We start from the raw sequence: 71238 nt of genomic DNA, 5'->3' as shown, positions 1-71238 counted from the left end.
TTTGGCGATATTCATTTAAATTCGTGCATCTATTCTGTCCAAATATGATTAAATGGTAATTTGCAAAAATCTGTCATGATTTTCATGATGTATTTTGTAGCTGAAATTTGATGTATTGTGTATGGTTGATTTCATGATAGTTTTGCAGAAATATGTCATGATTTCTATAATGTATTTTAGGACAAATTTCTGTCATGATTTTTCGTCCGGGTTCCATCCAAACATGATTAAATGGTAGGAGTAATTTGCAAAAATGTGTCATGGTTTTCATGATTTTTTTTTTCATGTTGCGTTTGTCTGAAATTAATTTGGTGTGGTGTGTATGATTGATTTCATAGTAGTTTTGCAAAAACTTGTTATGATTTTCATGATGTATTTGTAGGATAAATTTCTGTCATGAATTTCATAAAGATTAGGAGAGAGAAAGAATTAAAAAGATTAGGCGAGAAAAGGTTTGAAAGATTGGAGAGAGAATTGGATTAATAGAAAAGATAAAGAGAGAAAGATTTGAAAGATTAGGAGAGAGAAATGGTAGTTTAGGATTTATTTGAATTTGAGGATAGAAATTAAGATAAGTTTTCAAACTCACTAAGATGATGACTTAAGTATATATCTATACAGTAAATGACCCTATTTAAGTTCCCCAATTTTAAATGAATAAAATACACGCTCATTATTAAATATTTTTCTTCCATATGTAATCCGTTATTTAAAACTATTTCATTTTTATCCCAAACCTAATTTTGAAAAGTCATTAAACAAACTTTTACACCTTTTGGCATTTTGCCAACCTTTGAGCGATTCTCTCTGCCCCTGACCATCTACTGTAAAAGGAATCCATGCATCAAATCACAAACCACAATTCCAAAGCCTAAAAAGAAAGGTAGAAAAAAACCATGAAAACAGAGAGAGAAAATGGTTATGTTGACAATGGCTAAGGGTGGTCAGGCTAGTAATATTCCGAGCGATCCAATGAGCGAGTTAGCATGGACATGGGGTGCAAGTTGCACGAAGGCTTGGGCTCTCCGGTGGCCTTTGTCAACTAAGATTAATCAACAAATATATACCTTGAATATTTTGAAAATATTTTTTTCTAGTACTGGTGCCATTTTGCAATATGGGACTCGTTCCGTTTGACAATCTCAGCCATTTATATTCTAAATCTCATTGTGTAAATTAGCCATGCACAAAAAGCAAAATGAACAAATCGAGTCCTCAAATAGAACCAATATCCCATGTTGCGTCATATGAGGAATTCTAGGGGTCAATCCAACCGCCCACATGAAGGGGTCTTAATACAAGTCGGAGCAAAACTCTGTTTGGACTGGTCCCAAATGAGTTGACAATACCTAAGGGGTTTCAAATATAAAATCTTTAAAAAAAAAAAAATCCTAAGTCTCAGATCTTGACCACTAAACTAATTCCTGCGGAAGTATTCAATATTAGCTACAACAACTTGAATATGGATTAAATTCTAGAACTCCAAAGCACAATCACCATGGAATCTTCTCTCGATCTCTTTTTCGCTATGGCCCAAAACTCGCAATTTGATAGCTCTTCTTTTGGTGAAAATGGAAGTTCCTTTGTGGGATGATTTGAGCTGTTCTGGGTATTGACCATTTCTGAACAATTTATATTTCCTTGTCAATCGGTATTCACTAATTAAGTTTGTGTTTGGATCCTCAATTTTCAAAGCAAAAAAGGAAGCAGAAATACATCAACAAATCGAAAAACCAACCTTAGCCTAATTGGTAATTAATTAATTAATTAAAGGCTTCCACCAAACCCAAACAGTCTATGGACTTTATCCAGAAGGTGCGCCTGGCATGTGATCAAACAGTTTTTGGTCATTCTTTTTTGTCTGATCAAAAAAAAAAAAAACAGTTTTTTGTCATTAGAAACAAACAGATCAATGGTGACGTTCAGATTTTAAGAATCTAGAAACATTAAAGGGAAAATTGGTGAAGTTAAGATTTTCAAAATCTAGAAACAGATAAATGTACATATAGACTCGGCTCTGAGTTAAAGTTGAAGGTGCAATCATTTGAGGCTCCCGAAAATTTATAAATTTCAAGATCTCTTTACTACTTTGGAACCCGTATGTTATGATAGTCCAACAAAAAAAGATATCACCTTTAATCTTCGTTTTAAGCCTTTAAAAACTCAAGACCAGCAATGGGTACGTAGTAATTTGGTGAAGTTAAGGTTTTTCAGCCGATGAGTTTCAGTTGGAAAATTAATTAATTAAAGGCTTCCACCCAACCCAAACAGTACTCTGTGGACACGCTGTTGGATTAATGACCCCTCAAAAATTTGTCGAAGTGTACGTAAGCTACACCGGAAACCTAGTTAGTAATAAAAAAAGTGGGGTATTGACTATACACCTTCACAGAGACAACCGGTCTATTGACCATTCGTATTAGCATGCATGCATGCTTTTTTGAATACAAAACAAATACTCCTACTAGTACTACTACGTACTTGTCGAAGTTGATGATGACACGAAAGTTGAAACAATTAATGCAATCCCGCGAAGAAAAATGTTTGCACTGTCATCCCATAAATTTGGATTGATTCGAGAAAGATAAATTTTTATGCTACAGACACAGAGAGAAGCCAGTGGATTGACGCCCTTTTAGACTAGTAGGTGAAGAAATAACCAGTCTGACAATGGCATATTTATTTTGGATACAATAGAAGGTCTAAGCCGTATGCTCATTGGCTTTGTTTGGTTTGAATTTTAAGCATTGGCTTTGTTTGGTTTGAATTTTAAAAGAGGTTTGCGCATTCTTTTTCCTTTGCAACCTCCTTGGTGGCGATACCCTTGTTAATTGCAAAACAAAAATGTCCCGGTCTATCCATTTTTTTTTTTTATATATAAAAACCCCTTGAAATCTGATTAGTTTATTAACCTATGCTATGATGTTCTAATCTTATCGTCAAGCCTAATTTTCTTTGATTTTAATTTCAGTTAACTTCGTTTATGTAGAAAAAAGCTTGCCTAGCATACGCGACTCTTGATCATTTCAATCGCAATTGTATTCAGAGTCGTTCAATGTATATGGGTCACAATGACGTCCGGAATTGAGTTTAACTAACCAATTTTGGACACAGTTTTTAGAGTTGTACGGAGTATTTTAAAGTGTGTTTCTAGGATTCCTAGTAGAAGTGGCAACTACAGTTAATAATCTAGTTCGGCAAAAAATACATCAAAAGCTTGACAAGCATTTCAACTAAAAAAATAAAAAGAATAAAGGGTATGTACTAATAATCTTCTTTTCAGTTTCACCAACAAAAAAAAAAAAAACTCAAGAACTTCTACCATTGCATTCGACGGAGTTTTGCTAATTGGTGCCCCAACACCCCTCAACGCCACACATATATTTTTATGGTGTCCATACGCTTAGCGGTGGACTTTAGAAAAATGTATAGTATTTAAGAGTATTGGGGCACCACGTGGCGATTCCCCAATACCACCAAATAATTTTCTACAAAGGATAGGGGAAATAATTAATCTAATGGGGTGTGCTCATCAAATTGTAATGGGGTGGTATTTTAAATTTTAACTTCTATGGAGGAGAGGATGAATTTCAAAGTGGAAAAATAATCTAGTGTGATATCATCACATTGGATTACATATAACTGCACTAGTAGTCAAATCAACGGATCAAGAGATGTGAAAAGTTTAGAAGAACAGCATATTATTCTAAAGTACAAATGAAACAACTCCATAGGAGGTTTAGTTCAGCCTTAGTTTCTGTAATGTATAGAATCCATTAATAAAAATATTTTAGAGTTTAGAGTCCGTGAAAAGATAAAATTGCTTAAAGTTCAAATGAAACAACTCCATAGGAGCTTGGTCAACGCCGGTTAATGCCGCTCAACCTTGGGAAGGGTTTTTTTGTAAATTCTATACAGAATGTCTTTTAGACTTTATGAAAAAATATATATGTCCTTATTATAGCAAAAACCTTTATAATATGTCTTCCTACTCAATTTGTTCGGGCCTAAATCAAAGATTAAAGGTGACACCTTCTTTATGTTCCCAAAGTAGGAAGAGTTCTTAAAATTTGTAAATTTTTTATCAATAATTCTATAGCCACGCACACTTATACATACAATCACACAAACTCTGCTTACATAAAAAATTTACAAATTTTAAGAACCCTTCCTAGCTACTTTGGGAACATAAAGAAGGAGGTGTCACCTTTAATCTTCGATTTAGGCCCTTGAAAAGTCAGGACTAGGGATGTAAACGAGTTGAGCTCGAACTTGAGTTTTCGGCTCATTTTGCTCAGCTCATTCAACAAAAACTCGGCTCGTTAAGGGAGACTTGGCTCGATTAAAGAAACTCATTTAAGAAATGACTAATTAAGCTCGACCTGGCTCAGTTCGTTTACAGTTAGGACCAGCAATTAGTAAAAGGCAAATGCTAACATAAGCCCAAGGGGTGCACGATTGTGTCACACACGCGCATGAATTTGATGTTTTTTCCAAGACAACGTCAGAAGTGTAGGACAAGCGCAGTAAGGAGGTCCTGAGTGGTTAATGTATGAAACAAAGTACAAAACTACCCCATCAAGTTTTCTGTCCCCATTACTCTCTCCCTCTCTCCTTCTTTGTATCTGGACCATAGATTTATACTACCGGTACCACCATGAAAGAGGTAAATATTACTCCCTCTATCTCAAATTCTTTGTCCGATCCACAAACGGAGTGTTAAAAATAATGCAATTTTTTCAAGAAAAAATTCAAACTTTTTTTCACAAATTAAAAATACTCATTGATATCTAGTAAGTTGTTGAAAAACTTTCGATTTTTTCTTGCAAAAATTGTATTATTTTTAACACTCCATTTTAAGGACTGGACAAAGAATTTGGAACAGAGGGAGTACCACCACAATGCATATGAATCCATTTGTTTTTACATCTCTAATTTCAAGACCACACAGAAAGTGGGGGGAAAGTAATGAATAAAAAAGGAAGTTGATTTTTCCACTCTTTTTTTTATATATATACTAGTGTAATGCACGTGCTTCGCACGTTTTCGCGTGCTCATTTGTTAATTTGTTGTTTAGAAGTTTTGTTTGGTTGTTGTAGTGTATTAAGATGTGAACTTAGAGGATAGTATTTGTATGCTGTGTCAAAATTGTATTGCAAAGCATAAATGCTAAGTGCTTATGTATTAAGCTGTGAACTTAGAACATAATATTGGCAGTTTTGTATGTGTCCTAAATTTGCAGTAGTTCGTTGGCATGCTGTGATGATTCCATAGGTGATATTGGTTCGGAAGTGCGTATTGAAGTTGTCAACTACCTTGTTTTTAACCTGTGGAAGCAGGAGTAGTTTTGGAAGCACAAGTGGAAAAGTGCACAGGAGTAGTTTTGGTTGCATGCCAGGGGAAAATATTTCATAGCTTCCTTAATACAACTACTCCAACTCCAACGAAGACACGGCCAATACTACCAAGGGTTAATATGCTCTAACCCATTTTACTCCAATACAACCATTCCAATATAGCCCAAATCAGTAACTGCAACATACAAAAAATCTCGAAGCTCCAAAAGAAGGAATTCTATCAGTATGGCAAGGCATCTGCTGGGAAACAATCTCCTTTGGTCGCAAATCAAGCGTAGCATGTGCACCTGAAATAGAAATAGTGCCCAAAACGTCATCCTCCAAATTACATCTAAAGGTTCTCACAAAGTCCTGCATAATACTTTATACATTAATAGAAACATAAGCAAAATAACAATGACAATACCATAATACACTAAACCACATAATCCAAACCTCATTTATCTACTTAACACTGCTATAAACATGGCTAAAACCTACCAAATAGCTTCTTTCCACCCAAAATGTAGTTAAAATAACTATTCTCAACCCCAATATTTAATATACTTCCTCTCCCATAAAAGAACAACAAGCTATTGATCTTTGAAACACCGAACAACCAACTCACTTTAGTCTGAAAAGCATTTCTCCGATCACTTTGTTTCATTCAATTTTTTCCTCCAGGTGGGGAAGGAGAGTGGCCTAGACATATTGATAGAAGCATCAAAACCATAAAAATCCCCATTACAAAATGCAGCTCATTTTCTGACAAACTGAAACTCATCCATGGACTGCTTTTGAATTTGGTTCGACAAATTTCTTTGGTTGGGCTTATTAATTCAATCAAGTTCATACAGTTTGGCACTCTGTTATTTCATTTCTCAATTCCATCCAAAGCCATGCCATGATTTGCAGAAACAAAGAGATTCATAGGCAGTGTCCAAGTGCCAATATTTCCAGAAACAAACAGATTCATAAGCACTGTCAAAGAATATATGAGGAAATCAACCAATATTTGTGCATACTTTAACGGAAATGTATGCTCGTAAGCAGAAATCTACCAAGATACTTCGCACAGCAAGCTATATTAGAATACTTTTTATACCACCAAAGACAGGAGGCCATGGCTTTATTACTTACTGTAAAGTACAAACAAAGTTATGGTTAATATACAGCAATCCCCAAACAAAACACACATAGAGAAGTTCTGGATGACTAAGTATTGTTTGAGAAAATACATTTCCAGAGTACTGTATGTTTTCATTTCTCTCTCTCTCTCTCTCTCTCTCTCTCTCTCACATATATATATATATATATATATATATATATATATATATGAGAGAGAGAGAGAGAGAGAGAGAGAGAGAGAGAGAGAGAACAGTCGCACAAAAGATTCAGCCTGCACATGTGATTGGAAACTTACAAGGTTCAATCTTCAATCCCAGGGGGAAAAAGCCCCTCCTTACATAGATTTTGCCGACTTGCCTCATTCAGTAATTTTAAAATCCTTTCTGTATTTTCTTAAATTCCTTTAATTCTTCCTAAAAAGGCACTTGAGTTTCAGAATTCAAAATGTAAAGGCTGCACTCAAACGATACTAATGAGAAAAAATCCATCACTTCCGGAAAATGTACAGGCAAATGCAAGAGAATGGAGAACTTCAAATGGTAATAAACCACAATATTCAAAAGGAAAAATGACCTTGCAACTGAAGGTTTAATTATGCTAGATCATAACTGCTGTCTATAAAAAAAAGTAAAGGTCAGCTAGATATCTAGACATTTGGATAAATGCGGCAATCATCAAAAGGTAGATGAACCAAAGCAAGTCAAAACGACAAATACTTTTCTTGGTTTTCCAAATATCAAACAGAATCCCAACTACGTAATGGTCAAAAATGGATTTTTCAGCTTCCAGTAACTGGGAAATATACTTATACCAATACAAAAGCACATCCAACTTAACTAACACAAGGTAAACACAACAGGATATAACTTCATTACTATTTACAAAGTCAGTGTGTTCTTGGCACACTTTACAATCGCAGATGTCAATACAAAAATGGCTTTTTCAAAAAGATGTGAGTCATTGTCATTGTAAGAAACTCTACAAAATGAAGATAAACCAGAGCACAAGCTCATCTTTCCTACATAATTATTCCTAGAATTCCACTGAACTGGCCTGCTGAAATCTAAATACAAGTCACTGGACACAACAGGGGGGGTGGTCGAAATTAACATTGGTACCACCAATAGATACGCTCGCAATCATTCACACTGAAAACCATGGTATGCAATTGGAGGTTGATATCGGGACTCAGCACCAACATGTCAGAGCTCTCAAGTTTGTGTTCGTCAACAAATAATTTCCAACCATAGCCAACAAAGTGCCCAACCACATACCGCACAAACCAACTTCTTCCTCTTGACACCAATCTAAAATATTCATAGCCATGAGTTTGGCAAAATAACTGGAATCGCGGAGGCAGTTCCTAGAAGTAAAAGCAAAAGATTCTTTTAATGGAGGCATACATCCAAAAATATATTTTTTTATAGAGTTTCAGAGTTGATCACATAATTAAGCCTAACCAGCATCTCTAGATCAGAAGGCGACAGTAGTAGATTGCACCGCAATGCATGCCTAGAAGCCCTAAAACTACTTGGTGGACAAGCAGTTAAAGCCGTAGCTGTAGGTAGGCACACAAAGTATTAGCAACTATTTTGAATTACTCAAAATAACAAATGTAATAGTAACTGCATACTTACAAGCATTAGCATTAGACATGGCCAACTCTGCATCCCATCCTATCGGAGCGCTTGTTTAATGAATTGGTAGAGTAGTAGACCAATCATAGCTAATCTCACACCCTTCTTCATCAAACACAAATAGGTCGAATTGCATGTGTCCAACTAACCCAAACATAAGGATATAATTCCTTCCAAGATTGTGGGTAAGAGCAACATGATCCCAACCTACAGTCAATTCATCATTCTTCAGTTTCACATGGAAGTACCGAGCACCACTATGGATTATCACTACAGCATCTGGTGCTGCAAAGATATACGGAACAAACTCTTCCGGTATAGTCTGCATTTAAAGAAACAATTCGGATCAACCTTAAACGTGCATGCAAAAATCATTAATAACTAACTCTTACACGACATTTGAAATCTTGTACTGAAATGGTATTTAAAATCTTACCACTGTCATATTCTCTCTGATTTGGACAACTTCCACAAACCAACAGCAGTGATGATCTACAAAGGAATGAGTTTGAACAAATTTTAGTTGTTTATTATCAATACTTATAGACAGAACTGTAATGTGGAAAATGTTTTCAATCTAAGTTTTTAATTAGCAATACCGCGGGGGGGAGTAAGAAGAACAGGTAAAGCATTGGACGAATGGTAAAAAGGCTGAATGAACCTTGGCCTTGCATTGACAATCGAACTCAACCAATCTTCAAAGTCCCTAGCTTTTTACCACTCAAACTGTTCACCAAGCTTAAACAAAACTGAATATTTCTTTATGAAAGGCACATCAGCAATGTATCGTAACTTATGTGTGCTTTGTGACGCCGACTCTCCAACCCGTACAACTGTATCATTTGAACTCCTTAGGTAGTACACTGCTCCAAATTCATTTCCAATCCTAATGCGTCGCACCCGTAAAACTTCGACAAAGTGCGGGCAAGTAGATGCCAAAGCATCTTGGAAGCTTAAAACCATACTAAGTGCACGAAACCTTCATGGGCAATTCCAAGAATTACATCAAATCAAAGATGGCTAATATATTGATAGTATGATAGCAAATCAGAATCGAAACTGGAAATTATTAACCAATAAACTTAGGGTAGAACTGTGTCTGAGCTTTTTTTTTAGTTGAACACATAACTGGGAGTTATAGCATTCCTATTCCATTGGCTTTCATACATAAAATCTGTAAAAAAAGATGGTCTCAAAAACTATTTTCCCTAAATCATGGAATCGAATCGAAATCGAAACTGGATACAAATCAATACTTTACCTCTTCTCACACCTCCTCTCTGATTGTAGCACGAACGGAATGCGTTGAAGCACTAACTGATCTCCCATCTCCTTTAAAGATGTCGACCGCCGAAGCAACACTGCCGTCATGATGAGTTAGGGAAACTATTTGGACTCAACAGGTACAGAAATTCAGTGAATTACGGAACCGAAGTACAACAAAGCCTGCCTCTTGTTCAAAGACGACGTCAAGCGTAACAAGTACAAGAATTCGGCGCCGATCCAAAAAACGGAGAAAGTACAAGAATTCGGCGAAATCAACAAATACAGTACCAATTTCATGCTTGAAAACCGGACGACTGACGACGTCTCTGTCGCTTCTCTCACGATCGAACGGAAAAAGTACAACAATTCGGCAAAATCAGCAAATACAGTACCAATATCATGCGTGAAAACCGGACGACCGACGACGTCTCTGTCGCTTCTCTCACGATCGAGCGTTAACACGTGCACAACCAAACTCTCACGATCAGGCGTTAACACAAACGGAAAGGAAAACCTCAGAGGGCATTAAGGTAAATTCACACAATGCCTTGGCTTACCCACCTAGGATCTTTTATTACAAGTGTATTGATTTACATATCATTTTTTGTCTTTTAAAAACAAAAATACATACACTTTCAACTGTAACGCCCCTCAATTTTGGTCAATAAAAATTTTCGTTAAATATTTGAATTTTATTTAAATTACTTATTTTCTCTTGAGTGGCTATTTGATTTCTTGTTTTTAGACTTTTTGGTGTAACATCTTCGATTTTTCATTCAATAAAAATCTCGTCGTTATTCGAAATTTCTAAATTTCTCGATGATTTTCTTATTTGATTCCTAGTAGTTCGTATCACCGTATTCCTCGACTAGAAACCCTAATTACACTTTAGCCCCTCAAGAATCGTTTCTTGAACTTTGAGCCCTACCTAGCAAGCTAGTTAGCTTCTAACCGGCTTGATGGAGTAACCAAACTAGGAAGTCACCTAGTTACTTTTCCCTAACCAAAGATGGACCGTTTTGCCCATCTTGAACCTTTTGAACCTTTTCAACCCTAGACTACAAATTGTTTAATTGTTTTCTTTTATTGTTTTAAGTTTTATTCTTTATCCATTGGACGATAAATGTTAGGGGAATTATTACCCATTGGATAAAAGAAACCCATTTCTTTATATTAAAAGGATTTTGGAAAGATTTAAACAAAGTACTATGATTGACATTTATAATTATTTTTGAAAAATACTTTTCGATTAAATTACTAATAAAAGTACCCAAGTAACTATGGACCATTGGATAATAACCATTAGGGTAATCTTTACCCATTGGACAAAAGCCTTTTCTTTATTTTATTTGGTAAGTACATATATATATATATCACATGTGTATTTTCAAAAAGGACATGTAGTCTTTTCCAAAAACTTAATTTAGTATTTAAAGTACCCGTACCTTATTATCCCTTGGATAATAACCGTTAGGGATTTTATTATCCATTGGGTAATAGAGTTATTCTTTCACCAAGTACATGGGTTCATTAAAATAATATTTTTCTTAAACCCCATGTGATAAAGTACACATTACTTTATTATTAAAGTACTTAGTAGCCTTAATAGCCTTTAAGGCCTAAGATTCTTAAAAGTACCCTTAAAATTATTTTGTATTGGGGTTTTGTACCCAATTGGATTTGTTTAAAGGGAGGTGTGATCTACCTAGATTACAAAGTACCCTAATTTATTTATTTAAATCAACATGTGCCTAATTGTATTTCTTTAATAGGATTTTAAATTTGGAAATCTTGTACTTTCTTATTCTTTCTTGTTTATATATATACATATATAAGTGTACTAGGGAGAGAGAGAGGGAGAGGGAGAGAGAGATTGCCGAGAGAGAGAGGAGAGAGATTGCCGAGAGAGAGAGGAGAGAGAGGGCCGAGAGAGAGAGAGAGAGAGAGAGATAGGAGAGAGAGAGAGGGAGAGATTTGTTTGTACTTCCTTGATCTTTCTCATCTTTTCAATCCATGGGTAATATCTTCCTTCCTAGCTAAGAAACTTCCTCCATTGTACTTCTAGGATTTGTTCAAAGACTAAATCTTGTACCATTGTCTCCAAATCTTTCAACAAATCTCCCAAAGATCAAATCCAAGGACTAAAACTAGCCATGCAAGCCTACCATTTAGCCATTGATCTTCCAACCAAGCCTTAACTTCACCCATCAAGCTTTCAATCAAGCTTGACATGTGAAGGAAATCAAAGATGTAGAGAGAGAGAGAGAGATTCGGTTGAGAGAGGGAGAGGAGGAGCCTTGGCCTATAAATAGAAGCTCACTCCAAGCTTAAACTCACACCTTCAACCATTGCTCTCACTTCTCTCTAGAAATTTCAAGAGTTCTTGCTTTCAAAGTTCTAGTTTTCTTATGTTCTTGAGTGTTCTTGAGAGAAACTACCAAACCACCTCCCAAAACCACCGTTAGATCTTTTAACGTAACTTAGTTAAAGTTAGGAAGTTGTTTCTAGGAAGAGAAAGTACAACTCTCTTCCTTTCGAAGCAAACCGACGCCGTTACGCCGCCGAAATCCAAAACCGTAGACCGAATCTTTATAACCAACTACTACCGCCAAGAAGCAAGGTAGGATATCCTTATCTTCCATCCCAAGTAGTTATCTTTACCTATTTTCCCAAATATAGTCTTGTATCCAATTATAAGTTCGTTAGGAAGAAACTTTTATCATGTCATTTAAAGTAGATAATGTTATCTTTTGTTGAAAGTATATGAAATACATGATGTTTGTTATTAAGTGATTCAAGCATGTCAAGTAGTTTTAAAATGGATGATCTTGTTAGATTGAATAGTACAATGAATGATATCGTATGTGAAAAAGTCCCACCGCGGAGTCTATGCATGATAACGTGACACGAGAACCAAGAAAGTAGAGACATGACACCTAGGGTGTGGATAATGATGAGATGTGTTTTGAAACCGCAATGTGGCCGGACTTGGTAGCCCATTGTGTGTATGGAAACCCACGATGTGGCCGGACGTGGTAGCCCATCGTGTGGATTGTGAAAACCGCAACGTGGCCGGACTTGGTAGCCCGTTGTGTGTATAAAAACTCGTAATGTGGCCGGACTTGGTAGCCCATTGCGTGGATTGTGAAAACCACAATGTGGCCGGACTTGGTAGCCCATTGTGAAGATTGCCAATGTGGCCGGACGTGGTAGCCTCATTGGTAATATGGCTTGGTTATCCGCGGAGAGGAGCCAATGCAAGTTTTGTGTGCCAATGGGAACCCGGCGCGGCGGAACCATTGTGAGGATACTCGGGAGACCGGCGCGGCGGAACCGAGGTTGGGTGTGTAGCTTGGTTATCCGCGGTACGGAGCCAATGCAAATTGTGTGAGTTAAACAAATGGTTTTTGAAAGGTTGAGTTGTAAATGAAAATGTTGACACAGTCTACGACGAGTCGCGTAGGAAAAACACGGAAAATCTTGGACACTAACGTATATTGATATTCGAATATGGATGTGTCAATGTTAGCTTTGTATATACATATCATGTGGAAATCGATGTGATGTTATAACCTGCTGTTTGTTAGTTATGGGTTAGCGGGTATAGGATTTTTTCTATTGAGCTTTCGTAGCTCACGGTGTTGCCTTTTTGGTGACCCTGACATATTATATCGGTGGCGACGCTGGTATAATGTGTCAGACTTTGTAGATGATCAATGTGAGCCGTATACCTTGGAGGCCTTTGGAGCTGAAGAGCTGGCTCAGATGGAGGAGCAGGCGAAGCTGTAGTTAGGAACCTTAGTTCCCTTCCGTTTGTAATAATAGCACTCCTTTTAAGTTTCTGTTGTAATAAAGAGCTTGACTCAGTTTATTTTCAATAAAATTACTTATTTAACGCCCAGACTCCATTTGATTTCATGAATAAAATGTCTTTTTAACATACCCAAAATTCGGGGCGTTACATCAACACTAAAAAAAAAAAAAGAGTGTGGATACTGGGTATCAAGAAAGAATGTGAAAACCAATTCTCATGAAAAATCCTAAAACAAATGTACGTAAAAAATGGGTTCGTTATTTTAAGAGCTAACTTTTGTAGATGGATTTTGGTATCATTTGTTCTATCTCCTCTACTTTTCTTTCCATCCTCTACTGATTGAACAATTTTTTTCCTTTATCTTTTGACATGAGACTTTGATGTGGTTGATATATATATATATACACACACACACACACACACACACACACACGCGCGGGGCGGTTTTGCGGACAACCAATTAAACACCTAAAAAAACACTCAAAATCTCAATCTTTATGGTCTGGAGATTTTACTTGGTGTAAGTGGGTCTAATAGAGAGCTGCTATGAGTATATCAAAACACTGTATAAAACGTGTACAGTGCAATTTAGAACCCTTTTCGGGCCCCACAAAGATGATCAGAGCAGTTTATTTTGTTTAAAATATTTATTTTTGTTTTTTTTTAAAAAATCAGCTTCATCCGATAACTGTAAGATGTTTACAAAAATCAAACTTTGTTTTAGAATCTATGTAAAATTTTGTGGCAGAGTTGGTTGTTTTGTAAATGGCCTTACCGATATCGGATAGAGTTAATTTTTTACCACACCTAAACAACTATTTTGAAAAACATTATTACGCGAGAGAGGATTATACATCTACAGAGAGGGAAAGAATGAACAGAGAGGAGACTCGGCCAGAAAAAATAAAATAAAATAACAGCGAAAATCAGTACTACCAAAAAAGAAATAAAAATGCTTAAGGGCAAAAAGGACATTAAATGAAGAAACAATAGTGGAGGAGACTTTTTAAAACACCTGATGGTACAAATTTTACACGTGGAAGCTTGATATTTAAAGAGTCTGCAGTTTGTTCCTCCCAATGCTAAGCCCATTGGGCACAGTATAGCAAAACCGTATTTTAACCCAACTTTAACTATTTCGTGAAATCCGTGCGTTCATAGCTTCAGACATTAGTTTTGTTCCCTTTAAATCTGAAAACACGACTTAATTAATGTGGGAATCATCGAAATTACTTTCTAATTGGGGATTATGCAAGGCTATGGATGTAAAGTGATCAATCAAATAATCAACTCCAACTTGGCTCTCTCAAAAAGCGTGTTACAAAAATTCATTTTTTTAACGGCAAAAGAAGATTTTATTAATCAGAGGCAAAGATTACAAGAGATTAAAAGGACTAGAGAAAAACGGCATCACAACGCGAGGATGAAATCCCAACGAGATTAGCACCATGTCCTAGCAACAATTGTCAAAAAAAAAAAAAAATTCATGTTCACTAGCCACTCATAATCAGCTTTTTAAGTGATATTTGGGTCATAAGTAGTACGCTGAAATCGGGCTTTGCTCCAGCTTTAATCGTGCAAATAAACGGTGCGATTGGGTGCCCAGAATTAATTGAGGCACGCATAAACTAGCTAAGATACACGAGTTAACAAAAAATAAGTAATTGAAAATGTGGCAAGCACACTTTGACAGTTTTTGTAACCAAAAAAAAATTACTATAAGTTGCCCCAAAAGACATTAACAACACTCCTATGAAACTCATTTTTTCGGTTCGATTCGGCTCGTTTACCTCTCTAATTGAAATAAACAAAACTGGTTACTTACACGTGCTTGCTGGGGGGACCCTAGCAAAATTAAATGCATTGGGTAGCACCTGAAATGAAAATTCATAGTATTCTCCGATTCCAAAAAGGTATTCTCCGAGCAGCTGTTGACATACTACTAGAGGACAACATCGCTCGTTTGGCAAGGCCGTGCGCCAGATGAGTATCCTTGCGATCAATCTTGGTTAACCTTGAAAAAGCTAATTTGGAAAGTTCTTGATCAAGGTTGCGCAACAAAAAGTTGTCCGCATAGTGGGACTCAGGCCGTCCTGCAAGCTGCATAATAGCATTTAAACAGTCATGGCATATAACTTGTACGTCTCTTTTTGTCTTTTCCATGACCAGTGGTATACAGGTCATTTTACAAGCACATTAATTAGTCTTTTCTCCAATCCAATCAAAGGCATGTCATTCATGATGATACTAAGAAATGCAAATTCACCAACCAAGGGGTTTGTAGGTCACGTTTTTGCAGCCACAGGGATTGACATAATCTTGGAATGTATAATATTCTCACAAAGCGAAGACAGAAAAAATGGGCCCAAAGGAGACTGTTTGGTCAAACTTGCTGTGCTATAGTCCACATTGTTAATTACGTACAGAGAATCCACCCAATCACGCACAAATTCAACAGAATCTAAATAATTAATTAAATTTAGGGCAGAGCCCAAAAAAATATTTCGGGAAGGGGCCGACTTACCAAGATTTTTTATTTTTATTTTTTGAAAAAAAAAATCACGCGTATTATTAAATATTTTTCCATCTGTAATTCATGGAATATTATAGATATTTGTATAATAGATATTTGAAATGAAAACCGAACTTTATTTTATTTATAAATACAAAGTACTAGAAGACTTCTAAAATGAACCGATCCATACGGAACTATTTGAGATTCGACTCGATAAAAATTCTATCAAGTTCCATTTAGCTATTAAATGAACTGAATCTAAGCCTCAATTTAAGGTTGGTCAGCGCTGCAAGAATTCCAACTGCAATATCCAGCCCAAAACGAAGCAAGCGGGATTCATAGCCGAGCATGAACTAAATAGTATTTGTCTCCATTAGGCTTGTGAACATGAAGTATATGTATATCGTTAAAATCACATATATAGACTTGAATTAATGTATTTAAGTACTTACATAACTTGTATAGGTATAAAGCTATATAAGGGGTGTTTCTACTAAGGAAAAACTTGGAGAATTTTTGTTGTTGAAAAGTTAGTTGTTTCCGGTAGTGAATAAGTTGGAGAAAAATGTCAAGTTTTTTCCGTTTTTCCTTATTGGAAACACAACCGTATATATGTACATAATGAATCATATAACTTGTACATTTATAAGCTTTTACAAGTACCATATTTTAGTGTATAATTCTATATATTTATAATATATAAAATTATCTATGCACATAATAAAATTTTATTTACAACTTTAGACTTATTCCATGACAGCATAAATACTTGAATTTTTTTGCTTGTTAAGACTCATGAACAAATTTGAGTTTGACTCAAACGTAGACAAGCTTGGCTAGTCAAATTTTTAACTAAACTTGAGCTAGAGTTCTCCGTACAAACTTAATGAACTAACTTGAACATGCTAAGACTGTGGCTCAATTCAATTCGTTCGCTAGGAATGGCAAAGGGGCGGGGCGGGTTTTTCCATACCCCGACCCGACCCGAAAATCATTTCCTGACCCGACCCCGACCGGATTTTTTTGGGGTACCCCCGGTCCCGCCCCGCCCCTTAAAAATTAAAAAAATTAAAGTATAAGTCAAAAAGTAAAAAAAAAATACTAAATAAGAATAAAAATTATCCAAAAAATAAAACTTTTGAAATTATTTTTGGGTCTTTTGGTATCGCGGTTTTATCTAGACTTTTAATTGCAATCAATATTTTAGATACTTCATTCCATTTCTTTATGCGTAGAATTTATTATAAATATTTTAAGAAAACTTATTAAAAAATCCACTAAATACCAATAAATATCAATTTTTATTTCTTTTTTAAATTTAATTAGCCTACTTGACAGTGAAGAGACATTGTTTTTTTAATTAATGCTAAAAAAATGAAAGGACATGTATATAAGTATATATACATATATAAATAAATATATACGGGGCGGTTCCGGAGACACCTAAAAAAACGCCTCAAAGTTTTCGATCAAATTTTTATGATCCAAACCGCTCAATGTAATCAGAACGTGATTTTAAGGGTACTCGTGAAAAATAGGCAAAAAAAATGACCGGAAAGAGCTTGATCCGAACAGTTTCGAACAGTTTTTTATTGAACGGTTCAAATAAAAACTGCTCAAATCAAGTCTTTCCCGGTCATTTTTTTTGCTAATTTCTCACGGGCATCCTTAAAATCACATTCTGCACACATTGAACGGTTCGGATCATAAAAATTTGATCGGAAACTATGAGGTTGAGATTTGGGATGTTTTTTTAGGTGTTTTTTTGGGTGTCCCTTGAACCGTCCCGATATATATATATAAATACGCTGGGTCGGGGTCGGGCGGGTAATTTCGGAGTGGGTATTTTTGGGGCGGGTTTAGGGGCGGGGCACTTTCGCCCCGAACCCGGGCAGGTTTGGAAAATTTTACCCGTACCCCGACCCGATACCCGAAAATGGGGTAGAAAACCCGTCCCATTCGGAGCGGGTTCGGGGTGGGATGGGTAGGATTGCCATCCCTATCGTTCGCAGCCCTACGGTTCCGCCCCTTACTGAAGTACTATCTCTTTCTAGGTAAGCAAATACGAAATTGGTTATCGCTGGCATCTAGAAGGCAAAAATTGAAACGCCTTGGAAACTATCAAATCTAATCAAAGATGCTACTCACACAACAATTTAAACACAATCTTTTACATATATGTGGGGCCCACGCATAGTAGTATGTGTGGAGCCCACATGCATGTGAGAGATTGTATAAGTTGTTGTGTTTAGATTGTTGTGTGAGTATTATTTTTGAATCTGCAAAGTCATTAAGCAGGCTTTAACACGTTGACAGAAAAGTAATAATAATATAGGAATAAATGCCACATTTTTTCAACCTTTGACATGAATATTCTCTCTGAACGAAAAACATCTATAAAAGGAATCCATGCATCCCATCACAAAATCACAAGTCCCATAAACCGAAACTCCAAAGCCTAAAAACGAAGGTAGAAAAAACAAAAAAAACAGAGAGGGAAAAAAAAAAATGGTTATGTTTACAATGGCTAAAGGGGGTGTGGCTAGTAATATTCCAGTAATCGACATGCAAGATTTTCCCGGACAATTTGGGAAACTAATGGATGCATGTAGGGAATGGGGGTGTTTTAGGATTATAAACCACGGTATTCCGGCAGCATTGATGGGGAAATGAAGGCGGTGTCGCGATCGTTGCTTGATTTGCCGGTGGAGATCAAGCTGAGGAACTCTCATCCGGTGCAAGGGAAAGGGTACACCCCCCCTAAACAAGGCTAGTCCTGTTTTTGAAGGGTTGGGGTGTTATGACATGGCTGCCCCTGGAAATCTTGATAATTTTTTTGATCAACTTTGCGTCTCTGATCCTCGCCAAAGGTGCATGCTCCTCTCTCTATTTATACTTGCATATTATCTTTGGAGATTTTCGCCATTATATTCACAAATGGGATTGCAAAAATCAATTTTCAAAACGGCATATTCCCTGACAAGAGTGTTGCTTTCCTGACAAGAGTGTTGCTTTCTTGACTAAATTGCATTAACAGGGAGATCATAACGGCATATTCAAAAGCCATACACGATCTTGGAATGGACATGGGCCGTAAGTTGCTCCAAGGCTTGGGACTCTCTGGTGACCTATTCAATGGGTGGCCTTGTCAACTTAGAATCAACAAATACAACTACACTCCTGAGTATGTTGGTTCCACCGGTGCCGTTTTGCACACGGACCCCGGGTTCCTCACCATATTACAGGACGATGAAATCATCGGTGGCCTAGAAGCAGTGTGCAAGGATACCGGGAATACGTCCCTGTTGATCCGATGCCCGGCTCTCTCGTGGTCAACCTTGGAGACCTCGCAGCAGTAGGTTTCATTGGGTAATGATTCATTGAATCCAGTGCTGGTACTGTATTTCATAAGTTAATTTCATCATATGTTTTTTTTGCAGCTATGGAGCAACGGGAGACTCTGGAGCGTGAAGCACAGAGTGCAATGTTACGAAGGATCGATACGACTGTCGATAGCATTGTTCGTGTTGGGACCAAAGGATGGGGCACTCGGTTCACCGGAGGAGCTAGTGGACTCGGACCACCCTCGTTTGTACAAGCCTATGAATTTCGAGGATTATCGAATGCTCCGTATTAACACCAAATCCCCTACTGGCGCTATCGAGCTCTTGCGCATCGAATCCAGCTGAAAGTTTATTTGAAGAAGCTTATACTATATGAAAATTTTATTAACATTGTGCTTCTTTTGTTAAGGCTGCATATATATCCATCCGTATAACCATGGATGGTGTTATTCTTATGTTGTGTTCTTGTTCATACACTGAGAAATAAATTAAGGGATTGGAGAATAAATGACAGACATTTATAGAGTTAAATTAATACTTGTGTTTGGATGTTGTCTTTGCGTTGATTGTCGCGGGGCAAGGTGCCAACATAGTTGGGATGTTGTCTTTGAGTTGTGATACTTTCTTTTCGCCTTTTATCTGTACTATCCTTTCCTCTTCTTTTGATAAAATTCTTCTTCGCTGTTCAAAAAAAAAAAATTACTTGTGTTTGGAATTTTGATGTTTGTTAAAATAATTTTGTTTGGCTATATTCATTTAAATTCTTGCATCTATTCTGTCCAAATATGATTAAATAGTAATTTGCAAAAAAAAAGTCATGATTTTTATGATGTGTTTGTAGCTGAAATTTGATGTATTGTGTATGGTTGATTTCATGATAGTTTTGCAGAAATATGTCATGATTTCTATGATGTATTTTAGGATAAATTTCTGTCATAATTTGTCGTCCGGGTTCCATCCAAACATGATTAAATGGTAGGAGTAATTTGCAAAAATATGTCATGATTTTCATGATGTTTTTTTCTTCATGCTGCGTCTGTCTGAAATTAATTTGATGTTGTGTGTATGATTGATTTCATAGTAGTTTTGTAAAAATATGTTATAATTTTCATGATGTATTTGTAGGATAAATTTCTGTCATGAATTTAAATTCATGACGATTAGGAGAGAGAAAGAATTAAAAAGATTAGGCGAGAAAAGGTATGAAAGATTGGAGAGAGAATTGAATTAATTAGAAAAGATAAAGAGAGAGAAAGATTCGAAAGATTAAGAGAGAGAGAAAGGGTAGTTAGAATTTATTTGAATTTGAGGATGGAAAGATAAGTTTTCAAACTCACTAGGATAATGAGTTAAGTATCTATACAGAAAAGGATCCCTATTTAAGTTTTCCAATTTTAAATGAATAAAATACATGCTCATTATTAAATACTATTTTTCTTCCATATGTAATCCATTATTTAAAACTATTTCATTTTATAACCCAAACCTAATTTTGGAAAGTCATTAAACAAACTTTTACACTTTTTGGCATTTTGTCAACCTTTGAACGATTCTCTCTGCCCCTAACCATCTACTATAAAAGGAATCCATGCATCAAATCACAAACCACAATTCCAAAGCCTAGAAAGAAATGAAAACAGAGAGAAAAAATGGTTATGTTGACCATGGCTAAGGGTGGTCAGGCTAGTAATATTCCGAGCGATCCAATGAGCGAGTTAGCATGGACATGGGGTGCAAGTTGCACAAAGGCTTGGGCTCTCCGGTGGCCTTTGTCAACTAAGAATCAACAAATAAATATACAACTGCAATTAGCCTTGAATATTTCGAAAATATTATTTTCTATTACTGGTGCCATTTCGCAATATGGGCTCATTCCGTTTGACAATCCGAGCCATTTATATTCTAAATCTCATTGCATAAATTAACCATGCACAAAAAGCAAAATGATCGGACATTGGTCAAGACTTTGATCCAATCGTATTTGTCTTAAGACCAATAGACAAACAGACTTTGTGTTTGTTGCTCTTAAGACAAATGTAGATTGTTCAGATGGAAGCGATTGTTCGATTATCCTACACTTTCACGTGGACGACGCAGACATCAAATTCACAAAATGAACAAATCGAGTCCTCAAAAAGAACCAAAATCCCATGTTGCGTCATATGAGGAATTCTAGGGGTCAATCCAACCGCCCGCATGGAGGGGTCTTAATACAAGTCAGAGCAAAACTCTGTATGAACTAGTCCCAAATGAATTGATAATACCTGAGAGTTTCGAATATAAAATCTTAGAAAAAAAATAAACTCCTAAGTTTCAGACCTTGACCACTAAACTAATTCCTTCATAGGTATTCAATATTAGCTACAACAACTTTGAATATGGATTAAATTCTAGAACTCCAAAGCACAATCACCAAGGAATCTTCTCTCGATCTCTTTTTCGCTATGGTCAAAGACTCGTAATTTGATAGCTCTTCTTTTGGTCAAAATGAAAGTTCCTTTGTGGGATAATTTTGAGCTGTTCTGGGTATTAACCATTTCTGAACAATTTTGATTTCCTTGTCAATCGGTATCCACTAAGGTTGTGTTTGGATCCTCAATTTTCGAAGCAAAAAGAGGAAGCAGAAATACATCAACAAATCGAAAAACCAACCTTAGCCTCATTGGTGATTAATTAATTAAAGGCTTCCACCAAACCCAAACAGTACTCTATGGACTTTATCCAGAAGGTGCACCTGGCATATGATCAAACAGTTTTTGGTCATTAGAAACAAACAGATCAATAGTGACGTTCAGATTTTAAGAATCTAGAAACATTGAAGGGAAAATTGGTGAAGTCAAGATTTTCAAAATCTAGAAACAGATAAATGTACGTATAGGCTCGGCTCTGAGTTAAAGTTCGAGGTGCGATCGTTTGAGGCTCCTGAAAATTTATAAATTTCAAGAACCCTTTACTATTTTGGAATCCGTTATAATAGTCAAAAAAAAAAAAAAAAGATTCGCCTGTAATCTTCATTTTAAGCCCTTAAAAAGTCAATACCAGCAATGGGTACGTACGTAGTAGTAAAATGGTGAAGTTAAGGTTTTTCAGTTGATGAGTTCCATTTTTCCTGGGTATACAATTCATGACTTTTTCCAGAAGGACGCGCATGAGAACTTTTAGCTCATTAGTGACCTCAGTACTGCCTTCTCTTTTGAATGGTAAATTAAACTATTTATATTTGTGAGGTAAAGTCACGCATGTCCAAATTAATATTCAACCCAACAATAATTACTTCGTGAAATGAAATCCGTGCGTTCGTAACTTCAAACAATTAGTATTATTCCCCTCTAATCTAAATCCGAAAACACGACTTAATGTGTATTCAAATCATCGATATTAGTTTAGGCTCCGTTTGTTTCGATGTAAAATATTTTTTCAAAAAATAAATTTCGAACTTTTATTTTTAGGTCTTTGCAATGATAGAACCAGAGGGATCTAGTCGGCGGCCGCAACAACAAGAATTTTATAAATTACAATTATTTTATGTAAAAAAAATTATCCCCAACATATATAGTCTCGCCACCGCTAGAATTTTTTCTTTATTTTTTGTTATATATTAGTCTTAAATCTTCTTTTTCTTTATTTTTCAATAAATGAGACCCAAAAAAGTATTCTAAAACTAAATTAAACGGGCTAAAGTGAAATAATATAAAAGATGAGTTATAACTCCACACTTTAACCCTAAAACAATTTCACCTAAAAAATTAAAGTTAGTCTTTTTTTGTACTCATAGTCTTTTTTTGTACTCCTTGTGCAAATGACAAATATCATTTACTATAGTTTTTGTTATGTTATTTTAATTTTTTTTGTAGAGTCGATGACTATTAATATTGTAATTCATCTTTTTATTTTAGTATACATTTCGCCACTGCTAAGATAACATCCTGGTTCCGTCTTTGGGTGTTTGGATGATACTTGAAAAACATTTTCAGAAATCGACAAAATAGTGTGTAGAGGGGGGGGGGGCTTAAACGGTGGAAAGATTTGAGAATATTGGAATTGAACGTGAGTCAGGATGGACGATCTAAAAAACTAAGTAATGAAAATTGCAGTAGAAGGCAGCGGGTTCATTTCAAAAAATAACTTACGAAAGATTTAATGGTAAGTCATTTTCATCCAATTAATGAAAAATGTTTTACATGTAAAATGTTTTTCTTAATTTTTTACACAACCAATTATCAAAAAATAAGTAAAACATTTTACCGGAAAATATTTTACGTCCAAACAAACGGAGCCTTATAATACTGTACGTACGAATGTAAGGTTAATAAAAAATCAACTCAAACTTGGCTCTCAAGTATGAGGTTTGTTAAAAAAAATCATGTTGTCTTCTTGAACTCGGCTCTTAATCGGTTTAATTACAACTTGTATATATAAGATTATTGCTCAGATGGTAAATAGTAGAATAAGATTAATCAAATCAAGATTAAGGGGGTGTGGTGGCATTGCCGTAGCGGACACCCGCTATACGTGGTCCGAGATTAAGGAGGTGTGGTGACGTTGCCGTCGTGGGCACCCGCTATACGTGGTCCGCTATTGGTTGGCACGGTATTCGCCTAACAACAGGGTTGAGCTTCTGGGACAGTTCGATTCTATTGGGTTATGTATTCTATTGGGTTATGTAATGCTCGATCTATCGATGGTGGCCAGTGGTGTTGATCGAATCTTAATTCCAAATAAAAATAGATTCTTTTAAAGTAGAATTCACGAGCATCAAATAAGGGATTGTTCTTTTAAAAAAGCCATTGGCTTTCTCGCCAAAAATGCGACAAATAAACCCACATAAAAACAAAAAATAAGTCAATAAGCCACTTTTTTCATTTTTATTCAAAAAATATTGGATTTCGATCAAAATTTTATACTTTACCTGTTTGGACAAATAAGTCAAAGTGGCTTATTTTTTGTCCTTATTCAAATTTTTTTCGTATCACTTGGCTTATCCTCATTTTTTGGGGGATTATTGCATCCTCATGACGAGAGGAATCTAAAAAGTATAAAATTTTGATCGAAATCCAATATTTTTTAAATAAAGACGAAAAAAGTGGCTTATTGGCTTATTTTTGTTTTTATGTGGGTTTATTTGGCTCATTTTTTGCGGGAAAGCCAATGGCTTTTTTAGAAAAACAAGCCCTAAGTAACTTCTTGTAACCAGCTTTTTAAAACAAACTTTTTAAAATTATATTTAGGCCATAAGTAGTATGTTGATACCGCGACAAACACTTTGACACAATTTTTCTAGCCAAAAACAAAAAAATAGAAGTTTCCCCAAAAAAAACCTTAACAAATGCTTCTATAAAACTTAACTACTTTTGAAGCTCAATTCGGACTGTTTACTGCTCTAATTGAAGTAAACAAAACTGGTTATATATACTCGATCTGATGCAGGGGGACCCTAACAACCTAGCACAATGCACGAGGTAGCACCTGAAATGGTTATTTGGGCCCCAAATGAGACTGTTCAGTCAAACTTCCTACGCCGAAGCCCACATGGCTAATTACAGAAGCCGACCTTATCACACGCAAATTCAACAGAATTATTATTTTAAAAAAAATTAAATAGAGTATGTGCTGGGACCCCTACCAGCCCCGGCTACCCCATCCCTGATTTTAGTTCCTTTTTCGAGTAAATTCAATAATTCGGGAGTATCGTCACGTGGTGCTTCGGATCGAACCAGAATTTTATATTTATGCGAAATTCATACACTTAATCATGGAACTCACAAGAATGATTGTGGAGGGATTCGGAGTACCACGTTACGGCGCTCCCGAATTATTGAATAATTTCACATCTTTCTCAGTAAGCAAATACGAAATCAGTTTTGGTTGAACTAACCCGCATCTAGAAGAAGGGAAGAAAAAAAAAATGGAAACCCTTTGGAAATTCCAAACCTAATTTGGGAAGTCATGAAAAAGACTTCATCACATGGACATTTTTTCAACCTTTGACGTGATTCTCTCAGCCCCAAAACATCTATAAGAAGAATCCATGCATCCCATCACAAAATCACAAGTCCCATAAACCACAACATCGGAGCCTAAAAGGAAAGGTAGAAAAAACAACAAAACAGAGAGAGAAAGAGAAAAAATGGTTATGTTGACAATGGCTAAGGGTGGTGTGGCTAGTAACATTCCAGTAATCGACATGCAAGATTTTCCAGGACAATCTGGGAAACTAATGAATGCATGTCGGGAATGGGGGTGTTTTAGGATTGTAAACCACGGTATTTCGCCGGAGTTGATGGGGGAAATGAAGGCGGTGTCGCGCTCGTTGCTTGATTTGCCGGTGGAGATCAAGCTGAGAAACTCTCACCCGGTGGAAGGGAAAGGGTACACCCCCCTAAACAAGGCTAGTCCTGTCTTTGAAGGGTTGGGGTGTTATGACATGGCTGCCCCTGGAAATCTTGATAATTTTTTTGATCAACTTTGTGTCTCTGATCCTCGCCAAAGGTGCTCCTCTCTCTAAATTTTCCTCCTCACCCAAAAAAAAAAAAAATTTATTAATCTTTGAAAAATGAAATTACGGAGATTAAAGGGATCAAGAGTTATACGGTATAATTTATACCTTTCAGCCGCTCTTACTCAAATTCCTGCATCCATTGTAATAAATTCCCCACGAATAAACAAACAAATTAAAACAGTGCAAATGCTAAAAATGGGATTGCAAAAATCAATTGCCAAAATCTTGTACTAGGAATTGTTGCTTTCCTGACAAGAGCTTTGCTTCTCTTGACTAAATTGTAACTACAGGGAGATCATAACGGCATATTCAAAAGTCATACACGATCTTGGGATGGACATGGGCCGTAAGTTGCTCCAAGGCTTGGGGCTCTCTGGTGACCTATTCAATGGGTGGCCTTGTCAACTTAGAATCAACAAATACAACTACACTCCTGACTATGTTGGTTCCACCGGTGCCGTTTTGCACACAGACCCCGGGTTCCTCACCATATTACAGGACGATGAAATCATCGGAGGTCTAGAAGCAGTGCGCAAGGATACGGGCGAATACGTCCCTGTTGATCCAATGCCTGGGACTCTCGTTGTCAACCTTGGAGACCTCGCAGCGGTAGGTTCAATTTATATTGAATAATGATTCAATCAATACAGTGCCGGAACAATATTTTAAAGTTAAATTTCATCATATGTTTTTTTTGCAGCTATGGAGCAACGGGAGATTATGGAGCGTGAAGCATAGAGTGCAGTGTTACGAAGGATCGATACGACTGTCGATAGCATTGTTCGTGTTGGGACCAAAGGATGGGTCACTCGGTGCACCGAAAGAGCTGGTGGACTCGGAACACCCTCGTTTGTACAAGCCTATGAATTTCGAAGAGTATCGAATGCTCCGTATTAACACCAAATCCCCTACTGGAGCTATCGAGCTCTTGCGCGTCGAATCCTGAAAGCTTATTAGCATTGTGGTTCTTTTGTTAAGGCTGCATATATATCCATCCGTATATACCCTGGGTGGTGTTATTCTTATGGTCTTACGTTGTGTTCTTGTTCATATACTATGAAATAAATTAAGGGATTGGAGAATAAATGACAGACATATTTATAAAATAATTTAACTTGTTAAGTAAAAGTGTCCTGTTATTCATTAACTTGACTTGGACAAGGGAGTGCACAAGCTAGTTGCACGAAGGCTTGTGCTCTCCGGTGGCCTTGAATATAATTTTTTTGCTGGTTCCATTTTACAATACGGGACTCATTCCGTTTAACAATCTGAGCCATTTATCTTCTGAGTCTCAATGCGTAAATTAACCATGCAAAAAAAAAAAAAAAAAGCAAAATGGTCGGACATTGGTCAAGACTTTGATGGAATCATATTTGTCTTACGAGTAATAAACAGACAGACTTTGTGTCTTAAAACCAATATTTCTTTGGATCCTTTTAATCGTTGTAACTTGTTTTAATGATTAATAAAAAAAATTGCCGATAAAAAAAATTAAACAAACAGACTGTACGGGGCCAAATTTCCCTCAGTTCATAAGGTCCAAAAAGGGTACCGTCATATCTCGGAAGGACCATGGTGTTATCTTTGTTCATATTTAAGTTTCAGGACTTTCATTTATTATCTTGCCAAAGCCACATCATTATAGCCGAACGATTTCAACAAGTAAAGTATTATTCCACAAGTATTGCCGAACATTTGTCTTAAGTACGCTTGGGGTTCTTCATATTACTCGGCAGTTTTTATTATCGCTTGGCAGTTCTTAGTATCGTTCGGCAGCTCTTTGTATCGCTCAAAAGTTAATTCTTTATGTTGCATGCTTGGAGTACTTCACCAGCTCGACAGACATCTTTATCGTTCGGTAAAATATACGGTCGCTCGCTATTGCTCGGTATATGGACGCGGTAAGTTGTGACCTTCTAGAAGTTTCTAGAAGCTTCCTTTGCACTTTTTACCTAGCTTACTCCCTAAGTCTCCTAACTTTTCATTTATAGTAACTTTCTATTAATAGCCTTTACTTAGTTATTAAGTTTTCCTCACTTTTCTCTATATAAGCAAAACTCTCCCTCTCACCTAAGGGACACAACACTCCTCTTCTACAAAAATGGCTTATAATCTCTGCTTTATGTTTCAATTTATCTTCCCCGGGTACTAACTAGCTCGTCGGAGGCTCTACCCGGAGGAACCCCCCTCCGGTTTACAGGTACTAGGCTCGGCGCCAACCTCTCCAAGCTCGGAAGACACCTTTCCAGACTCGGCGAGCCCCCGCACCGTTCAACAGAAGGAGGAAATGATTTAAGTGGAATTCACCCCCCACACAGACTTTGTGTATGCTGCTCTTAAGTTGTTCAGATGGACAGGGTTGTTCGATTGACCTAATTTTTCAAATGAATGATGCACATATCAAATTCAAAAAATGTACAAAATTGAATCCTCAAATAGAACCAATATTCCATGTTGCGTCATATGATGAATCATATGAGAGGAGCCCTACTCATTTTACAAACGGAACCGATGTGAAGATCTTATAAGAGATTTGGATTAAAATACGAATTTGCTACTGGAGATGTCTTTATCCCAAATCAAGTTTTTGACCCAAACCTCCACTCCTCCCCAGTGCAGCGGAGTTACAATGGAATCGAGGATGTACAGATCAGCAATGAAAGGCAAACCAGATATCCTCAACGAATACACTGACCAATGTGCCCTCAAATTTACCCCAAACAACAACACCGTTCTCCACGTCATAGCCGAGTTCGGCCACTCCCGTTGTGTGGCAGGTATCTTAAACGAGTGTCCCTTCCTTGTACGCCGGGAGAATACCACCCTCGATACTCCGATCCATATCGCAGTGGCAGGAGGGCGCTACCATGTAGTCAAATCACTCGTCAATTTCGCAAAATCAAACAACCCTTGCGCAAAGGTGGTGAGGGAGATGTTGAGGGTGAGAAATCCCGACGGAGACTCTCCGTTGCACTTGGCGGCGAGGTGTCGGAACCCGATAGGTATTGTGAGATTGTTGACAACAGAAGATCCAGAGTTTGACCATAGGCCGAGTAAAGCCGCAGAAACTCCTCTGTACATGATCGTGGTGCGGGGATCTGACATTGCGGTGGTGTCTCAAATCTTGAAAAATTGCAAAGCGCCGTCTGTACTTGAAAAATTGTAAACCGAATAGGTAGGCCTGTTTGGTTTCTTGATCCCTTATTCAGGGAAGGAATTTTCTCTTGGTGTATTGTTTCTTGGATTTATAATATCACCTGTTACCGTTTTGGAAAAAAATAAAACAAATAAATGGTACAGTTTGCCGAAGCTAAGCCCGAGGATACTTAGTCCTAGCCTAGAGGCCACATTGCAGCCGAGAGTACGTCGCGGCGGTCCATAAGTATCAAAATCATGCATATTGGGCTGACCCACTTCAATGGGCTTTTTTCTGTTTGGACCAGATTGCCTCGGTGTCCAGTGGACTTCACTGGCATAGGTTTTTTCATTTTCGGCCTCTTATTTTTCAGAAAACACAGACCAAAAATTTTAAAATCTCGGCCTAATTAGAAAAAAAGAAAATGAAGTCTAAAAAACTACTAATTGATGAGGATTTTTTTTTACAAAAAGTGTAATGCAAACGAAAACAAAATATTAACCATTCATAGAAATACGAATTACCTGAATCGTTTGAACTCATTCATATTGATGTGAACGAATCAATGATGTAGCAGATCGAAGTGAAGCGGACAATAGATGCAAGGAAGAGATTAGAGAGAGAGAGAGAGAGAGAGAGAGAGAGAGAGAGAGAGAGAGATATGAAGGTTTGTGTGTAGCTACATACGAAGAAGGGAAAGGAGGAGAGAGATTTTGGAGAGAAATAATGCCAGTGGTCTAGAAGCATCTACGCTCTGCGTTTAGTATGACTCGTGTGCGCTTCCGCGAAAAGACCATTTTGCCACCCACGTTTGGCCTTGCGGTCATCCAACCCAGGGGCTCATTTGGGAAAATGGGACCAAAAATTGCCAAGACGCCAATTTCAATTTGTTGGGCAACTAGTAAAATGGCAGAAATCAAAGGGCAAAAGTGTCCCAAATTCACTAGGTGTGGGCCGTCGTGCTCGCACGAGTATTTCGTGCCTGTGGAATATCTAAAATAGGATAATTGGAAGGCGTAACTGTGCACAAAAGTGATTTATAGAAATTTACAAGTACTGAATAATTCCAATTTTCAGCAGCAAATTGTCTGGACCAAAAGATTTTCCTGGTGAACAGACAACACTGCAAATCATTCACAACAAAAGATTTGCTTTGTTGTCTATTGTTAATAGCTGAAGCAAAAGATTTGTACATTGTTACATGGTGCTAAGGCATTTAAAATGGGCCCGGCTGAATACAACTGCGAATTTACTACATGTAGCCAATTTATAAAAGGGAATCCCAAAATTTCCTTTTATGAATTGACTACATGTAGTAAATTCGCAGTTGTATTTAACAGCACTCTTCTTAAAATAGACATAGTTGCAAATCATTCACACCAAAAATTTTGCTTTGATGTCTATTTTGCTGAGATTGCTTGATGGCATTAGATTGGAGCACTATTCTTTCTTGTGTTTGTGTTCCAGAAGCTGTTTAGATTCATCTTCTTCCATGTCGTCGTAGCATGTTGATGAGCTAACTTTGGAGCTTTCTTGTTGGGTGCACTTCCTTGTTTCAAGCTCCAGCACTAATTGGATGGCTCAACAGGTGTTTGTGAAACATCCAACACATTGCTTTTGTGGACTTGCATCGACTTTTTATGGGACACGGCAAAAGTTTAAAGAAAATAATATGGACGCAAATGACTGAAATCAAAATGACGTGGATGCACCCATTAAAATTGTCTCCATTACACTAATGCAAAAAATCAATAGAAGGGTCGAGAAATTTATTCTAAACTTCCTACAAAGTTGGGTGACTGCTGAAAAGGTATGCCCAGAATGTAGCTCAAGACAAAAAGTGATTACCAAACAAATGCGAAATAACCTTCCCTAAATACCCATGGGAATCTCACATTGGCGGACACGAAAAGGAGAGGCAGAACCTAATTTTCAAGAACTGTTGTAAGTAATACCTCTTCAAACAAATGCGAAATAACCTTCCCTAAATACCCATGGGAATCTCACATTGGCGGACACGAAAAGGAGAGGCAGAACCTAATTTTCAAGAACTGTTGTAAGTAATACCTCTTCAACTGTTATTTCTCGCAAAATAAGGCATATTTAGGAAATCGTAATCATGACAAGAAAATCGAGGCCCGTCACTTCTTTATCTATGTACTGAGGAGTTTGCATTATGAGAAGCACTACCAAGTCATGGATCGACTAAACAAATTACTTCCGTGCAAGTAGAGTTAGAAATATTTTGCAGATACCTTGAGAGGAGAAAAACAAGTAGAGCTTCTACCAGTTTTGCAATATCCCATATACAACCTTTATCAGCCCCAGATGCAAGATGGTTCGGTGTAAGAGCATTAAATTCCACGCCACAAACCTGGAAAAGAGAGAAAGCAGCAGCCACCAAGTCATTCACAGATCAGAAGTCCAAGAATTAACGAAGCAATCACAAAATACAAAATCGAGAAACTTACAGGTGCTCTATGCCTGGAAAGCTGTGTTACAAGAGCATTCTCACTTGCCTCAGAACTGAAGCAGGACATATTACAAATACATAAATTGAAGGTTCAAGGAAGCAAGAACTACATATAATTATCTTCTAGATAATATGGTAAAGCACCTATTTGAAAAGAAAGATGTGGAGCGTCCATTTGATATGATTCATTAAGAACCCCGTCACACCATAAAAAATCCTTGTTTGTAATGTCGCATTAAAACTGATACTTCATCATGAACGATCTTTAGGTTTTAACTCAAGTTTTCAACTGGGACTCAGCACGCAATGCAGGCCATGGTTGCATAGTATCCAGAGGGGAAAACAGAATCTACAAATTTTAACAGAGCAGAGACATCGTAAAATCGGGCATGACTCAAATAAAGAAGAAGATTTTTTAGCACAGAAGTTGATTTGATATATTATTTGTATGCACATCAGAAGAACACATCCAGGATGTCTCCCTAAAATTTCATGAATTAGTAAATGCTAACGAATGCCATTCAAGACTTGAAGGTAGGACCAAAATCCAATGACCTGATTTGAAACATACTATGGCAAAACAAATTTGAAACTTACTACAACAAACCAAATTTCAAACATACTATGGTAGAGAAGTAATAATTAATATAGGAATAAATGCCACATTTTTTCAACCTTTGACATGAATATTCTCTCTGTCCCAAAAACATCTATAAAAGGAATAGAAAAAAATGGTTATGTTTACAATGGCTAAGGGTGGTGTGGCTAGTAATATTCCAGCAGCTAGAACAATTTGGGAAACTAATGGATGCATGTAGAGAATCGGGGTATTTTAGGATTATAAACCACGGTATTCCAGCAGCATTGATGGGGGAAATGAAGGCGGTGTCGTGATGGTTGCTTGATTTGCCGGTGGAGATCAAGCTGAGGAACTCTCATCCGGTGCAAGGGAAAGGGTACACCCCCTAAACAAGGCTAGTCCTCTTTTTGAAGGGTTGGGGTGTCATGACATGGCTACCCCTGGAAATCTTGATAATTTTTTTGATCAACTTTGCGTCTCTGATCCTCGCCAAAGGTGCATGCTCCTCTCTCTATTTATACTTGCATATTATCTTGGAGATTTTCGCCATTATTTTCACAAATGGGATTTCAAAAATCAATTTTCAAAATCTTAAACTAGGAAGTGTTGCTTTCTTGACTAAATTTCATTAACAGGGAGATCATAACGGCATATTCAAAAGCCATACACGACCTTGGGATGGACATGGGCCGTAAGTTGCTCCAAGGCTTGGGACTCTCTGGTGACCTATACAATGGGTAGCCTAGTCAACTTAGAATCAACAAATACAACTACACTCCTGAGTATGTTGGTTCCACCGGTGCCGTTTTGCACACGGACGCCGGGTTCCTCACCATATTACAGGACGATGAAATCATCGGTGGCCTAGAAGCGGTGCGCAAGGATTCCGGGGAATACGTCCCTGTTAATTGATCCGATGCCCGGCTCTCTCGGTGTCAACCTTGGAGACCTCGCAGCGGTAGGTTTCATTGAGTAATGATTCATTGAATCCAGTGCTGGTACTGTATTTCATAAGTTAATTTCATCATATGGTTTTTTTTTTTTTGCAGCTATGGAGCAACGGGAGACTCTGGAGCGTGAAGCACAGAGTGCAATGTTACAAAGGATCGATACGATTGTCCATAACATTGTTCGTGTTGGGACCAAAGGATCTGGGGCACTCGGTGCACCGGAGGAGCTGGTGGACTTCGAACACCCTCGTTTGTACAAGCCTATAAATTTCGAAGAGTATCGAATGCTCCGGGTTAACACCAAATCCCCTACTGGCGCTATCGAGCTCTTGCGCGTCGAATCCTGAAAGTTAATTAAAATTGTCGTTCTTTTGTTAAGGCTGCATAGATATCCATCCGTACGTATATACCCATGGTGGTGTTATTCTTATGTTGTGTTCTTGTTCATACAATGAGAAATAAATTAAGGGATTGGAGAATAAATGACAGACATTTATAGAGTTAAATTAATACTTGTGTTTGGAATTTCGATGTTTGTTAAAATAATTTAGTTTGGTGATATTCATTTAAATTCGTGCATCTATTCTGTCCAAATATGATTAAATGGTAATTTGTAAAAATCTGTCATGATTTTCATGATGTGTTTGTAGTTGAAATTTGATGTATTGTTTGTGGTTGATTTCATGATGGTTTTGTAGAAATATGCCATGATTTTTTTTGATGTATTTTAAGATAAAATTTTGTCATGATTTTTTTTCTAGGTTCCGTCCAAACACGATTAAATGGTAGGAGTAATTTGTAGAAATATGTCATGATTTTCATGATGTTTTTTTTTTTCATGATGCGTTTGTATCTGAAATTAATTTGATGTAGTGAGTATGATTGATTTCAAAGTATAGTAGTTTTGCAAAAATATGTTTTGATTTTCATGATATATTTGTAGGATAAATTTCTATCATGAATTTCATAACGATTAGGAGAGAGAAAGAATTAAAAAGATTAGGCGAGAAAAGGTTTGAAAGATTGGAGAGAGAATTGGATTAATTAGAAAAGATAAAGAGAGAAAGATTTGAAAGATTATAAGAGAGAAATGGTAGTTTGGGATTTAGTTGAATTTGAGGATAGAAAAATAAGTTTTCAAACTTACTAGGATAATGACTCAAGTATCTACAGAAAAGGATCCCTATTTAAGTTTTTCAATTTTAAATGAATAAAATACACCTCATTATTAAATATTTTTCTTCCATATGTAATCCGTTATTTAAAACTATTTCATTTTATCCCAAAACCTAATTTTGGAAAGTCATTAAAAAAACTTTTACACTTTTTGGCATTTTGTCAACCTTTGACACGATTCTCTCTTCCCCTAACCATCTACTAGAAAAGGAATCCATGCATCAAATCACAAACCACAATTCCAAAGCCTAGAAAGAAAGATAGAAAAAAAACCATGAAAACGGAGAGAAAAAATGGTTATGTTGACAATGGCAAAGGGTGGTCAGGCTAGTAATATTCCGAGCGATCCAATGAGCGAGTTAGCATGGACATGGGGTGCAAGTTGCACAAAGGCTTGGGCTCTCCGGTGGCCTTTGTCAACTAAGAATCAACAAATAAATATACAACTGCAATTAGCCTTGAATATTTCGAAAATATTATTTTCTATTACTGGTGCCATTTTGCAATATGGGCTCATTCCGTTTGACAATCCGAGCCATTTATATTCTAAATCTCATTGCATAAATTAACCATGCACAAAAAAGTAAAATGATCGGACATTGGTCAAGACTTTGATCCAATCGTATTTGTCTTAAGACCAATAGACAAACAGACTTTGTGTCTGTTGCTCTTAAGACAAATGTAGATTGTTCAGATGGAAGCGGTTGTTCAATTAACCTACTCTTTCTCATGGACGACGCAGATATGAAATTTGCAAAATGAACAAATCGAGTCCTCAAAAAGAATCAATATCCCATGTTGCGTCATACGAGGAATTCTAGGGGTCAATCCAACCGCCCGTATGGAGGGGTCTTAATACAAGTCAGAGCAAAACTCTGTATGGACTAGTCTCAAATGAGTTGATAACACCTGAGAGATTTCGAATATAAAATCTTAAAAATAAAAAATAAACTCCTAAGTCTCAGACCTTGACCACTAAACTTATTCCTTCGGAGGTATTCAATATTAGCTACAACAACTTGAATATGGATTAAATTCTAGAACTCCAAAGCACAATCACCAAGGAATCTTCTCTCGGTCTCTTTTTTGCTGTGGTCCAAAACTCGCAATTTGATAGCTCTTCTTTTGGTGAAAATGAAAGTTCCTTTGTGGGATGATTGTGAGCTGTTCTGGGTATTAACCAGTTCTGAACAATTTTGATTTCCTTGTCAATCGGTATTCACTAAGGTTGTGTTTGGATCCTCAATTTTCGAAGCAAAAAGAGGAAGCAGAAATACATCAACAAATCGAAAAACCAACCTTAGCCTCATTGGTAATTAATTAATTAAAGGCTTCCACCAAACCCAAGCAGTCTATGGACTTTATCCAGAGGGTGCACCTGGCATAACAGTTTTTGGTCATTAGAAACAAACAGATCAATAGTGACGTTCAGATTTTAAGAATCTAGAAACATTAAAGGGAAAATTGGTGAAGTCAAGATTTTCAAAATCTAGAAACAGATAAATGTACATATAGACTCGGCTTTGAGTTAAAATTCGAGGTGCGATCGTTTGAGGTTCTCGAAAATTTATAAATTTCAAGAACCCTTTACTACTTTGAGACCCGTTATGATAGTCCAAAAAAAGAGACATCACCTTTAGCAATGGGTACGTAGAAAAATGGTGAAGTTAAGGTTTTTCAGTTGATGAGTTCCATTTTTCCTGGGTAGACAATTCATGACTTTTTCCAGAAGGACGCGCATGAGAACTTTTAGCTCATTCGTGACCTCAGTACTGCCTTCTCTTTTGAATGGTAAATTAAACTATTTATATTTGTAAGCGAAAGTCATGCATGTCCAAATTAATATTCAACCCAACAATAATTACATCGTGAAATGATACGGATGTAAAATGTTTTCCATGTAAAATATTTTTTCAGAAAACAAATTTCGAACTTTTATTTTCAGGTGTTTGTAATGATGGAACCAAGGGGGGTCTAGTCAGCGGCCGCCACAACAAGAATTTTAGAAATTGAATTATTATATGTTAAAAAAAAATTATCCCCAACATATATAGTCTTGCCACCGCTAGAATTTTTTCTTTATTTTTTGTTATATATTAGTCTTAAATCTTCTTCTTTCTTTATTTTTCAATAAATGAGACCCAAAAAAGTATTCCAAAACTAAATTCAATGCGGATCAACAAAAAAAAAAAAATTAAATTCAATGGGCTAAAGTGAAATAATATAAAGGATGAGGTATAATTAAGAAAAGAAAAGAAAAAAAACTCCACACTTTAACCCTAAAACAATTTTACCTAAAAAATTAAAGTTAGTCTTTTTTTGTACTCTTTGTGCAAATGATAAATATCATTTACTATAGTTTTTGTTATGTTATTTTAATTTTTTTTAGAGTCGATGACTATTAATATTTTAATTCATTTTTTTATTTTAGTATACATTTCACCACTGCTAGGATAAAATCCTCGTTCCGTCCTTGGGTGTTTGTTTGATACTTAAAAAACATTTTCAGAAATCGACAAAATAGTGTAAAGAGAGAGGTGGGGCTTAAACGGTGAAGAGATCTGAGAATATTCGAATTGAACGTGGGTCAGGACGAACGATCGAAGAAACTAAACAGTGAAAATTGCAGTAGAATGCAGCGGATTCATTTCGAAAAATAACTTACGGAAGATTTAAACGTAAGCCATTTTCATCTAATTAATGGAAAATGTTTTACATGTAAAATATTTTTATCATTTTTTACACAGCCAAACACCGGAAAATAGGTCAAATATTTTATCGGAAAATATTTTACGCCCAAACAAACGGAGTCTTACAAGACTGTACGTACGGATGTAAAGTGAATAAAAAATCAACTCAAACTTGGCTCTCAAGTATGAGGTTTGTTAAAAAAAATCATGTTGTCTTCTTGAACTCGGCTCCTAATCGGTTTAATTACAACTTGTATATATAAGATTATTGCTCAGATGGTAAATAGTAGTATAAGATTAATCAAATCAAGATTAAGGAGGTGCGGTGGGGTTGCCGTCGTGACACCCGTTGTACGTGGTCCGCCGTTGGGTGGCACGGTATTCACCTAACGAAAGGATTGAGCTTCTGCGGCAGTTCAATTCTATTGGGTTCTGTGATGCTAAATCTGCCGATGGTGACTAGCGGTGGCGTGGTGTTGATTGAATCTTAATTCCAAATAAAAATAGATTATTTTAAAGTAGAATTCACGAGCATCAAATAAGTAGCTTCTTGTAATCAGCTTTTTAAAACGAACTTTTTAAAATTATATTTAGGCCATAAGTAGTATGGTGATACCGCGACAAACACTTTGACACAATTTTTCTAGCCAAAAACAAAAAATTAGAAGTTGCCCCAAAAAAACCTTAACAAATGCTTCTATAAAACATAATTACTTTTGAAGCTCGATTCGGACCGTTTACTGCTCTAATTGAAGTAAACAAAACTGGTTATATATACTCGATCTAATGCAAGGGGGACCCTAAGAGTATCCGCATCAGCATCAATAAATTTTGGACCAAATTTAACCCCAAAAACTACTTTTCTACTTTAACAAGTCATTTTTTTAAAAACACATTACATCAGACTCTCTATTTTAATTTTACTGTATTAAACTATTCTTTCTTTTCTACTTCTACTTCTACTTCTACTTTTCCATTCAAATATTTTTTGGCCATTGTCCTTGCATCTCTCCCCGTTGTCCCATGCGTACCAGTAGTATAATAATAAACTAATGAGTAGAGGATGAACGGTTGATAGTCAAAAGAAAAGAGGCACTGTTCCATTTCTATTTTTCCACGAGCTTGACGAGAGTCTGATGCCGACCCTATTTTGTGCTGTACCCTGGCTACTTTAGCCAAAAGAGAAGTTTGCCTCTTCTGATGCGGATATGCTCTAACAACCTAGCACAATGCACGAGGTAGCACCTGAAATGGTTATTTGGGCCCCAAATGAGACTGTTCAGTCAAACTTCCTACGCCGAAGCCCACATGGCTAATTACAGAAGCCGACCTTATCACACGCAAATTCAACAGAATTATTATTTTTAAAAAAAATTAAATAGAGTATGTGCTGGGACCCCTACCAGCCCCGGCTACCCCCATCCCTGATTTTAGTTCCTTTTTCGAGTAAATTCAATAATTCGGGAGTATCATCACGTGGTGCTTCTGATCGAACCAGAATCTTACATTTATGCGAAATTCATACACTTAATCATGGAACTCACAAGAATGATTGTGAAGAGGTTCGGAGTACCAGTGACACTAGGGCTACAAACGAGTCGAGCCGAGCCGAGTTTTAGAGTGTTCGAGCTCAGCTCGCCAAAAATTTAGTTGGCTCGAGCTCGAGCTCGGCTCGAGATGTATTTACAGAGCTCGAGCTCGGCTCGCTCGGCTCGTTTATTATATATATATATATATATTTGTTTCATAAACGAGCCGAGCGAGCCGAGCTCGAGCTCTGTAAGTAATCATAAACGAGCCGAGCTCGAGCTCTGTAATATATATATATATATATATATATATATATATATATATAATATAGTTGGGCTCGCGAGCCAATTCGAACCGAGTTTCGACTAGCTCGAGCTCGGCTCGTTTCATAAACGAGCCGAACATTTTAGCTCGAGCTCGTTCGTTTGTGTCTCGAACCGAGCCGAGCTTTGAGCCGCTCGCGAACGGCTCGGATCGTTTGCAGCCCTAAGTACCACGTTGCGGCGCTTCCGAATTATTGAATAATTTCACATCTTTCTCGGTAAGCAAATACGAAATCAGTTTTGGTTGAACTAACCCGCATCTAGAAGAAGGGAAGAAAAAAAAAATGGAAACGCCTTTGGAAATTCCACACCTAATTTGTCCCATTAAAAAAACTTTATCACATGGACATTTTTTCAACCTTTGACGTGATTCTCTCAGCCCCAAAACATCTATAAGAGGAATCCATGCATCCCATCACAAGTCTCATAAACCACAACACCGGAGCCTAAAAAGAAAGGTAGAAAAAAAAAACAAAACAGAGAGAGAGAAAAGAAAAAAAAAAAATGGTTATGTTGACAATGGCTAAGGGTGGTGTGGCTAGTAACATTCCAGTAATCGACATGCAAGATTTTCCAGGACAATCTGGGAAACTAATGGATGCATGTCGGGAATGGGGGTGTTTTAGAATTGTAAACCACGGTATTTCGCCGGAGTTGATGGGGGAAATGAAGGCGGTGTCGCGCTCGTTGCTTGATTTGCCGGTGGAGATCAAGCTGAGAAACTCTCACCCGGTGGAAGGGAAAGGGTACACCCCCCTAAACAAGGCTAGTCCTGTCTTTGAAGGGTTGGGGTGTTATGACATGACTGCCCCTGGAAATCTTGATAATTTTTTTGATCAACTTTGTGTCTCTGATCCTCGCCAAAGGTGCCCCTCTCTCTAAATTTTCCTCATCACCAAAAAAAATAAATAAATAAATAATTATTAATCTTTGAAAAATGAAATTACGGAGATTAAAGGGATCGAGAGTTATAAGGTATATATAATTTATACCTTTCAGCCGCTCTTACTCAAATTCTTGCATCCATTGTAATAAATTCCCCACTAATAAACAAACAAATTAAAACAGTGCAGATGCTAAAAATGGGATTGCAAAAATCAATTTTCAAAATCATGTACTAGGAATTGTTGCTTTCCTGACAAGAGTTTTGCTTCTCTTAACTAAATTGTAACTACAGGGAGATCATAACAGAATATTCAAAAGCCATACATGATCTTGGGATGGACATGGGCCGTAAGTTGCTCCAAGGCTTGGGGCTCTCTGGTGACCTATTCAATGGGTGGCCTTGTCAACTTAGAATCAACAAATACAACTACACTCTTGACTATGTTGGTTCCACCGGTGCCGTTTTGCACACAGACCCCGGGTTCCTCACCATATTACAGGACGATGAAATCATCGGTGGTCTAGAAGCAGTGCGCAAGGATACCGGCGAATACGTCCCTGTTGATCCGATGCCTGGGACTCTCGTTGTCAACCTTGGAGACCTCGCAGCGGTAGGTTCAATTTATATTGAATAATGATTCAATCAATACAGTGCCGGAACAATATTTTAAAGTTAAATTTCATCATATGTTTTTTTTTGCAGCTATGGAGCAACGGGAGATTATGGAGCGTGAAGCATAGAGTGCAGTGTTACGAAGGATCGATACGACTGTCGATAGCATTGTTCGTGTTGGGACCAAAGGATGGGTCACTCGGTGCACCGGAAGAGCTGGTGGACTCGGAACACCCTCGTTTGTACAAGCCTATGAATTTCGAAGAGTATCGAATGCTCCGTATTAACACCAAATCCCCTACTGGAGCTATCGAGCTCTTGTGCGTCGAATCCTGAAAGCTTATTAGCATTGTGGTTCTTTTGTTAAGGCTGCATATATATCCATCCGTATATACCCTGGGTGGTGTTATTCTTATGGTCTTACGTTGTGTTCTTGTTCATATACTGTGAAATAAATTAAGGGATTGGAGAATAAATGACAAACATATTTATAAAATAATTTAACTTGTTAAGTAAAAGTGTCCTGTTATTCATTAACTTGACTTGGACAAGGGAGTGCACAAGCTAGTTGCACGAAGGCTTGGGCTCTCCGGTGGCCTTGAATATATTTTTTTTGCTGGTTCCATTTTACAATACGGGACTCATTCCGTTTGATAATCTGAGCCATTTATCTTCTGAGTCTCAATGCGTAAATTAACCATGCAAAAAAAAAAAAAAAAGCAAAATGGTCGGACATTGGTCAAGACTTTGATGGAATCATATTTGTCTTACGAGTAATAAATAGACAGACTTTGTGTCTTAATACCAATATTTCTTTGGATCCTTTTAATCGTTGTAACTTGTTTTAATGATTAATAATAAAAAATTTGCCGATAAAAAAAATTAAACAAACAGACTTTGTGTATGCTGCCCTTAAGTTGTTCAGATGGACAGGGTTGTTCGATTGACCTAATTTTTCAAATGAATGATGCACATATCAAATTCAAAAAATGTACAAAATTGAATCCTCAAATAGAACCAATATCCCATGTTGTGTCATATGAGGAATCATATGAGAGGAGCCCTACTCATTTTACAAACGGAACCGATGTGAAGATCTTATAAGAGATTTGGATTAAAATACGAATTTGCTACTGGAGATGTCTTTATCCCAAATCAAGTTTTTGACCCAAACCTCCACTCCTCCCCAGTGCAGCGGAGTTACAATGGAATCGAGGATGTACAGAGCAGCAATGAAAGGCAAACCAGATATCCTCAACGAATACACTGACCAATGTGCCCTCAAATTTACCCCAAACAACAACACCGTTCTCCACGTCATAGCCGAGTTCGGCCACTCCCGTTGTGTGGCAGGTATCTTAAACGAGTGTCCCTTCCTTGTACGCCGGAAGAATACCACCCTCGATACTCCGATCCATATCGCGGTGGCGGGAGGGCGCTACCATGTAGTCAAATCGCTCGTCAATTTCGCAAAATCAAACAACCCTTGCGCAAAGGTGGTGAGGGAGATGTTGAGGGCAAAAAATCCCGACGGAGGCTCCCCGTTGCACATGGCGGCGAGGTGTCGGAACCCGATAGGTATTGTGAGATTGTTGACAACAGAAGATCCAGAGTTTGACCATAGGCCGAATAAAGCCGCAGAAACTCCTCTGCACAAGGTCGTGGTGCGGGGATCTGATCTTGAAAAATTGCAAAGCGCCGTCTGTACTTGAAAAATTGTAAACCAAATAGGTAGGCATGTTTGGTTTCTTGATCCCTTATTCAAGGAAGGAATTTCCTCGTGGTGTATTGTTTCTTGGATTTATAATATCACCTGTTACTGTTTTGGTAAAAAATAAAACAAATAAATGGTACAGTTTGCCGAAGCTAAGCCCGAGGATACTTAGTCCTAGCCTAGAAGCCACATTGCAGCCGAGAGTACGTCATGGCGGTCCATAAGTATCAAAATCATGCTTATTGGGCTGACCCACTTCAATGGGCTTTTTCTGTTTGGACCAGATTGCCTCGGTGACCAGTGGACTTGACTGGTATAGGTTTTTCATTTTCGGCCTCTTATTTTTCAGAAAACACAGACCAAAAATTTTAAAATCTCGGCCAAATTAGAAAAAAAGAAAATGAAGTCTAAAAAACTACTAATTGATGAGGATTTTTGTTTACAAAAAGTGTAATGCAAACGAAAACAAAATATTAACCATTCATAGAAATACGAATTACCTGCATCGTTTGAACTCATTCATATTGATGTGAACGGATCGATGATGTAGCAGATCGAAGTGAAGCGGACGATAGATGCAAGGAAGAGATTAGAGAGAGAGAGAGAGAGAGAGAGAGATATGAAGGTTTGTGTGTAGCTACATACGAAGAAGGGAAAGGAGGGGAGAGATTTTGGAGGGAAATAATGCCAATGGTCTAGAAGCATCTACGCTCTGCGTTTAGTACGACACGTGTGCGCTTCCGCGAAAAGACCATTTTGCCACCCACGTTTGGCCTTGCGGCCATCCAACCCAGGGGCACAATTGGGAAAATGGGACCAAAAATTGCCAAGACGCCGATTTCAATTTGTTGGGCAACTAGTAAAATGGCATAAATCAAAGGGCAAAAGTGTCCCAAGTTCACTAGGTGTGGGCCGTCGTGCTCGCACGAGTATTTCGTGCCTGTGGAATATCTAAAATAGGATAATTGGAAGGCGTAACTGTGCACAAAAGTGATTTATAGAAATTTACAAATACTGAATAATTCCAATTTTCAGCAGCAAATTGTCCGGACCAAAAGATTTTCCTAGCGAACAGACAACACTGCAAATCATTCACAACAAAAGATTTGCTTTGTTGTCTATTGTTAATAGCTGAAGCAAAAGATTTGTCCATTGCTACATGGTGCTAAGGCATTTAAAATAGACATAGTTGCAAATCATTCACACCAAAAAATTTGCTTTGATGTCTATTTTGCTGAGATTGCTTGATGGCATTAGATTGGAGCACTATTCTTTCTTGTGTTTGTGTTCCAGAAGCTGTTTAGATTCATCTTCTTCCATGTCGTCGTAGCATGTTGATGAGCTAACTTTGGAGCTTTCTTGTTGGGTGCGCTTCCATGTTTCAAGCTCCAGCACAAATTGGATGGCTCAACAGGTGTTTGTGAAACATCCAACACATTGCTTTTGTGGACTTGCATCGACTTTTTATGGGACACGGCAAAAGTTTAAAGAAAATAATATGGACGCAAATGACTGAAATCAAAATGATTTGGATGCACCCATTAAAATTGTCTCCATTACACTAATGCAAAAAATCAATAGAAGGGTCGAGAAATTTATTCTAAACTTCCTACAAAGTTGGGTGAATGCTGAAAAGGTATGCCCAGAATGTAGCTCAAGACAAAAAGTGATTACCAAACAAATGCGAAATAACCTTCCCTAAATACCCATGGGAATCTCACATTGGCAGAAACAAAAAGGAGAGGCAGAACCTAATTTTCAAGAACTGTTGTAAGTAATACCTCTTCAACTGTTATTTCTCGCAAAATAAGGGATATTTACGAAATCGTAATCATGACAAGAAAATCGAGGCCCGTCACTTCTTTATCTATGTACTGAGGAGTTTGCATTATTAGAAGCACTACCAAGTCATGGATCGACTAAACAAATTACTTCCGTGCAAGTAGAGTTAGAAATATTTTGCAGATACCTTGAGAGGAGAAAAACAAGTAGAGCTTCTACCAGTTTTGCAATATCCCATATACAACCTTTATCAGCCCCAGATGCAAGATGGTTCGGTGTAAGAGCATTAAATTCTACGCCACAAACCTGGAAAAGAGAGAAAGCAGCAGCCACCAAGTCATTCACAAATCAGAAGTCCAAGAATTAACGAAGCAATCACAAAATACAAAATCGAGAAACTTACAGGTGCTCTATGCCTGGAAAGCTGTGTTACAAGAGCATTCTCACTTGCCTCAGAACTGAAGCAGGACATATTACAAATACATAAATTGAAGGTTCAAGGAAGCAAGAACTACATATAATTATCTTCTAGATAATATGGTAAAGCACCTATTTGAAAAGAAAGATGTGGAGCGTCCATTTGATATGATTCATCAAGAACCCCATCACACCATAAAAAAATCCTTGTTTGTAATGTCGCATTAAAACTGATACTTCATCATGAACAATCTTTAGGTTTTAACTCAAGTTTTCAACTGGGACTCAGCACACAATGCAGGCCATGGTTGCATAGTATCCAGAGGGGAAAACAGAATCTACAAATTTTAACAGAGCAGAGACATCGTAAAATCGGGCATGACTCAAACAAAGAAGAAGATTTTTTAGCACAGAAGTTGATTTGATATATTATTTGTATGCACATCAGAAGAACACATCCAGGATGTCTCCCTAAAATTTCATGAATGAGTTAGCATAAGAACACATCCAGGATGTCTCCCTAAAATTTCATGAATTAGTAAATGCTAACGAATGCCATTCAAGACTTGAAGGTAGGACCAAAATCCAATGACCTGATTTGAAACATACTACAGCAAAACAAATTTGAAACTTACTACAGCAAACCAAATTTCAAACATACTATGGTAGAGAAGATTGCGAAGTTTGACAAATCACAATGGATTTGCTAACGATTGTTGTATGGACAGTGCTTAATTTGACAATACATCGTCATATATTCCTGTACACTTTTTAAAATTTCTATACCTTCCTTACACCTATATTGAGAAAATTCAATCTCTGCCTTATTGGGCTGTCATCAGCATTTCCAACAAAAATTACACGTGGAATTGTAGACATCCCATGAAAGGATATAATTATAACCACTTTCAATGCTAGTGTTATATACTACCCCATGGCTTCAATTCAGCTACTACAAGCGTCGTCGTGTGAAGATCCTAGAGAAGCTCAGGACCCTCCTCATCATTGGTTTTGCTAAGTTGCAAATGGTGCGAAATACATGTTAACACCTCAAAGATGATGGCCAAAGAGTACATTCTGCAGTAAGGAAAAAATAAAATCAAAAAATTGGAAAGTAAAGTAAACCAAAAACTCAACAGAATGAATTCCTTACTCACAAGCCAGAAGATCAAGTATATGTAAAGTTTCCATGCAAAAAAAAAAAAAAAAGAAAGAAAAGAAATTTGACCAATGGACAGATGCAGTATTAGGTTCACACAAACATGCAAGAAAGCCACTTTGACAAGAAACCTATCCAGTAAAACAACCTAACTCCAGTAATATGTTTTCACAGCCATTGATGTTTGCATATAGAAATCTCTGACAGTCATGCTTCTTGATATAACATGTCCTAATAGAATAATAACATTGCATAAAGGAGATGATTGTGTTTTTGTAGGCCCTACTTCAACATAATCGTATATAGAATCAACAATCCAAAGATGATACTTGAATCAACAATCACCTGGAAGGCCTCATGCTCCAGGTGAACTCCGGTGTATTCAGCTATGATCAACGCCCTTGGAGCTACGGAACAAGTTAATTTTCAGTGTTACTCGGCGATGAACTCGGTGTAAACAAAACAAGTTACTCCTAATTTTCTGTGTATTGTAAAAACTCACATAGAAAGGTGAGCCAGTTCCAGCAAAGTCCCCTTCCACAAGCTTGATCTGAGTAGTCACTTTCCCAATAATATACTTGCCTTTTGATGAAAACCTAGCACCTAAAATTCCATATTTCATAATGAAATAACATAAAAACATTATATAATAACTCAAAATTAAACAAAAATATTCAATAAAAAATAGAATGCAGAGAACAGGGGATCTTCGTAAAACAGACATAACCTAAGAGACCAACAACACATAAAACTCATTGTTTCATCTGAAAAGGCAAGCAAATGGATTACCAGAAATCAAGTTTCATCTTTCTCCCTCACGTGTGAAATGGTCTAGTGCTGAACTAGGCCGAAACAACTCATCAAACCTAGATGTACTAAATTTGTCAAATACCATCATCATAGCCAGAAATATGCAGATATACAAGTATGACGTCCATAACAATTTCAAGCAATCTCCATTATACAAATAAACAAATACAGTGGAATAAGCTACCTGTATGTCATATTTTCCAACGCTCTTGATACGTATGCGTAAATCATAACTCAAAAGCGGCCGTCCAGATAAATCCTAGATAAAAAATACAGGACGCATAAAAAATAGCCAAGTTTGAATATGAAAAATAATAGTACGACATATAACAAAAAGTAACACATATGCGCATCAATTTTTCAACAATTTTCAAGGAAAAATTTGATGCTCAAAATTTGCCACAGAAAAATAAACACCTGTTCTCAATCCTTTGGCTCTTAACTCTTATTCGATTTTCAGTTCAAGTTGCAAACAAAAATACTGGGTTACTTCCAGGTTCAAACACTTAAAATCTGTACGCAGAGCCACAATAGGCTTTTCTGTCAAACTAAAACATGTGACCGAAATGTTGTTTTACCATGAAACCATGCACTAAAGCACTTGGCAGCCAACAGAATAGAGTACAAGCTGGGTCTTCAGACTGATAACCCCGTAACAATTATAGGAACACACAATGAAAGCCATATTTGATGGTAACATACCAGTGACACGTTTGATGTCGTCGTTGTAATTTTTTTTTTTTTTAAACAAATCAGCACACCCCTGAAACCATAGGGCATGATTTAGCTGTCTTTTAGGCTTCATCTTAGCAAATATTACAACATTAGAAAGGGGGGAAAGACTACTCTTAACAAGTGTAATATTCTACCAAAACCCATTACACAGAGAATAAGAACACAAAAAAGTTACAAAGAAAAACTGTAACTTTGAAGGCAAAATCCAGAAGCAAAACACAGAAAATGTTTAGAAACAACAGTGGATTGTAAAAGCAAGTAAACCTAACTCCATGGGAACCCTAAACCTAACTCCATGAGATACACAAATAACAAAAGTCGCCCACAATTTCCAGTCCCTTTTGTCGTTTTACCTTCTCCTTCACCAACCCATCAAGAATACACAAAACCCGGCTGAATAACAACATGAATCCATCCGAATCATGAAAAAACCCTCAGAAAATTACCTTTCGATCTCGGTCACCCAAATCAGAATAGAACTTTCGTAAGAGAGACGGCAAGAGAGGCTCCAACCCACTAGAAATACACAAAAACCACCCAAATCACAAATTATTCTAGACAAAATCAACCAAAAAGAAATAAAAAAAATTTGCCTTTTGTGAGCTTGAATCCAAGCAGGTGCGTTTTGCTGCTTCTCGTTGGTGGGGCTCTGAAACTGTTCTTGTTGGAAAGCCAGATTCGACCAACCGATCTGCATCACCCAAATCCCAGAGAGAGAGAGAGAGAGAGAGGGAAAGACGCTTCCTGATTCTTCCTGATATATTTGGGAGAGAGACGGGGAGATTGGAATACGTGGCCTCATCTGGTACACAGTAAAAAACATACGGCCCAGATAGAGACAACAATCATCTCTACTCTTTGACAAAAACACCCCTGGAAGCTACTCTACAACCCCTCCAAGCCGGGGGCTTAATTGGAAAATTGGACAAAATGTCTAGAGCCTTTCAACGTTCTTTTATTTACAGGTTAGATATATTTAGGATTAGGAATAGGAAAGGATAGGATTAGGATAATATTGATTCCACAAGCAACCCTTAAAAAATGGAAGATACATGATGCTTCTGCGGCAGAAGTTCTGCCATTAGTTTCCAAATACAAGGAGAAACAACAAAATTAAAGAGTAGTAGTACAAGAGAAACATAATATTCTTGATTCATTTAACCTTTTTATTGCGCATTTCTAACCACACTCCTATGATGATCCACTCCCCCGTTGCCGTTGCCATCCCCGCTCCTGCTTCATGCAACTAAGACTTCAACCCTACTACCATTAGTCCCTCCAAATCCCAACATTTGCACACACAGGATCCCCTGTCCCAGATTTTTGTCATCCAAATCCAATGCATGCACTTCAAGCCAAACGCACATGGATGGACACCACTTCACTGTGTTGTGCGTCATGGCAATGCATACCTAGCTACAACGATACTAGAAACGAATTATTTACTGGCGTACATTACAACTAGAGACGAAGATGGCGGAAAAATAGCTCTTCACATAGCTGCGGCTATAGGGAATGTGAAGGTAATGAAACTTATCAAAGTGTCCAGAATGTTGGGAGGCGGTTGATCATACAAAAAGTAACATTCTTCGCATTGCGGCATATATGAAGAGAAGACAGGTGATTAAATTTATCTTCAAAATGTCATGGTCAAGCCAACTTATAAATCAAAAAGATAATGAAGGGAACACGCCTCTCCATTTGCTTGCTAGATCCAACCTAAAAAATAAGGCGTTTTGGAGGAGATATGTAGGATATTGGTTTGCATTCAACAAACAAAATATGAGCCCGACAGAGTTCATGTTTTAATTGTTGAATGCAAACCAATATCCTCCATATCTCTTCCAAAACGCCCTATTTTTTAGGTTGAATATAGCAAGCAAATGGAGAGGCGTCTTCCCTTCATTATCTTTCTGATTTGACCATGACATTTTGAAGATAAATTTAATTACTCGTATTCCCATCTTCGTCTCCAGTTCTAATGTGCACTAGTAAATAATTTGTTTCGCTATAACTAGGTATGCATTACCACGATGCACAGTATAGTGGAGTGGTGTCCAACCATGTGCGTTTGGTTTGTCAATTAGTTCTGGCTTCCATTGTAATAATCTTCTAACGATTCCTGAAAACAAATGAAATAGCAAAAAGTAAAGAGGGAAATCAAAGCACATTATGGCATGTATAAGAACACAACGCTAGGGTAAACATTCGTATTTTTAGATGCATGCATGTACAGTGTGCTATTGGTATTCTAAGCCCCAAAATTTCTTAAATCACCACAAAAATTTGTAATTGAACAAAAAAATTGTTTTTTTTATAAGTAAATAATTATATTTGAAAGAAGGCATTAAAGGAATGTCGCCCGTATACAAAAAGAGGCCACACGACAAAAAGGCCCTATACACTTCCATGCAAAAGGAAAAGCTCAAACTAATCTAAGAATTGATCAAGAGAAGGATAACACTCTCTTGTCCTAACTATACAAGCTAGTCACCAAAAAAACTCTTGATACTAAATAACGATTTTTTGACCCCTTAGAAGCATCTTTAATTTCTTTCCCGCCAAATGATCTACATCAAACAGAGAGGGATCAAACTCCAAACTCACCTCCGCTTCTTGAACCAAAAAATTTGTTTATTGAAACACCAAATTCATAAACACACTACAAAAAATTCGAAAATAACACCACAAAAAAAAACGTACAGATCTGGAGCCGTCTTTTTCTTAAATTGTGTCGTCTTTTTTATCACAAAATTCATAAACATCATCACAAAAATTCGTAAACATGCAACGCCACAAAAAATCGTAAAAGTAACCACCAAAAATCAAAAAAGTTCATTTGTATTTGACCACAAAATTAATCTCATTATAGGAAATCCATTCGTAAAAATAAACTACTGCAACCCTCATATATCATGCCACAAAAATTTTGTAAAAGGCATATGGTACACCAAAAAAATGTGGTGTGTACCCAAGATTTTTCCCAGGTAAAAAAGTGGTGTGTACCGGAAATCCATTTTCTTATAAATTTACTTTAAAATTAATCTCGTACACGCAACTCAGTTTTAAGCCACACTAAAACAAAAATTTTGAACTGCATTTATTAAAAAAATGGGTGCAAAATCATTTCCCTAATATTAGGCACAGAACTAAATATACAATTACACACGCACACACATATGATCCACATATAAATTGGGTGATATACACATATACAACTCATATACAGAGGAAAATGGGGCCCTTACAGTTGTCTTGATTTCAATGGCTTCTACCGCAATCGGCGGTGGTGAAATCAAAGAACCGTTTAAGTCTAACAGACTCACCAGAGATATCCTCCTCCTCTTGTCCACGAATACTACCACCGACCAACCTCGAATGCCAATCTATTTCATCTAACTGGGCCCCACTTCCCTCCTCAGATGAAACAGATCTAGTACTGTTTGAACCCAATAATACTCCTAAGAAGAACAACTCCATAAACCCCAATTGGAATTCTAAACCCATAAACCCGGATGCAACAAGCAGTGGAACTGTCAACAAAACAAGCTTCACTGAATATAACGATGATGAGGAACAGAGTCCCCAAATCAAAAATTTCACATCCAATAGTTTTGTATGCTAAATCCACATAAGATCACGATGCACAGCAAGAGCCCCCAAAAAACAGATACTACAAACAAACCCCTTATTATTTTGACCTAAATCAGCCTAAAACACACGAAACCCTATACCCAAACCCTATTTGCAGACATAACTGGAAAATAAACAAACATAAATGGCTTACGATCCAACAAAGAGAGCAAGAGAACCCGCAAAAAAACACAGACAATAAGCAAAACCATTCTTGTTTTGACCTAAATCAACCTAAAAAGGTGGAACCCCTAAACCGTCTGACTTAAATCAATTTAAAACAGTGGAAATCCTAAACCCAACCCCTATTTGCTAACGGAACTGGAAAATGAACAAACACAAAGACGAATACCTGGCTATCCAGATTCCGTTGGGGTGATTCGAACGGAAGATGAGCCCCAGCCATGTCGATTCGGGCAAAATTCAAAAGAGAGAGGGCAAGAGTCGGTCGCTGCCTCCGTCGTCGGCGTTGGATTCTGTCCGTTTTCTGGGTTGGCTGGGTTTCCCCAAGCCGGCCCCTCCCTCTCTCTCTCTCTCTCTCTCTCTCTCTGACAATCCTCTGGGCAAGGAAGGCGTGCAGGCTGGTGTTTAAATGGACGTCAGATAAGGTTTGGTTTGATATCTCTAGTTCTCTACATCTCATCTTTTGCCCATGTGATACCCTCTTCCTTTTTTACCAGAACAGGCGAGGATCCAATGTCGTACGTACATTAGTTTTCTGTATAGGTAAGAGGCCTTTGTGGGGAACCGGAGATGCAGGAGTTCACCTAGTGCACGTGTAATATGGAATGCGGATTGTTGATTTTGTCCATCAACGGTTGCGATGTGTTTTTAATTTTTAACCAATAATAAATATTTTTTACTAGTAAAAAATTGTTTTTAATTTAAACTATTAATTGATGAGATCGACCATTGTGCGCCGCTCTATACGTGGTGGTGTTAATTAAATGAGCTTTCATACGGTCCATCTTTTTCCTTTTTACTGCACATCTAACAATTTCACGGGTGCAAAATATGGAGTTGATTTTTGTGGTTAACAATGTGGAGAATACCAAAATTGCTCCTCTATTGTTTTTGTGCTTTGTTAAGAAAATGCATGTTAAATCTAGTATGGAGTGTGTAAAAAAAAAATTAAGAAATTAATCTTAAATCCATTATGTGAATTTCATAAGTTCATAAGTCCATCTATTAATTTTGTAAGATGTCAAGTCCAATTTAAAAAATTCATAATATGCTCAGCCCACTCCATAGGATATTCTAGAGTTTAGGCACTTTTATAAGGGTTTAGGGTGTATTTTCCTATTATAGGGTAGGGTACCCTAGGGTTGGGTTTTCCTAAGATTTAAGGCACTTTCATAAGATTTTAGGGTACACTTCCTATCATAGGGTTTTATTTTTTTTTTTTTGAATATGAGGGTTTTATTGATTTAAGCACTTTTATAGAATTTAAGATTTTAAGCACTTTCATAAAGTAAACCAATCCAAAGAAGGCATTAGGCACTTTTATAGGATTTTAGGGTGCACTTCCTATCATAGGGTTTTATTGATTTAAGCACTTTTATAGAATTTAGGATTTTAAGCACTTTCATAGAGTAAACCAATCCAAAGAAGGCAATAGGCACTTTCATAGAATTTTAAGATGCACTTACTATCATAGGGTTTTATTGATTTAAGCACTTTTATAAAATTTAGGATTTTAAGCACTTTCATAGAATACCCTAGAGTTTAGATTAGTGGACTAGTTGGCTTATAAAATCTCCATACTGGACATATCACCAAGTCTTCTCGATCTCAGCTCTTATTCGGCTTAATAAGCCATTTGTCTTATTTTTTTGTTCTTATTTAATTTTTTTCGCATTTGTTAGTTTTTCGTCAATTTTTTTGAGAATTATTGTTTCGCCATGATGAAAAAAATCTAAAAAGTAAAAAATTACGATTGAAATCCATTTTTTTTTTAATAAAGACAAAAAAATTTAGCTTATAGTATGACGCAAACCCTAAGCCCTTCCCGGTTGCGTCATATCAAATTCGCAAAATCAACAAGTCAGAATCCTCAAATAGAAGCAATATCCCATGTTGCCTCATATGAAAGGAGCCCTTGTCTGGGAGAGGGAATTTTTCACCCATTGCATGGTTTCATAACCCTTTTCAGTGGAATTTCCAGTGGAAAAGGTCTAAACAACCATGTTTCAACTTTGGGCACGTAGAACCAGAGAAAAGGCAAGAACTAGCATATCCATAGATACATATAATACCAAGAATATTCATTCCTCTTTCGGATTTGAAATGCTGAGTCATGTGCCCATTCCATTCAACAAAAAATTGAAACAATAAAAATGGATGGCACAGAACTGTCCCCTAGCTATCTAGCTACCCAACCTATTCAGTTGAAATTCATGAACATCATTGGTAACAATGATCATAAGTTCTACTACTAGTACCATATTCCGGATAACCTTCATAATTTACACCGAACCCGTAATCAGGATAGGAAAGGAAAGTTTCGGATGAAGGACAATGTGGCGCATCCGTATACTCTCCTCCCTGCATTCCGTAAGGAGGAGGTTGAGGTTGGTCCAAGAGATACGAGTCCAAAACAACGCCCGTCCTCTCCTCTGATGCAAACCTTGTCTGCGGCTGACTGCTTGAAAACATGCTGCACGAGATTGTTCTATGAGACGAATATTCTGGCCTGTAAAGGGTGTTGAAGATTGAGGAGATCGGATCACCGTTGCACGCATCAGCGTGGTCCACGGTACTGAAAGAGTCTCTTGTACTCTCGGTGGTGAAGGATGCCTCGTCTGAGCTAGTGAAAATGGACCAATCGCTTGACGTGGCGTCTGAAAATATAGACTCGGCATAACTCTCTGTGCTTGGTGGTCTATTTCTGCTCACCCTTCTGATATCTGACAAAGGCTCCGAGTTGACAAATTGGCAGCTGGAATTGCTTTGCCCGGGTCTTGAAGGCTTCTGACTAATGGATGGCCAGTGCTTTACGAGGCCAGGAGTTTTCGTGTGCTGCCAAGTGACTTTTCCAGAACAAGCTCTTGCAGGGCGGGGGCTTGACCTAAAAACAAGCTAACGTTACAAAACTCGAAGAAAGAACAAGAACTGTTGGCAAAAAGAGATTAACTTTGGGGGATACCCTATCCTGAGCTACAAGGTTACCTCATGTAAAATAAAATATACGCTCCTTCCGACATCACCTGGCTCGTTGACACTGGCTGGACCTGCCAGCGAAGCATATGATATATTCTCATTTCATCAGAAAGATGGAAAACAATTTTGCAAGCACAACTGTAAAATGAAACTGTCTTTAATTGAATTTCGTGCACTAAGCCGAACAATGACGAGCTTAGCAGAGTTTACTATATTAAGGTGTGGTACTTTATAGGAAGGACCAACTATCATTTGATCCACAAAACTTCACAATTACATTCAACTGCGGCAAATGCATTCCAGCACAACAAATGCATATTCAATATAGAAGAAATCTGTATAACTAATGCAATAATAGATAGATGGTGAAATGAGTTACCTCGGTGTCATCTATCCTGAACCAATTGCCTTGCAGATCTTTCACATACGATACGTAATGCCCAGAAAAAGACGCATTCAGCGTGTCCAAATGCACAACAACGGCATAAAGCATGTAAAGCGGAGGAATATCATCCGTTCCGGTCATGAATGGGACCATATCGAGCATGTCAGGAAAAGTGATGCACTTATTTATCTTGCCATAACTTCCCTCCTGCAAAAGTGAAAAACAAAGTTTCCAGAATTTTTTCATAACTCGACAAACAAGTCATAAATTGAAAGCAGGGAGAAATAAAAGTTACAAACAATACATCAACTTGGTTGAGTGAAAGTTGAAGGCGCCAAACAATTTGATCATTGAACTTACGTCAGTCTAGACTAAACTTAAAGTTATGATAGCTGCCCACAAAAAATAGTTGTTTCCATCTGGCTCAGCGTTAAACTTTAACATACATTTTCGAGTAGAAAAACTGTTTAGGATATTATGCAAGTGTAAGATTCATTAGCACTGAATAAAGATTCGTTAGCAACTGAATTCACAAAACCGATGCGTGTATAGATCCTCCAAAAACATAATCCCGTTAATGTCATCATGAAAAGAACTCCAGAAAATGCTGTAGACCTCACCCTCTTAGAACAGATAATAGTACCTGAAATCTCTTCAAAACAATTGTCAAGATATTCGGCGCCTCGTGTATGCTCAACTGCTTCCGTGCTCTAACATATGCAGCGCACCTGAAAACATTAAGCGTTACCCGTTTCAGCTCCTCATGTAAAGTGTAAAACCTACATAATCTTTTCAAAATTGAGTAGGATTCCAACATATATAAGATCAACAACCTTCCGCATCTATACTTGTTTTCTCCATCCAAATCTTCCGGGGTTGTAAACTGAGTGAGTGCATCTTCAAGAGACTGAACCCAACCAAATATTTCGAGGGTAAGATCCATAATGTTTTCATATCGTTCTGACTCATGATCACATCTCAAACATTTGACCTGCTTGCAATGAGGTTGACATAGTGAAAATCATTGTGGGTAGAAAATACTGACAGACACCCAACAAATATACCTCACGACAAAACTTTACTAGTAAAGTGCATAGAAGTAATGAACACCTTCGACTTAAGACGACCCCCAAAAGTATGCTGTATAAAGGTTGTTTCTTGCAATCTGGGATCAACCCGATTCTCTCCACCCAAGCCCTCCAAACATATAGACTGCATTGACGTAACCAAGAGCCTGGATAGAGAAGTGTACTAATGGTGAATATGAAATTAAATAACCAGACAGAGAGAAATAAAACTCCATAGATGACAAACCTCAAAAATTCATGAGCATCTTCCTGACTTCCATTGCCAATCTGGCGACTAATACTTTGCATTTGCGAGAGAATTCTTACAGCTGACAATGCTCCCCCGCCTTCTCTTAACATCATTACATGTTGCTCAAGTTCACACATGAGGCACCAATCTTTCATGCAACCTAGCATTCAGAAAATAGACAAGGATATTATACATATGGGCATGTAAACAATACAGTGTTTCCAAGAATCGCCATTAAAATGAAGGGGATGAGAGAAGACTGAAGTACTGGCTCTAGAATGTGATCTATGGAGCAAATAGATTGTCAGAGGCTTTGTGCAAGTCAAGCACTGCAACACAGCATTGGCATAACAACTGCAAAATAAATCCCAAACAGAAACACTGGTGAAATCGCATACAAGTGCTAAGAAACCTTAGAAGTTATAAGAAACAGAAACGGAATGTGTTGTTACTTATATTACCAATCCAAAGGTCTACTGCAGACATTTTGCATTAATACAATCAGATGACATCAACAACAACAACAAAACCCATGTAGTCCCCAATCAGATGACATCACACATGCTTTTATTTCCACAATAATAGTTGTCACCTAAGAGCTTTGGTATGATAACAGAAGTGCAGAAGCTTCTAGCTCGTGTTTATCGGTGAATTATATAGTTCCCATATTTCAGTACATTTTTGTTCCACCATTGTTTGTAACTTTTTACAGACAAAGTAAAAGCAAAAATTCAAATGGTACCTGTTCCCACAATTTAAAAGGCCCCTAGGTGATAGGTCATACACCTCATACTGAAAGAACTTCACAAATTCTTCATAAGGGAAAAGCATCTGAGAATTCATGTAGAAGACAACCAAATAAGTGTTTCCAATTATATCCCAAGACCGTAAAATAACTAACAGAATTCATGGAATTGAATACCACTGTTCCATTATTAATTGAACTGACCTTTAACTTCTTATGCCTTTCAACAACTTCTGAAGTTTCCTGTTTACCAAGCTTTGATGACTTCTTTAGACCAATCATCTTCATGATTCCCATATTTGCAAAGCCATTGCTTCCTGTTGGAGGAATTGTGTCCCGTATTCCACCAACTTCTACATCACAATAAGCAAATTTAAGGGAGGAGTAAACTGCAGTTCTATTATTACGAACAATGATTCACAAAACATACTGGACTCGTCCGCAATTTCTCCCTTCCTCTCCATTTCTGAACACAGCTGCTCTCTTGATTCCTTCATCATTGATTTTGGTGATTTAGACATTTTGGTCCCAAGAGAATGTCCTGCACTTTTAGCTTTATTGTTTCTCTTCATCAGATTCATGTCAGAAGAGCAGTTCAACTCTACTGTTTCACCTTTAGAAGTAGTATCCTCCATCAGGAAGTTTGCCCTACTTGACATCATATCTCGTTCAATGTCACACCCATTTGTCCCAGGCTTTGCTGAACTTAACGAGCTTGTGACACCAAAATTAGTTCTTGCATCAAATATGTTTTCATGTGGACTGCGTAAATCATCACTTTCATGCATTGTACGTCTCGTAGCATGAACATTACTAATCCCACAATTGATGTTACCATTCTGCTTCCTGCGAATTTCTTCTTCCAAGGGCACAGAGTCAAAACTTTTTAACTGCATCCAAGATGTAAGTATGAATTATCAAGAAACAAAATGTTCAATACACTTCACAAAATACTAGTGGATAAGAACCTTATGGCTTATGGAAGACTCTTTATTGGACGAGGTGGATGCTTCTTCAGTAGAATCTAACATAGCTTCATCCTCTCTTCTTAACCTAGATTTGCGAGAAACACGCCTGTCAGCGGATCTTCTCTCGATCATGGGGAGCCCAGAGGCATCAAATGAGGTAGCAGATGCACCACTGCTATCAAAATGATGGATCCAATCATCATCAGAACCTTTCTCATGCTCAGGGTGCTTGTTGTATCCAGCGCATTGTGCACTCATCGTATCATTTTGTAAGATCCTTTCATAAATAGACTCGTCATTCGAGGCAGACATGGGTGATGGACAGAAGCCATTGGTTTCTGTTTGCTGACACTCGTGCTTGTGAACTTGCCTCCAGTGAATTATCTGACACTTCCCAGAACTGCATCACATTGTCGGCTTCAAAAATTAATGAACTTGTGGTAGCTACGAACTTGTCTTGCACGCATTCTTTTTTTTATTTAGTCTAGTGTTAGACTTATTACCGAAGAAACAGTCTTTGTAATAAACAAGTCTACGAACTCATAATACTTCGCTTCTGTTTTCTTTGTAGTTTTTAATATACAATTTCAGACAAGAATGTGATGCTTAAAGTTCCAGTATATACCCACAAAATTGAAATTAATATTCTCAAGAGTTCCGTGGTTAAAGATTCACAGCAAATGAAAGATAACCTAAACTTCTTGGACGATAATTATGAGCTTAAATTCTGCCTTTCAAGCTGATGGTCAACAATTCAACAATCCATAGACTAACTAAGGTCAATTTATTCACCGTCTGATATTGTATATTCAGAACTGAGGATTAACTTTGGAGTACAACTAAAATCCTATACAAAAACAAAAGTCATCTCTAACAGCTTAAGCTTTTGGATGAGATGAGATGGTGGTCAACAAAGTAACCACTCATATAAACTAACTAAAACCACAAAAGAACTCCAGTAGAATACTGTAGAAACCACTTTCACATGGGGAATGCCCTTTTTAATGTCAGTGCTTTAATCTGAACTCTAGAATTCTGCTTCTAGATTTATACCATATAAATTGCACAAGTCCTACACGTTTTTTATTCAAAATAAGGGTTGATCGTACCAGTAGCGAACAGACTTGCATCGGGAACAGCGTGTGGTAGCTGGACCAGAGCATCTAGCACACTCATGAACTGCATTCTTCAAAACAGGTATAACAGGAACAACACTGGCAGCAGCCATAGCTTCCGCCCTAAGAGCTTCTTCGGCAGCCAATTCAGCAAGTAAACTTATCCTCTCTTTCTTCTTTGCAGCTTCACTCCATTTTCCTAGCAAAACGTAAATAGCAAGGGGCAGCACAACCAAGAACAGGAACAGGGCGGGAAGATCAGTTTCTCTTGGTTCAAGCATGTCCCCACGAGCATACTCATGACCAGTTTCTAATTGCTTCCCATGGGTTATCTCCTGTGGCTATTATTACTTGTGCCCTGCCATTCAAGACTCTCTAGTATACTGCTCCACATCCTTCACAAAGAACTAAAAGTAATTATTTGTCCAGCAATATGAATAGCTACCCAAATCATGCTCGGGCATCAGTAGCTTTCATTTAGGGCAGAATAAAAACCAGCTAAAGAATAATATTCATCACATGACAAGGATTGCTAAATCTGCAGCCAAACCCTCCCTCTGACACACGGGAGCCAAAAAGCATTTCCCATCTATGATGGCAGAGTTATTTACCTTCCAAACCGATAGCATGAATTGATTTTATTCCCTTAAGCAAATAAACTCAAGCAAACGTACTAGTCTACAAGGAAGGCAACCAAATCTGTACCAATCTTCTACTGATATCTCCAAGCCATACATAATGGAATAATAAGGTGAAGCAGAGAATTGCAATTTGTTGTTGCAAACAGTGGCTGAGCTAGGATTTACATTCGGGAGGGGCCAAAGTTAAAACGGAAAAAAGTTTAACCTCAAAGTAGTGAAAAGTCTTAATAGCGATATTCAAAAATTCCAAAAACACAATCCTCAATTCCTAATTTCATATGTGTAAACAAGCAATACTCATCCAAATTAACAAATTCATACTCTCGTTTTTTGACAACATAGGAGGTACCCCCACACCCAAACGGTATGACACTAATCCACCTAACTAGTTGGCCTACCCCCTCAAGAATTGAACTAACACCTCCAGAGTGGGAGCAAACCCCCTGGCCAACGGAGACAACCCTCCTTGGGTAACAAATTCGCACTTTGAAAAGTAAGGAAAAAAATTACTCCTACAAGTGTGGAAGGGGGCTGGGGGTCTTGGCCCCACCCAACCCCAATGTACCTCCCCCACTGGTTGCAAACAAAACATCAAAACACCAATAGCATTCACATTCACAGCTAACCACATTGTTCAAATTAAGCCCAATAGCAATGGCTACGGGTGGGAGGCCTCTAGAGTGCACAAACCAAGCATGGCAAGGGAATAGTCTCCAACATTTCCACACATGCAGCACCGTTGCACGTGGAAGTGATAAAAGTTGAACGAGAAGAATTAAACACAGACCACCCAAGACCATGAGACCTAAACAGAAATGGCATGCACGAGTTTGAGGGTTTCTTACTCTACAAAAGCAAAGGCCATCAACATAAGCGAAAGCTTTTTGAAAAGTCTTATTTGTCCAGTAAATGCATTTTTTTTGCTCTTTAGAGAGAGAGCAATTCAATTTCTTAGGAAGAGCCATACGAGACAGCTCACGTAAGATTCGGGAACCAAGCCTCAGCACAAGGGCTTAGGTCTACTTTATAAAATAGCCAGTCATGAATTGGAAGCAAACAAGATGGCCCATTCGGGTTGAGTTCCCCTAGTACCATGGCTATTAAAATCCCACACTGAATGTGCAACACCAGTTGAGATTGCGTAAAATATCGTTATGGGTAGGATCTTGCAATCCACGCAACCTGGTTGGGTCGTTCGAGATCTGTGTGTAGGCAACTTTGTCATTATATCTTCCGATCTATATTCCGATATTGTGATCAACAAGACTCATGGCATTAAAAAGAAAATAAAAGCAAATTAGGGTAATAAGAATTTAAACACTGGTCCAATATGCAAAGGCAAAAAGTCCAAGTATATTGATTGTTTCAAAATGGAGTTATGTTTTCTTGAAGTTTCAAGAATTTAAGGTACATTGATAATTTTGAAATTTTCAGAACGTACATGCAAATTGCAATCTCTACAACTTGCTTGTGAATTGAATTCCCCTCAATATCTTTGTTATGAGTAGTAATTGTAACCAAATTGGTGATTTGTTTGGAGCCAAATTAATTGTCTCTAGGAAAGAACCAATTCCACTCAATCAAGTCAGAGCATCAGAAAATAAGTTCCAGGTGCGTTTGGTTCACTCAAATGGAATGGATTTGAGACTGATAAGATTGGAATATCCATTCCATTTCTATGTTTGGTAAGGAATAACAATTTGCATACTTTTTTTTTTTTTTGATAAGTAAATAAATATATTAAAAAGAATAACGATTTGAATACTATTTCCTCGTCAACATACTTTTATCCATAGAATAGATTGGGGTGGTGATAGTGGATTTTTTTTTTGTGTGGCAATAGTAAATTTTGGTGCAGTCAGTTATGGTATTAGTAATTTTGAGGTCACAATATTGAATTTTGGCGTGGCATTAGTAATTGTGCGGTGGCAATAGTGAATCTAATAGTTTGTGACCAAACTAACTCCGTCTATTTTCTCTAAACTATTTTCAATCAGAGCTACCCCTATAAATTTCACGAACGTCTTCAGTTCTAGTTTTATCTCTCATAGTCCTACCCATCTTCCATCTTAGCATCCTCATTTCAGATACATTGAACTTTTCTTTTTGGTAAAAGAACAATGGACAATAATAGTAATAAAAGATAGGAATCGTGAATTTTCATGCAGATTTAACACGTCATGAAGAGCTAGGTATGAAGATCTTGTGTTGTTTGGCAAACTACATTGACGCAAATCGGTCCATTGTAGAATCATGTAGAAGTTTGACAAGAATACTTCATCTTAGTTTCATAATTTTTCTGTTTATACCACGTGACTTGCATGCTATAGATCCTCTTTCCAGCATCTAGTACGCTATACTGTTTGATCTTTGTTAGGTTATTCATCTAGCTTGTTAGTTTATTGTCTCACCAAAAATACAAAAATATAAGCAATTAATACAGCTTTCACAACACTGAGTACAGTTAACAGATCAACTTTTGACAGTAAGATAGTGAAATATTAGATAATGTGCCGAAAGCCTATTATGGAATTCAGGTTATTTTTAGAATATTATCATTTATTCTACCATGGCATTAACTTGGAAATCACACCAACTACAAAAGTAGACTGACAGCTGTCTACCCCTACTACCTCTCTAGACTCCGTTATATGTAAGTGTTGTGCACTCGATACGATCTTCAACTAGTAGATAACGAATATCTCAAAAGTGCATAACGGAATAAAGGCTATTGTCAAAATATTATCATGTATTCCACAAAAGCATATTGCGGGAATCAGGGCCTCTGCAAAAGTAGAGTGAGGGCTGCCTATCTACTACTGTACCTCCCTAGACTCCGTGTAAGTAGAAATCTTTAGGACTCGATACGAACTTTCTTATTACGACGTATTCCAAACTAGCATTCTTTAAAGAGAACACAGCCTAAATACATGTGAATCTCAGATAAAAGGAGGCGTTCGCTCGCTTTTTCTTCTTACAATGTCCTTTACTAACGGTGGCTGGGGATGGGAAGTACATGGCGCCAACTGTGAGAGGGGATCTTCCATACAAAACTTGAAGGGGCAAAAAAGAGTGTGTCGCTCTATTACCTACCGTATGGAAAGTTTGGACACAACGAGGGATATATTCTGTGCCACATTATGTTGGTCAATATATCATCGTACTTCCACAATATTGACATGTAATTCATGCAGTTCTACAACTCACAGCGACATTTTGTCAGGTTATGGAAGGAAAAGGGACACGGAAGTTAGTTAACACCTTGTTGGCTGTTAGATATAAGAAAGCTAGTAGTTAATAAATGCACATTGTAGAACCCACACCGATGGACTTAAAAGCAACAAGATCGAAAGTGAGGCTTAAAGACAGCAATACGTAGAGGTGAAGGGGATTAGGCAGTGCCACATGTTCACTTAAGAGTCTTGAGCTAGTCATTTACTTAAGTCTGTTTCTTCAACCTATCAATGAGATTCAAGAGACCATCTAATGTTCCTAGGACTCAGGTAGCTGTGTGTGGAACTCTATGTGTCAACACCGCTTACTGCCTGAATCGTAAGACGAGCGTCGCTAAAAACTAGAGGAAAAATTCAAATAAAGTAAGGAATATCTATAACTAAGCGGCGGTTATAGGTAGGTATTTACAGGGCGATTCGGACTACCAGTTTTAGGAAGGAACCAGTTTAAAGGTACTCCAAAAAACTTCAACCGGAATAAGAGCAACTGTCCAAACTGCCTCTCCTCCCTTCCTCATTCTTCAACCCTACTGATTCCCTTCATTAACCCACATACATCTGCTTTTACATTGGAATTCAGCAAAACCCCTATTGTAAAAGCCTCATACATACAAATATCATTCTTCAGATCACATTCGAAATACACATACAATTTATAGCACCAATAAACGTTAAAATATATGTATATATATAGAAGGATTACTCCCATTTGGAACAAAAACCCCTTGAGTAAATAAGATGTCAAGAGAAACCCAACAAAGGAAAAGTTCCTTTCTTTCACAATTCCGCATCTACCTCAAAAGGTTTCTCAAATGAAAACCCCACAAATCGAGCATTTTTTCTAAGGACAATGAGGGGAAAGACATTCCAAGAAAATCCCATCTTGCCACAAACACCCAATAAAAGATTAACCTTTCCTACACATCAAATCCAGACCCAAAAAACCCAAGTGAAATCAAGCAATTCAATTCCAAGATTCCTCTATAAAACGCCCAAAAGCATACCCATAAATGGCAAAATCATATCCAGATTTGTTAGGTGGGAAAAAAAATCATACCTTTTTTTGGCATGAGAAGAAAATTGAAAGAGAGCCCACAAAAACTTCACCTCTCCCTTGTCTTCTCCTCTCCTTACCCACCAAGAGATTCTTTGATTCCTCTGTTAGAAAACACAGAGTGAGTCCTCTCCTCTTCTCTGCGCATTTGCTTCATTCACTTCACACTTCGCGTACCCCTCAATACTTTTCAAGATTTAGTAAATCTACTGTCTGAACACTCACACCTGTAACATATCTGAACGTCAAGGTCTTCACACGTGTCGTCCTTTGATTTGACTGTCACCTCTTTTGGGTCCTAATCCCGTATTGTTTGGGTTGGGTTACACAAAATGCATTAGCTCCCTCTCTAGTCCTAGGTGGGTGGGTCTGACCATACGGATGGGTCCACTTCAATCTTACTACTTAGGTACTAGATTCCAAAGGATAATCTTCATTGTAAACAATTGGAGTAATAAGTTAATCTAAATTTAGTAAGAACGCTATCAATTGGAGTAATAACTTTAGAGCCCTTTTTATTAAGATTTTTATTTTTTAAATACTTATTTTTTGATTTACGAAATAGTTTATTTTTTATAATACATCATCTTTACTTCAAAATATAAGTACATATTTGTGCTAATGAAACATGCCATTAGTTTCATACTTCGTGCTCACATTTTTTTTAAATAAAAAGATTTGATTTGAGCTTATGATGCTTATCAATGTTTAATGATATTGATTTTTTTAATGAGTAGTAATTTTATAATGAAATGAAAGATCTAGTCCTGGAATTAAAAAATAAATTTGGAGAAGAGTTGATCTGATCCTCAGACTAATCCCTATCATGAGGGGAAAAATAAAAAGGGAGACAGAAAAAAAAAAGAGAATAATCTGAGCACGTTAGGTTGGAATATGGAATAATGTGACTTTGGATTAAAATACTCCAGTCTTTTTATTTTATTTTATTTTATTTTATTTTCTCCTCAGGTTTATACCGTACTTTCAATGGTCAAATAATTTGTTTTTATTTAATCAATCAAAACCCGTGCTAGCAGTAGTACTCTTTTGTAGGGTAAAAGATTTTTCCAACCAGTGGGGCCCAACGACACGTTTCCCCTTTCCCAATAATGTAAGCTGACTGACACGTGTACGGGCGTGATCGTCCAGTTGCATGAAAGTGAAAAGAGAATACCCATTGGATTTTTTGAAAGGGGGGTAAGAAATTTAGAAAATGGGTAATGTTTGACCGGTGGCGTATGTGTTTGGGAGCATGTGATCTTCTGCAGAGGTTTTTTTAGTAATTGGATTTTCCCTTGGTTTTCTTCCCCCAACAGATGCCTTTGTTCTTGGCTTCTTGCCCATAATAAGATCTGTTTTTTTGGTAAACACCCATAATAAGATTTTATCTTTCAAAAGCAGGCCATCCATGTTGGAAGCAAAGAATTCACAAAAACGTACTTTCTTGTGGTTTGATCCCAACAATCGAACTCTGATCAATTGTACGGAGAGCAAAACACAACAACAACCCGGAATATGAAGAAAAATCGTTGGGTTGCCTCATCACGAGTTAATATATATAGCGGATTGGACCATGTTGTCGGGGTGTCCGTCAGGCCCACCGCGAATCTTATTTCAATGGATTGTTGTTTATTTTATGAAAAATTCTAAAATCAGCTCAATGGGCTGACAATAGTGAGTGTGTGAATGTGCATTAAAAGGTATAAAAAGTAAACAGAAATACGTGTTTTTCTCGTATTCTAGTGTGTTTATCGTCAACCCAGTGGGCTGATAATAGCAAGACCGTTATTTTATAGACCTTAATTATTTATAGTAAATCATTTCTTAAAATAGTATTCGACCATGGAACCATAATCTCGTGATTATGGCACACTTGTTTAGGGAAAAAAAAATGAATGGTCTTCATCTAGATTTGTGCGTGTCATCCTTGCAAAGGACCATACTAGTATTCTTATCGTTGAAATTTTATCGGCTGCCGCCGAAGGAACAAAAACTCTACATCTAAAAGCATAGTATTTTGTTTAAGTTTCAATAACGGACCTTGCAAACTACTACGGAGTATCTTATTAGAACCATGGTGGATTTCACGCGTTCAGTCGATTTCAAGATAGTTAAAATACTCCATAGTTAGGAGTATGATTCTGCACACAGCTACTTTCTCTCTCTATATATATCTCGACTCCATGTTTTGAGAGAGTGATGGATTTGAACAAACCTCCAAATTCCAATATGTCTCTTCCATAAATACAAAATCTCCCATATGCATGCATACAGTCCGTCCGGTTCCTCTCAGGGCGTTCTGACCGGAGCTTAGGTCCGGACCACCACTCAACTGATGAATCGTGTTTTCAATGGTTCAGATTTTAATGAAACTTTTCTGAAGAAAAATTAATTGTGACCGATCGTAAACCTTTTGCAAATCCAAACCATTAAAAATACAATCGAATGACTGAAATCAAAAATACGGACCTAACACTACATCAGGCCGTCCTGACCTGATTCCCAGTGTGCATGCATATACTTCCGTATATATTTGCAGATCTAGTACAGAATCGCATTAAAATTCGTTAAAGAACAAGCTTTGTATTGGTTTTGAATCTTCTGATATTGGTAATGCCAGCTCCCTTTTGTACTACATTTGTACTACGTCTACCCCTACAATAAATAAATATCTGGTCCGCGAATCCAAATTTTAAAAAAGATGTATTATTTTATTAAAAAATTTTGATTTTTTTTCACAACTTGAAAATTTTCATTGATATTTATTCATTTGTGAAAAAAATGCATTCTTTTAGAGACTTAGATTTATGGTCCAGATATTTATTTAGGGACGGAGTAAGTAATTTAATTAAGGTGTACTTTCTTAGATACTTTCACACGGGATCTGATCTCCTCTGTCCCAAAAATTTCTGTGCCGATGGAGTTTTCGACCGTTGAATTATATAATTTTTTTCCCGTGTGTTTTAAATGCAATGGCAAAAAAATCCCTCAGCGCATGGGATTCTGCCTCCTTCCGCACACACCAAAACAAAGGTAATGATTGGTTAGGAGTTTAGTTTAGTTTTGATAGTGGGTATAGAGAGAAATAGGGTAATGATTAGAGAGAGATAGAGAGAGATGGAAAAGTAATAATTTAAAAAATAAGATAATAATTGGAGAAAAAAATAAGATAATAATTTGAAAACAAAACTAAAACTAAAATGAAATGAAACGAACAAAGCCAAAATTATGCTTCAAGATCGTAATTGTTCACGTTTTTTTTTTTGGATCCTTATAATTGTTCACGTTCGTGTACAAGACATTTGATTCCGAAATCTGTACCTGATTGTACCTTTTACCAGCAGTGCTAATGGTACAGTAAAATGCTGTATAACGGCTTGTACAGATGGGTTTTGCGTCCGTCTTGGGTCCCGCAAAGATGATCGGAGCCGCTCATTTTGTTCAAAACATATTGTTTATGGTCCCTGTAAAAAATAATCTAAATCCGATATCGGTAAAGGTATTTACGAATCATTCAACTTTGATTCAAAAAATCACCTAAATTTTGAAACAAAGTTGGATGATTCGTAAATGTTTTTACCGATATCGGATTGAGATGAATTTTTACAGGAATTGTACACAATATGTTTTGAACAAAATGAGCGGCTCCGATCATCTTTGCGGGATCTGAGAAGGGTGCAAAACCCATCTGTACACGCTGCTGTACAGCATTTTGCTGTACCGCAATCTTTACTGTTTTAATAATCTGCTTCAAAAACGTCGCCATTATTTTCCTTCTCTCGTATTGTACGTACCGTCTTTCTTTCTTTTTTTTCGACGGTTAGGAGTATCCAGACTAGCTTACGCAGACCTCGACTATTTCTTCTCCTACTTGGTCAAAGGTAGACCGTCCACACTGAGACTAGATAATTTACAAGAGGTTTCTTTGTTGCAGCATCGCCGGCATAGCCTCAATAGGTTGCCAAGTTTCAAACTCGTGATATTTGGATTTATAACTCATGAGATCTGATGCCACTTTAGCTTCCCCTCCTCTTAATTGTCAAAAAAAAAAAAAAAAAAACCAAACTGTAATTTTTTATTTTACAGCCAAAGAAAAAAGATGAACCGTCTTAAACAGCATTAAAAAGTACTCCGATCGTAGGATTATGACTTTAGCCAAACACATTTCGATGATAAGTTTTAGGGTGCCGAGCGGATACATATCACGTAGCGATACCCGTCGGCGAAGAGGGACATGTCTAATGAAGTTGGACTCCTTTGCCAAACCTAAATGAAAAATTACTCCTGGAGAGTTGAGCCCAACCCATGTTAAAGTTGGGCCACAACTGGAGATTCATTGGGCTGTGGTCTTGGGTAATTTGGGACCAAATAAGCCCTGAATTTTTCAAGCCGACACGTTGTCATGAAACTACGGTCTTCTGACCCAGTACCCGGACTCGGGTATATGGGTGTATAATAGTTAAGGGTCGGGCATCTCAAACCTTAAAATAGAGGATATGTAGATGTTACTTTCCTCCCTCCTTGAGGTGACTATTTTTTCTGCTCTCGATGTACGATTTTCGTATCAATAAAAGCACCTTTAACTTTGAGAAAAGAACCTGAATCTTGTTTCCTGCACAGAGTGTATACCCGTGTCCTTCTGCAAACACGTGTTTTGATTGGTTCGTACGTGGCCAAAAATTGTCTTTATAATTAGAGTTTTTTTTTTTGTTTTTTTTTTATCCCCGTCCTTAAATTAGGGTCACAACCATAAAAAAGGGCCCCAAATAAATTTGGTGCTGGTGGAATTTCAGATCAGTTGCATCGAGGAAACTTAATTTTATATTCATAGTGTAAATAACGCTTTGAAATATAAGCGGACATGCCCTGCTTCTTTTTCCGCGGAATCATACTGTACTTTCATATATCTGCACGTTTTCTTCTGTAATCTTTTTTTTATTTATAAAAATTCAGCTTTCCCTGGGAAACCCAATTGGAGTAATGTCTTGTCGTTAGATACGCAGTAATTGATGTAGCCTCTACTAAGGCCCATAGGAGCATATTCTCTAGTTAACAATTGCCTAAATCGATGTGTATTGTGATAGCAATCAGGTGAGGCATCGAAATTCCGTTTGATCCAAAAAAAAATAGGTGAGGCATCTTGTTGCTCCCATTAGGCAGGGGGGCGGAGCTTGAACTTTTGCTATGCAGGGTCAAAACGAAAACATGGTGCAAAATATATATTTTTTTTTTTGAGAACAATGTAAATTGAAAACTCTATTGTAGAATCCAAATACCAATATTCAGTCAAAAATATAATATTATATTTTGGGAAACTTCCTGGCCGGTCCTGTCTGGGTGAAGAATAACCTACTAGGTCCTGCCCAAAGAGCCTATAGCTCAGTAAGTCATCTTCATTATTTTCTTGACAAAAATACACCTCGTAAAAAAAATAAAATTAGAGAGAGATAATTCAGCCACCACCACCACCACTCCACCCCAACGCCGCCGCCACCGCTGTCACCACCATCACCACATCACCACCACCACCACTGCCACCACCCACACCACCACCACCAACACAATTAACAGTATTAATTTTTGTCTAAATTAACAGTCGATCCATACAACCTCATACACCACAACCACAACGCCGCCGCCGCCACCACCACCACCACCACCATTGCCACCACAATCACCACTACCACGCCGATGCCGCCACCACCACCACACTGTTAATTTCTATCTAAATTAACAGTGTTAATTCCTCTCTAAATTAACGGTGCTAATTTTTATATAAATTTACACCACAATTAACAATGTTAATTAACAATTGTCCTATATAACCTCCTATACCACCACTCCGCCGCCACGATTAACAGTGTTAAATTTTGTCTAGATTTATAATTAACAGTGTTAAATTATGTCCAAATTTACAATTAACAGTGTTAATTACCGCCACGATTAACAGTGTTAAATTATGTATAAATTTGTAATTAACAGTGTTAATTATTGCCATGATTAACAGTGTTAAATTTTGTCTAAATTTATAATTAACAGTGTTAAATTCTATCAAAATTTACGATTAACACTGTTAGCTGAAAATGTGGAGACGGAGAAAGCTATCGCCGTTGAGTGGCCGGTGGTCACGAGTAGGTGGAAGGACGGCGTCGCGCCGCCTCCGGACGGAGTGATCCTGGTCGAAGAGAAGGCGACGGTAGAGGGATGGGCTGAGAGATTGGAAACCCTAAAATGATAAGCTGGGGCATTCATTTGTGAAGCGCGGCAAGAACGGCGATTACCGTTCCAGACGGAGGCGGCGGAGGCATCAACGTCCATGGAGGCGGCGGACGGAGGTGGCGGCAGAGGCATCAACGTCCATGGAGGCGGCGGGGGTGGAATGGCCGGAGGAGGAGTAGCTGGCGGTGGAGCTAAGACCGGCGGAGGAATGGCCAGTGGTGTGGTTGAGACCGCCGGAGGAGTAGTGCTTCTCGTCGCCAACCTAACCTCTCAGAAATAGGTTTGCACCCCAAGCGTAGGGCTAGGTCGTTGATAGCATATAAACCGGAAGACCGGATCGTTCCCACAGAGAAATCTTCTTTAGCGAATTTGGAATAGAAGTTGCTTAAAGATTGCGGCGTTCAAGCAGCCAACTTTGGAGTTTGGATTCGATTGACGAAATTAAACTTGGAAATAAACTAGGTTAAGATGGTCGAGTCAAAGGGATTGATTTACCCACGACTTAGCCATCAAACGGTTCCTTCATCTAACTCATGAGTGAACCGAAACCGTCCGGATCCACTAGACGAATTAAAAGCTGAAGACTACTTATAACTTAATTCAAAGCTCTAATTCAAATTGAACTCATTTAACGCAAGTGAGAGACGAAAAAAGATCGTTCGCACGCGTAGGATTATCAAGCTCGTAGCACAAGGCGATAAACTTCATTGATCAAAGAAGCCACCAACCCCATGATCAAAGCTAGAAATCATGGGTTTAATTCATTCAAAACCTTGAGATTAAGCTAAAGTTAAGAGAAACCATTTAATGGACTAATCCATAGGGTGAACCTCACCCCATGACCGAACCGATTAACTACTCACTCATAATAAAAAGACTAGAAAAAGAGTTAAGCATGAAAAACATGATTCACCGATGAAAACGAAAATAAACTTGATTTATAAGAAGATCTAACAAGTAGCTACAACATTAATACATGAGAAAACATCAAAACACTTAAACTTACTTGAGTTCTTGAAGATTGAAAGCTTGAAAAGCTAAGAACACAACATGAAAATCCTAGAAAGCAAGAAAAAGACTTAGGCCTAAAAACTAACTAATGGCCATCCCTTCCATAAATGGCATACAAGACTATTTATAGGCCTTACAAAATCAGCCTTACAATGGACAAAAAGGCCCCCAAAATATCCCAAAAACATACTAGAAGTAGAAACTTTCCATTAATGGAAGGTTGAAATATTCAGCAAAAAAGGTGCTGCCCGAAGGGCATTGGTACCAATACCTAAAAAATGAGGTATTGGTACCAATCCAACTGTCTTCTAATTCGGCATGATGGTACCAATACCTAAAAAATGAGGTATTGGTACCTCTGTGTGAAAACAGCAGAACAGGGTCAGCTTGGGCCATCATGCCTTATCGTGCCCCGACGGCCTTCCGATGCTTCATTACATGATCAACGGGACTTGGCGGAGGTATGCCTTATGGCCTTGGGGTCTCGGATACCCTCGAGGGCCATCCTCGATGCATTAGGCTCGCTTGAACCACTTTGGCACGTTCCTTGCCAACCTTGACCTCCGGCCAATCTCCGAGGCTTCTTGTGGCACCGTTAGGCTCCGGTGACAATGACCATATGCCGCCGGGCACTTGAACTCTTGGTTCATCCCGAAACGTTTATCGGCATCAAAATCGCCTTATTAGCACGTTTTTCCTGAAATACACAAAAACGTACCTTACGTGCAATATCGCATAAAAACGACAATATATATGTACAAACACAACATACTAGAGGACTTAAGCACCAAGAATATGCATTATTGGGTGCTTATCACACCCCCCAACTTGAACTTTGCTAGTCCCTAGCAAACTAAAACAAAATGTATTTAACTAAACTATGCAATCCTTCCGAGATTTAAGATACAAAAACTATGCTCAACAACTACAACTAGGCAAGAGTCCAAAGCACCCCTTCAAATCTGACCATATGCAATCCACGCACAAACATGCCATGAACTAGGATGAACAAACTATGCCATATTAGAATAGTCAAGCATGCATGCACCACAACGAGTTTCAACTCCAAAACTCACTAGGATACGCTCTTATTCGACTTTTCACACAATGAGATACAAGATACATCCCATGACAAGCGCTAGCGAGTAAATGCAATAGCTAGAGACAAAAAGCTACGCATGCTATCGAAGGAGCACTAAGAAAGAAAGGAAAACTAATTATTGACAAGTGTTAAAAGACTAGGAAT

General features: G+C 37.5%; 5 protein-coding genes and 2 pseudogenes across 20 annotated transcripts in view; 5 read left to right on the top strand and 2 right to left on the bottom strand.

Annotated features, from left to right (window-relative positions):
• Positions 1–43, top strand: part of LOC131329264 (2-oxoglutarate-dependent dioxygenase DAO-like) — a 1438-nt gene extending 1395 nt beyond the window's left edge. Inside the window, exon 3 of the mRNA XM_058362360.1 lies at positions 1–43. This exon is cut by the window's left edge and continues 393 nt beyond it. The gene's annotated coding sequence lies outside the window, so the exon portion shown is untranslated.
• Positions 44–18194: 18151 nt separating this feature from the next.
• LOC131329263 (2-oxoglutarate-dependent dioxygenase DAO-like) lies at positions 18195–19534 on the top strand (annotated as a pseudogene).
• Positions 19535–25101: 5567 nt separating this feature from the next.
• On the top strand, positions 25102–26661 carry LOC131330390 (2-oxoglutarate-dependent dioxygenase DAO-like). Its single transcript, XM_058363946.1, has 3 exons — positions 25102–25529; positions 25830–26148; positions 26240–26661. Exons 1-3 carry the CDS (start codon positions 25168–25170, stop codon positions 26483–26485), a joined length of 927 nt encoding a protein of 308 aa, XP_058219929.1. The 5' UTR covers positions 25102–25167; the 3' UTR covers positions 26486–26661.
• Positions 26662–30641: 3980 nt separating this feature from the next.
• Positions 30642–50814, bottom strand: LOC131330392 (protein transport protein SEC31 homolog A-like). 15 transcript variants are annotated; one of them, XR_009201104.1, is made up of 11 exons: positions 50498–50814; positions 47675–48634; positions 46959–47028; positions 45962–46036; positions 45757–45833; positions 45470–45570; positions 45313–45374; positions 43941–44146; positions 43795–43849; positions 43579–43697; positions 42580–43069 (listed from the first exon to the last, which is right to left on the bottom strand). XR_009201104.1 is itself a non-coding variant. In XM_058363948.1 (8 exons), exons 1-5 carry the CDS (start codon positions 50549–50551, stop codon positions 45526–45528), a joined length of 405 nt encoding a protein of 134 aa, XP_058219931.1. In that variant the 5' UTR covers positions 50552–50746; the 3' UTR covers positions 30642–31049; positions 31147–31201; positions 45313–45374; positions 45470–45525. The 15 variants fall into 15 exon arrangements, 5 of the variants coding, with proteins under 5 accessions (XP_058219931.1, XP_058219934.1, XP_058219935.1 ...); XR_009201103.1 differs by lacking the exons at positions 43941–44146; positions 50498–50814 and adding an exon at positions 49839–50491; XR_009201099.1 differs by lacking the exon at positions 43941–44146 and having other exon boundaries at positions 42580–43697.
• On the top strand, positions 32159–33249 carry LOC131328701 (2-oxoglutarate-dependent dioxygenase DAO-like; annotated as a pseudogene).
• On the top strand, positions 38841–40381 carry LOC131330391 (2-oxoglutarate-dependent dioxygenase DAO-like). Its single transcript, XM_058363947.1, has 3 exons — positions 38841–39263; positions 39575–39893; positions 39986–40381. Exons 1-3 carry the CDS (start codon positions 38902–38904, stop codon positions 40229–40231), a joined length of 927 nt encoding a protein of 308 aa, XP_058219930.1. The 5' UTR covers positions 38841–38901; the 3' UTR covers positions 40232–40381.
• A 1574-nt stretch (positions 50815–52388) lies between the features above and the next one.
• On the bottom strand, positions 52389–63090 carry LOC131330388 (ubiquitin carboxyl-terminal hydrolase 15). Of its 2 annotated transcripts, none has more exons than XM_058363944.1 (14): positions 62766–63090; positions 57829–58229; positions 56720–57119; positions 56182–56641; positions 55956–56101; positions 55749–55837; positions 55275–55360; positions 55004–55166; positions 54800–54923; positions 54523–54680; positions 54333–54417; positions 53684–53896; positions 53314–53375; positions 52389–53212 (listed from the first exon to the last, which is right to left on the bottom strand). In XM_058363944.1, exons 2-14 carry the CDS (start codon positions 58113–58115, stop codon positions 52549–52551), a joined length of 2937 nt encoding a protein of 978 aa, XP_058219927.1. In that variant the 5' UTR covers positions 58116–58229; positions 62766–63090; the 3' UTR covers positions 52389–52548. The 2 variants fall into 2 exon arrangements, with proteins under 2 accessions (XP_058219927.1, XP_058219926.1); XM_058363943.1 differs by having other exon boundaries at positions 55956–56104; positions 62766–63089.
• Positions 63091–71238: the final 8148 nt, after the last annotated feature.

Source organism: Rhododendron vialii, chromosome 6a (genome assembly GCF_030253575.1).
Source record: "Rhododendron vialii isolate Sample 1 chromosome 6a, ASM3025357v1".
NCBI lineage: Eukaryota > Viridiplantae > Streptophyta > Magnoliopsida > Ericales > Ericaceae > Rhododendron > Rhododendron vialii.
This window is presented reverse-complemented; position numbering and strand designations above follow the sequence as displayed.

What these genes read in the sequence shown, in the direction of transcription:
- LOC131330390 (XM_058363946.1), top strand. Translation starts at nt 25,168, where the DNA reads ATGGTTATGTTGACAATGGCTAAGGGTGGTGTGGCTAGTAACATTCCA. An exon ending in GTCTCTGATCCTCGCCAAAG is followed by an intron (nt 25,530 to 25,829) that starts GTGCTCCTCTCT and finishes TTGTAACTACAG; the next exon opens with GGAGATCATAACGGCATATT. An exon ending in ACCTTGGAGACCTCGCAGCG is followed by an intron (nt 26,149 to 26,239) that starts GTAGGTTCAATT and finishes TTTTTTTTGCAG; the next exon opens with CTATGGAGCAACGGGAGATT.
- LOC131330391 (XM_058363947.1), top strand. Translation starts at nt 38,902, where the DNA reads ATGGTTATGTTGACAATGGCTAAGGGTGGTGTGGCTAGTAACATTCCA. An exon ending in GTCTCTGATCCTCGCCAAAG is followed by an intron (nt 39,264 to 39,574) that starts GTGCCCCTCTCT and finishes TTGTAACTACAG; the next exon opens with GGAGATCATAACAGAATATT. An exon ending in ACCTTGGAGACCTCGCAGCG is followed by an intron (nt 39,894 to 39,985) that starts GTAGGTTCAATT and finishes TTTTTTTTGCAG; the next exon opens with CTATGGAGCAACGGGAGATT.
- LOC131330392 (XM_058363948.1), bottom strand. Translation starts at nt 50,551, where the DNA reads ATGGCTGGGGCTCATCTTCCGTTCGAATCACCCCAACGGAATCTGGAT. An exon ending in TGGATTCAAGCTCACAAAAG is followed by an intron (nt 47,029 to 47,105) that starts GCAAATTTTTTT and finishes GTGTATTTCTAG; the next exon opens with TGGGTTGGAGCCTCTCTTGC. An exon ending in TTGGAAAATATGACATACAG is followed by an intron (nt 45,571 to 45,961) that starts GTAGCTTATTCC and finishes ATGGAATTTTAG; the next exon opens with GTGCTAGGTTTTCATCAAAA.
- LOC131330388 (XM_058363943.1), bottom strand. Translation starts at nt 58,115, where the DNA reads ATGCTTGAACCAAGAGAAACTGATCTTCCCGCCCTGTTCCTGTTCTTG. An exon ending in CTTTTAAATTGTGGGAACAG is followed by an intron (nt 55,361 to 55,748) that starts GTACCATTTGAA and finishes TTTATTTTGCAG; the next exon opens with TTGTTATGCCAATGCTGTGT. An exon ending in TCAGGATAGATGACACCGAG is followed by an intron (nt 53,376 to 53,683) that starts GTAACTCATTTC and finishes CTTCGCTGGCAG; the next exon opens with GTCCAGCCAGTGTCAACGAG.